This window comes from Sylvia atricapilla, chromosome 2 (genome assembly GCF_009819655.1).
Source record: "Sylvia atricapilla isolate bSylAtr1 chromosome 2, bSylAtr1.pri, whole genome shotgun sequence".
Classification (NCBI taxonomy): domain Eukaryota; kingdom Metazoa; phylum Chordata; class Aves; order Passeriformes; family Sylviidae; genus Sylvia; species Sylvia atricapilla.
The window spans coordinates 25,794,895-25,866,463 of record NC_089141.1 but is presented as its reverse complement, the minus strand read 5'-3'; the positions used below and the strand labels follow the sequence as shown (position 1 = coordinate 25,866,463).

The 71,569-nt window shown below is 43.1% G+C and overlaps 1 protein-coding gene, 1 pseudogene and 2 gene segments (V, D, J or C); 1 reads left to right on the top strand and 3 right to left on the bottom strand.

Annotated features, from left to right (window-relative positions):
• Positions 1-10,283: 10,283 nt before the first annotated feature.
• Positions 10,284-18,019, bottom strand: LOC136375517 (T cell receptor beta chain MC.7.G5-like). The segment is given in 5 exon segments: positions 10,284-10,402; positions 11,971-12,077; positions 13,193-13,210; positions 13,586-13,918; positions 17,932-18,019. Coding segments are annotated over 5 exon segments (558 nt in total).
• A 4,639-nt stretch (positions 18,020-22,658) lies between these two features.
• Positions 22,659-29,135, bottom strand: LOC136373534 (T cell receptor beta constant 2-like; annotated as a pseudogene).
• Positions 29,136-35,034: 5,899 nt separating this feature from the next.
• LOC136375516 (T cell receptor beta constant 2-like) lies at positions 35,035-64,491 on the bottom strand. The segment is given in 7 exon segments: positions 35,035-35,355; positions 36,925-37,031; positions 38,131-38,148; positions 38,524-38,856; positions 40,801-40,883; positions 63,521-63,818; positions 64,259-64,491. Coding segments are annotated over 7 exon segments (909 nt in total).
• On the top strand, positions 58,822-62,060 carry LOC136375514 (trypsin-like). The gene is made up of 5 exons (XM_066341061.1): positions 58,822-58,926; positions 59,639-59,807; positions 60,409-60,662; positions 61,287-61,423; positions 61,805-62,060. Exons 1-5 carry the CDS (start codon positions 58,887-58,889, stop codon positions 61,952-61,954), a joined length of 750 nt encoding a protein of 249 aa, XP_066197158.1. The 5' UTR covers positions 58,822-58,886; the 3' UTR covers positions 61,955-62,060.
• Positions 64,492-71,569: the final 7,078 nt, after the last annotated feature.

The window sequence follows — 71,569 nt, the reverse complement described above, 5'->3', positions numbered from 1 at the left end:
CATTCTTTAGGTCTTATTTGCAGCTGTGCTGTAAAGCATGCTTCTTTACTTACATGAGAATTTAGGGATCTATAGCTTTTGCTTCCTCTGCAAAGTATTTTATTGACTGCATTGACAGCAAATATACTCAAAATCAATACCTTGAATGTTAGGCATTGCTTAGGTGAAGGACAAGCAGCTGTAATTGCTGCATCTTGCTCCACAGCATTGCAAGTAGACTAAGCATCCTTTCCTTGATTTTCTATTCTCTATATTTCAGCCTCCACCTCTCTCTCTTCTGGCTGAGGTAATACACCTGTTGGTCTCCTGTCTGCTATTTCCAGTTCTATCTTCTCTCTCACCAAAGTACTTGCATTGTTAATAGACCAGAGGACTCTGCTTTATGCCAACCTTTCTCTTTTACTGTTCGACTCCTAATGCTACCTGTCCTCCCACTGGCTCTCCTTTCTAAAGCACTCACAAGCTGGTTTATTAGTGAGAAGCAAAGTATCATTAGGGCTGCAACATGCTTGATGCTGGCAGCTAAAATAGGAGGCAGACTAATAGGAGCTGTGATCAGCTGCCCAGGGAGTCATCAGTCTTGCAGGACAGGATATTCATGGCCTCTGAGTAGTGTGATATGAAAGACTAAACCTGGATGAACGGGAGAGTGTGCTTTATTCTGGTGTTGACTGCCAAGCAGAAGGAGGCTCTCAGTATAATTCCTCTCACTCTGTGTGTTTGGAGGAACAGAGGGTAGAATTTGCATGATGAGGTTGTGTAGACCAGATGAGTGGGTGGGGAAAGTCTGAGACCTTCTTGTGTTCCTAAACACTTAGAAGATGACAAAAATTAGTCATTTGAAGGTCTATGGAAATTTTAAAAGGTTGCTTTGTTATCTGGAGACTAACAAAAGTAAAGTCTGATAATAGCTGTAAGGTTTGACAGGCCTTGCTGCAAAAGGGCCATGTAGTTGGCACAGGCACAGAAAACTTGTTTAGAAATGATGGGTTTTAATTGAGGAAGGGGGAAAGTAAACAGATGGGAAGAGGAGAGAATGAAAGTAATCTGTAAGAGTGTTGTATGTGAATTCTGGAGCAAATTAGGGATAAGCTTAAGGTTAAGAAAAAAGGCAGTGGAAGATGGAAAGCTGTAAGTGGTATGTGATTTATCTGGTCTGTAGCTTTTACCTGTCTGGAGGAAGGAAAATTATCTGAGATCAGTGATGCTTAAGGAGAGAAAGATAACTGGGTAGCCATTGCTGCTTCTTTTTATCACGACATTCACTAAATACATGAACAGAAATTATCTGCTGTGCATGAGAAGACTTCCTCCTTTTGCTGGTTTTGTTGTGTTGCTTGTTTTGTTAGTTTTACTCCTTCTCTATTTCCTCCTTTCTTTTTCAGGTGGATTCTCTGGTTCTCCACCAGGAGGGGCACAGAGACAATCTTGCATTTACTGCTTCCCAGAAGCAGTTCCGGGAGTCGAGACAGCATGTTTTAGTGCAGGCAGCAAAAAAAGTGGAGGTTTAGACTAAGCACAGAAACACTGTATCAGAAAAAAAGGAAGCCCTAAAACATTGGGGTGCATTATAATGCCAGGAGCCTTCAGTATGCAACAAGAAAAACAAAGTCTCCTTTACTCTCACTGTGAGCAGCTGAAGACTAAGTGTCTGTCAGTAGACCAGTTTCTTTCTCTTCCACCCTCACCAATGGATGTTCCTGTGACACAGAGTCCATTCCTTTATTCCATTATATTTGCAATAAGAATGTAGAACTGGTTCCAAAGGAAAAAAGAACAAAGAAGCCATCCTAAAAAAAAGTGAATTGAAATTCCAGGCCTGACTAGGAGGGCTATAGTACCAAACCTGCGTTGCCTGTGGCTTAACTGCAGTGACAACCACCTCGTGATGTGCTGAAACTTCCATAACCCTCACTGAGCAACACTCAGGGGTCTGAGACAGAGACACCATCAAGGAGTTTGGGATCTCCTGAAAGAAAACCTGTCATTCATCCCTGAATAATAGTAGCATTCAAATTTCTGACAATGAAGAGGCTTAAGAGACCCCTGATTGATGAGATAAATATTTTTGCAACATCTCTGGACGTTATGATATCCATGCTGAAACCCACACTGAAATCATCTCTGTAACTCATCCTCACCAAAAGTGCTGTGTGAAATTGAACTGACCAGAGAAGTAATTATGGAACATGCAAACTATACTAAATACCATTATCATATCTTTTTCAAATTAAAATAATGTGACAACACAAGCTTGAAACAGCTAGCTTACAGACAGGAGTGAGTATTCTCTCGTGTAAAATGTTCCTGATACACATGACTGGAAAGTCAAATGTAACTAATTTGAAAGTAAATTTGACAAAATGAGGAAAAAAAACACAAAAAAAAGTAGTGCAGGGAGTTTTATCTAATTTTTTTTAAAAAAAATTAAATTAATAATGTATTTTTTCCTGAAAAGTGTATTTGTATTTAATGAATCAGTTTTATTAACGTTGCTAGTCATAACTATTTTCCATATCTTGTAATTTCAGTGTCACACAACATTTTAAAAAACATGACCAAAAGGTTAGTCATGACATTTGTTGAGAGTGAAGCCTATGTTACATGTGTTCATTCCCATTAAGAAGAAACTAAGCCCATCACACCACTGAGCTGATGATTAGGTGAATAGGTTACCAGGCATGTTATGCTCAGAGTGCCAGCAAGACATTTTGATGCCTTTATTTTTACAATGCCAGGATTAGGTGATGAGGAATCTCCCTCCAACTGCCCACACTTAACCACTTAGATTTAACCACTGATGTGCACAGGATGATGTAAGTCAGATATTCCTCTTGAAATTCTTTCACGTTGTATTAAATACCTAAGTATTTATTGATTGAACATGGAATCTGAAGTCTAAGCTATAAAATTGTATTTTTTATACAGTAGAAAAACATTAGTCATTATTTCCTTTGTGATACCCTACAGCACAGTGCACTAGAAAGCTGGTTTGTCTGGATTCATATCCTGTCTCAAAAAACAACATGGGATTTGAATCTAAAAATTGTTCTAAAAATTGAATCTAAAAAACATTTTAACTTGGAACATTGCTGTAGACGCCTCCTCTGCCCCCCTGTACCATGTAAAACCCAGAGAAAAATTGTGTTCTGAGTGAAAAGAGGTTTTTCTTTCCAGCTCGTTTACCTGGATATTAGGACAATTTTTACAGCATATTTAGTTAGGAACTTCAACAGCTACTACACACACTAGTTCCCCTGCTCATCTGCATTGTGTTTTTGAAATCCCATCCTCGATATCATCTCTGAGATTTTTCTTGTCCAGATAAAGAACCTGTGTACTTTTGAGTCAACACTTTCAATGCAGCATTTCACAGTCTCCAGTTTAAGGACACACATGTATATCTCTGGTACGTTAGTTACAGTCCCTTTTCCATGAATATCTGCCAATGCAAAAATAAAGATCTGTGGAAAGTAATCCTCTAAGGATCACTGTAAACACTGCCTCACTCCACCAGATGGTACCCTTTCACTTAAATAAGAAAGAATATTTTCAGTAGCACAGAGCTTGTATTGCTGGATATGAGCACTGGCCTCTGGGGCCACACTTCAAAGCTATAAATGGCAAATTATGAGGACTGTGATGGTTCCCATTGTGTTTCCAAAATACCATGGTGAGACAGCAATCAGTCTTAATACAGGTTAAAAGGTTGTGTCAGAATCAGTGGTATCACTCTGGGTCCTGCAAGATGCACTTATAATTAGTACAGGTACTAATTATAAGTGCAACTTTTTGCTGGCCAAGAATTGTTAGATATTTACTTCAGGAATAACCCAGTTTTCCTTCAGTTTTGCTGTGGGCTATGGCTGCAACAGGCTCCCATATAAAACTCTTCTCAAAATAACATTATGCATGCTTTTTCTAAAAGGAGAAAAAGAAAAAAAATAAAGGTATGAGCATATGTATTGCATTTTTCTTGAAAGAAAAGATCCATCAGTTACCAATATAAAATGAAACCACATTATTTTGTTGTGCTAAACATTTCCTGGTTTATTCTGGAAACAAAATATCAAATTGTAAAAAAGAGACATGCAAGGGTAAATAAAACCACAGTTTTCATTGGTAGAGTATGAAAAGCTTCCAGATGAGTCAGTTTGAAACTTCCTGTGTGTTTTCAACACATGCACTTCAATTAAAGTGTTTGCTTGAAATCTTGCAGGAAGGAGCTTGTTTTTCAGTGCAGATGTAGCTGTCACAGAGATATCTGCTATTGGTTTAGGGGAAGCAGGTGAAACAGCTCTATACAAGTCCTGTCTAGGGTAGGTTCACTGACTCCCGAGGCAGAAATGAAGATGTGGACGGCTCTGTGTGTGGCAATGTACTTCTTTGGAACAAGTAAGGAATCAGTAGAGCCATAATATCTGCTCTGCTGCTGGGAGAATGTGGCTTACTTGTTTTACTGTGGTTTAATTTTGTTCTGTTTTACAGGAGCTGAAATCACCCAAACCCCAAGTCTTGTGGTGAGAGAAGATGAGAAAGTTACTCTGAAATGCAGTCAAAATAATAATCACAATTCTATGTACTGGTATCTGCAGCAGGCAGGGAAGGCGATGCAATTGATTTATTATTCCTTTGGTGTAAATCAGAAGGAAGAGGGTGACATTCCAGCTGGATTCCAAGCTAACAGGCCGAACCTCGCAGAATTCTATTTGGATATTTTGTCTGTGAAGCTGAACCACTCAGCCATCTATTTCTGTGCCAGTAGTTTGGACACAACACTTCAAAGTCACTTGCTTTCTTTACATAAACCTCTCCCCTTTCAGCACCTTCCCTCCGAAGGGAGCCGCTCTCAACACAGGAAAAAGGTGTGTAGGACAATCACCTACCCACAAACCAGATGTTACTGAGAAGGTGGAACAAGAATAGGTAGAAATAAGACTTAGGCAAAATAGGTATTTGAAATGCAGGCTAATTGCTGAACTCCTCTGTCCTGATCAGCCATTTACCCTCCATCTCATCAGAACAATCAATAAAGATGGTTAACCAAGTGCAGATATAAAATAAAGGAAATGTAAATTGTAGTTGACACAGCTACAAGTTATTGTCCTCTAAGACATTTTCTTACCTGACACTGAACAGTTGCTTGACATATACAAGTCTGAAATACTTTAGAGACAGTGACTTCTATGTGCACTCTCATTCCTTCCTGAACCACAACGTTTTTCACTGTGCTTGGAAAGGTTACCCTAATCACAAGAAAACTGTTGAATTGTCATTTTCAACGGTGATGAAGAGGAGTCTGAACAAAAGATGATGCAGGAATAGAATCTAAACAGACCTACCATGCAACAGACTGATTAAAATGACAAAAGTGGAGTCATTACCATGGCCTACAAGTGCATAGACAAAATCCTGAAAAGCTATATGTATATGGAGGGTATAAAAAGTGGAAGGCAGGTAGTCAAAGTAGTATGCAACTTGGAATGAGTTCATATTCAAGAAAAAATAACATGTAGATTTTCATTTGTTCAAAAAATTGTTCTGACTGTGGGGTTTGTTTCTGGCTGCATAGTGAATCCCATGCCACTATGTATGTCACATCTATCTCTTTATCTCCCTTTTTCACTACTCAATAAGCAGCAGTATTCAGTATTAATCTGGTTGTTTCCTTCTCTCTGTGGCTGAGTTCTGAGGTTTTTTTTTTTTAATCCAAGGCAACTTTGATGTTTCTCAAGGCCTTGTAGGTCTTTCTGACTGTGAGCTAAGTCCTGATATTTACAAATGCTGATATGAACACTGCTTCAGAAAGCATCCATATTTTGAAGACAAAAATATAGAGGGATGGACAAACAGGATGTGAATGGAAATTTATATACTGCATAACCTCTCCCTGACAGGATATTTCTGGTTTGGCATAAAGACTCTTTTAGTGTCGCACAAAAAGACTTACAGGTGCCCTTCCATCACTACATTCTCCCAGATAGTGTAACTGAAGCAGTGGGATTAATCATAGCTTGAGATACTCTTTGGTCTAAGCCTTTGATTATAATAATGTAACAAATTGTCTTACATTGTTCTAAACCAAAAAAGCACTAAGCAAGGTTCTTGTGATGTCTAAAAGTCACCTGCATAATTTGCTAGTTCTGAAACAAAGAATAATAATAATGTGTTTCCAGTTTTCGAAAGGTTTAAATAAAATATGTGGAACGGGAACATTCCATAATTAGACATAGCATCCGCACTGTGTTGTTATTCTTATCCCAGTCTGAACTATGTCAGATTATATTGTAAATGTCATAGGGCAAAGGAGTTGCCACACATGCAGGATAACCATATTGATCTTCAGAGGAAATGTTCAATTTGTGATTATTGTGCAGTGTTTCTTCGTTGGGATGGGAATTATTGGACTACAGGTACATCCCTGGAGAAAAGGCGAAAGAACTTTTCTGTGAATCCTTTAAATATCAGCTGAGTGGTTAGGAGAACAACTTGGCTGAAAAGTAATTAAAGATGAATAGTCAGCAAGCCCTTTCAGCAATGAAGGCTAATTTCATTTTTGGTTGCATTAGCAAGGGTGCAGTTAGCATGTTGAAGCACTCCTGAGACTACATCTGAAATAACATTGCTCTGGTCCACACACATTCCTGCCCTGCCACAGCCCTGGTACAACAGAGATGTCAAAAACTGTGGAATGCAGCAGAGGGTCAGTCCCTGAGATGATCAAGGGACTGGAGCAAAAACATAAGAGAGGTTGAGGGAAGTGATTTTTTTGTTCATCATGGAGAGAAGAAGGCTAAAAGACTAGTAATTGCATGACTCCCAATGCCTAACCAGAGTTGTAGTGTTAGAGGGGCACAATGGAATCAAGTGGGAACAGGCTGCAGCAAGATAAACTCTGATTAGACACAACAGAAGTACTTTCTCTTGATGATGCTTCCAGTGCAAAAACACTGGAATATGTTTTTTGGAGATTTTGTCAAATCTCTTTCCCAGAAGATATTCAGAAATCATCTGGACAAAGATTTGAGCTTGAGTTGGAACATGAGTTGGAGCATTGGAGTTAGCTCTGTTTTGAACAGGAATTTGTATTGAGACACCACCAGAAGTCTCCTCCCATAAATTTCTACAAGTCTGTGATTTTTATTATCTTTCTTTGCAGATTTGAGATGCCTAGAAAAAGCATTAGGGTTTTTTTAAATTCGTAAAAGCAGATCAACAACTCCCCCCAACCCACAAATCTTTACTTTTTTTGTTTGTTTGTTTGTATGTTGCACAACAGGAAGAGCAGCTGCACATGCAGGACCCATCTGCAGACTTCAGTAACGAGAAGATTGTGTGGCAATTTGAGGCAAAAAACCCAACAGCTTTCCTGAGACCGTTTATGTGTCACCTTTTCTGCCCAGCTGTAAAATGGTGAACAGAAAGCCACATCCTATGCCTCGTCCTGAGAAGCCTGGATGGTGTTGTGGTAAGAGAGGCTGATGTGTTATCAAAATCGTTTTTTGAGTAAATGTCAAACCACATCCTGTTTTGCTAAAATTTAACTGCTATTCTTTTAAGAGATATTTTCCAGCACATTTCGGTACATCACCTGCTCTCATTCTGAGGTACCATTTCCTGTGGAGGCCTTCAGAGGCATTTTCCTCTGCTGTTGACTCTATGATAGACAGAAACTGCCTGTAGGGCTTCTGTTCTAAGCCTTCTACTCCTCCTGCCTGGCTAGTACATTCTCAAGTCTTCTATTTACAAAGCTCCACAAGTGAATCTCTACCTTAGTCTGCAATTTTTCTACATCTATGCAGGAAACATTTATACAAAAAATGTATGACTCCATTCTTCATTTAGTCCTGTGGGAACTTCCACTGAATTAACAGTGGTTTCACTGTGGTTTGAAATAATATTGAGATGCAAAGTGGATGAAAGATCTCCAGAAAGACTCTCCACATTTCCTAATCCTTTGGGTTAATGGTTTATAATGCACAGAAAAGTTCCCAACAAACGTGGTTTTACAGAAACACTCTGGTTCCCTTTGATTCTCCTACCAATTCAGATTAGACTCTCTTCCCTATCCCTCAATTGTATCATTTTACCCAACCTCTGTGTTGTGTTTTTATGTTCATTCTTGGTTTCCTTAGTCTTTATTGTCTTGTTTTCTTTCCTAATGTTCCTTTTTACTCTTTTCTTTGAAAGGTCAACACAATATAATCGTTCTTCATTGATGGTCTTAGGCACTATTTCCCTGGAATGTTTCCACTCTTTTTGTCTAAAACTCTCCCCTTCATTCTCACTAGCTGCTTCTCTTGAAAATTGTAAGAGAGACAGTGTAATTGTAGAGATGTGGACTTACATAGATATCACCCTCAAGACATCACTTTGTCCTAAGCAGTCTCCTGGATGGCTAGAAGGAGGGATAACAGATGTGTGCAGAGCAGAATTTTGCTTCTGTGCAGAAACATCCTCTGTCCAAAACACTCTTAAAAAAGAGCTTAATGGACAAAACCTTTCATTTGAACATACTTCAATCCAAAAGGAAATAAACCCCAGATATTACATGTGCCCAGATACATGTCTGTCTCTCTTTTAAAGTGCTCTCTTTGCACAGTCACCTGTATAATAGCGGGAGTGTGTGTGAATGAGAATTAGAAGGCTTGCAGCAACCTTGGAAAAGGACAGGACTGGATTCCTGAGCTTGGTCTCAATTTCCAGCAACTGAGAGATAGAAATTCAGTATGGGAACATTCTTCTTGTTCCAGAATCTTAAAAGAACCCTTTGTCATTTGCCAAGGTATTTTCTCTTCATAGAAACGTTGTGTTGTGTCTCTCCTGCACACTGTAGCTTGCCTGCTCCAAAGCTGCAATGCCCAAGTTTGTCCTCTGTTCACTTTGACCAAGTTCTGCCATGGCCACTCTGAAAGTCTGTGCGTGTGAGGACAAGATTGACCCGGGAGTTCTTCTGACAGCTCTGATAAACGCAGCCATTTTCACCAAATGTCCCAATAAATTATCTCTCTCCTAGTGTGTTTCAGACTGAGCTAGAACTATTTCTTAATATTCCATAATGCTGTGCTCCAGTCTATTCTAACTTCATTGAACATGAATAATGAGGCATCTTGGGAAAGGAACCCATCACCAGTTCTAAAGATGTCTCTCTCTTTGTTTATCTTTGTCACACGCCCTGAAATGTGCCCCTTTGTACAACCTTCCGACGATTCCCACTGGCCGAGAACTGCTCCTTTTGTGTTGTCCTCAGAAAGGAAGGGGACACCTTTCCTTAGACCAGGTTGTCCACATCTTGTGAATGTAAGACCCCTTGAAGCACTTTTGTGAAAAGTATTTTTCAGGAAACAATTCTCTGTTTGGTTTGAAGCAGCCCCGAGACTGCTGAAGTAATTTCTGTGCTCAGAGCACCAAATAAATCTCTTGGTTCCATAGGATATTTTCTCCTGTTCTGAAGTGCTTTGAGAAGATGAAAGGAGTGACAGGCACAGAGCAGGAACAAGAACTCCATTTTACAGCATTATGCCCATCTGTCCTCCTGCCCTAAGACAGAGCTTTTTTCTTTAATGACATTAAAAGAGATGGGACAGATTCCTCTCAAGTCTGTTATCAAAACCTTTTGAAACAAATGCAATTAGTGGCAGGTGACTTTTAATCTATTCACCAAATTTTTCTTCACTACCACAATGAGTCTGGTGCCATCAGCAAGGTAATCCCTTGGAAGAAGAGAGTGAAAGAAAAAAACAGCTCCCATGCCTCTCCCTAGACAGTGTCCCTTCTCATGTGGCTGGAGTGCTGTTTCCATCTCTACCACCTTTGAATTATGCAGCTATTTTGGCTCAAAACCCTCAAAAGACCCTGGTGAGGGCAAGCCTCCAAAGCCTGCAGCCCTGCTCCACTCGTTGGTACACAGTGTAAGTACTCAGTGAGGCTCTACGGTTCCCACAGAAAGTCAGATATTCCTAAAGAGATTGTCAGTGAATGATCTTACATGTGCCATCCCTTATGGCTCTATTCATCACTGAAAGTTGTGTGGTAGGACATTATGACTACAGAAGACCAAATTTATAAACAACCAATCATGCTTTTTCAGGAGAAAATGAGGGAAAACTTTATTCCTAAATCAAGGAGATGAGTTCTCAGCCTCTGAGCATTAAGAGGGTGCTGGTGTTCAAGATATGTTGCAATAAAATATGATAGAGTTTGATATGGAAGTACAGGGAAAGCTCAGCAGTGATTACAGCAAAGTGAAGAACAGGAGGACAACAGATAATTGCAACAAATTATATTCTGAAGTTCTTAGAAGCATGGATACTTTGCTATGGAAAGGTAGACAACTTGCTGTGTTCCTGCTGCTGGGATGACAAGGGCTCTTCATTTATTCTCTGGATAACTTGACACCAGTCTGCTTGAAAACAAAATGGAATAAAATAATGAGAACAATAAAATAATAATGGTAATTGCAACAAACACCAAAGAGCAGAAGCAAAGACAGGACTTGGCTGGGTGACCTTGCCCAAAGAGTTACCATCAATGGTTGAATGTTCAAGTGGTAACCAGTAACAAAGTGTTTCCCTCAAGGCTCTGCACTGGGACCAAAAGCATTTTTTCAGCCATCAACAGTGTGTCCTTGGTAGTGGGAACAAGTGCCCCCTCAGCAAGTTCCCAGACGACACCAAGCCATGTGGCCATGGATGTGTTTGAGGGAAGGGATGCCATCCAGAGGGCCCTGGACAGACTTTGGGAGCTGGCCCATGTGAACCCCACCAATCCCACCTGCAGCTGTGTGTCCTGCTCTGGGGGCCCAGCACAGGAAACTCATGGATGTGGGAGAGCAGAGCAGCCCCACAAAACCAGTCCCAAGGCTTCAGGGTATGAAGACAGGCCTAGAGAAGAGCCCATCTTCACACTGGAGAAGAGAAGCCTCTGGAGAGGCCGGCCTGAGGCCTTCCAATACATGGCCCTGGGGACTTTTAAGCAAAACACACTTGTTTTCCCAAGGCCTGCAGTGACAGGCCAAAGAGGCCTGGTTCTAAACTGATACAGGGTAGCTTCAGATTAAAGGAAGAACTTTCTTCTGGTGAGGGTGGTGAGACGGTTTCCCAGGTGTCCCAGAGAAGCTGTGGATGTCCCACCCCTGGAAGTGTTTAAGGCTGGGTTACATGGGGCTTGGAGCAACCTGGTCTAGTGAAAGATGGCCCTGCCCATTTCAGTGTGGGGATGGAACTAGATAATCTTTAAATGTTCGTTCTAACCTAAACCATTCTGTGATTCTATGATTGTGATCCAGAAAAGGACAAATCTACCCCCTCCAGTATATCCTTGCAAAAGCATCAAAAACTATAACTGAGATTGTCTTTCTCCTTGCCCTCAACTCAACTAGCTCACTTTGCAAATACATCTCCCAGTTGTGCTTTAAAAGGGACAAGTGCTGGGGCTTCTGCTGCTCTCCCTCTGTGTGTCTCTAAGCCACAGGAAATATGCACTAATAAAAAAGTATTTTCCGGCAGTTAGTTCAATTTATCCCATCTCTCCTGATTGATCCCTCAGTTCCATGTAAATCTTTGTAAATGTTTGATCAGATTTATCCTGTGCATCATCTCAAAGAACCTCCTGCATATTATTTTCACTACAGGTGTAAGCGCCTTTACAATGGTTAGACAAGTGCATGATATATCTGATATTTCCCTTATTTACTTTCTGGGTAACTTGTCCTTAATTCTCATTGGTTTTATGGGTTTAAAGAGGATTGTGAGAAGGAATTTCTCTGCTAGACAGCATTGATTTGATTTGAGTTCTGGGGAAAAAAATCCAGTAATAGAGAACCCATCACCTGTGATTTTTCAAGGCAGACTGCACAAAGCCTGGCAGAGCACCTGCAGAACCCCCACACCTCTGAGCACAGGCTTAGCCTGCATCCACTGATCCTTGACTAGTGGGTAAGCCCAGCCTTCCAGGGGCACTCTGACTTACCTTGGCCGTCCACACCAGGCCACTCACCAAAACTGCGTAGACCAAGGCTTTGCCACAGAGGATGAGGTAAGTGAGCTTCAGAGAATTTCCATACCGCAAGTACGACTCTGCAAGTCAGACAGCATTGGTGTATTCAGTTATCACCACCACCATCATCACGAGGTGCTGCTTCTAATGGAGCTCTCAGCAAATGAGAACCCTGGAAATCTTTAGCTAAGTGACCTAAGGGAACGAGAGCCAAATGAGTGGCTCTGTTGGCACCAGGGAACCAGGGATGGGACAGAACAGAGACTCGGAGAACTGAAAGACAAAGCAAGTCTAGGAAAGACAGAGATTGGCTTTATGCTAGGAAAGTACTGAGTTGCCACATCTCCTGACAATCGGGGCTGTTCATCCAAGGGCCCTGCTAGAAACTCAAAACAGGCTGAATCACAAGATCTGAAATTGTATTTTGTCTCGTTTTTGTCAGAGGCCTTTTGAGTGCTGCTGATCTATCAGGAAGGTTTTACGAAGGCCAGAATTACATGGCTTCTAGAAGTTTTCTTCTTGTAGATTTTTCACTCTCAAGGGGTTGCCACAGTATGGAGATACCAGCCCTGTCTTGGTGCAGCCTTAAGATTCCTGAAGCGTCAAAGAAGTTGTTGAAAAACATGAGTGTCCAACTATGTAGACAAAGAGAAAAGAAATGTACTTTATAATATGGATATCCTCCATACATGGCAGCAGTGTGGAGGGCAATGTGACCTGCCATGAAAAGTCTGACACTTAGAAATATTCAGAATATCATGTTCTGAGCCTTGATGTCAAAATCCCTTCGATAAGTATGGTTCATTTCTTTCGTGGCTGACCAAGATTATTCCCAATGGAGGTCAGTTTCAAGGACTGGAGCAGATGATAAAGAGTAAATTACAGGCTACAGGAAGGTATCATGATTTCTTCTATTTTTAAAATGGAATCAAAGGGGAAAGCTAATGCCCAAAGATGATGTACACACAGTATGCACAAACAACCCTCCCAAAAATTCTTTTTTTTTTTTTTCTTTTTTTTTTTTTTTTTTTTTTTTTTATTATTAAAAACAAATCACTTAGATCAGAAAGTAGAAGCTGCTCATGCAGCAGATATCACCCACATGTTATACTTAGTAAAGCTGGAATTAAGATACACACTGATAATTGCCTGAGAGAAGAGGCAAAATTCTCTTTATGGGAGAAGCCACACGTACCTGGTGTGAGTGCACAACCTGAAAGACAAAAATGAACCGAGAGTCATGTTTCTCTTCAAAGCCAACAGAATAAAGATTTTAGAAGTTTCAGTTTACAAAACATTGCCTCATTCATTTTACTGCTCTAGGGTTTTTATAGTACTGTGCAATTTACTACAGAGATTTGTCAGTAGAAAGCCTGAAGAAACTCTAGATGCCGACTGGTAATACAGGTACAGAAGCCCAGGAATGGGAAGAGACATATGCTAACCCCTACTTATTTACGTCTCTGTTTGTGCCAGAAGAGCACCGTGAAGGGAAGCTAGACATAGTCGAGGTCCATAACATAACACATGCTCTTTTGATTTGGGGTTTCTGTCCTGTACAACACGGTGAGAGACATTTTTAACTCACCAACATCACCACTGATAGATTTCTGCGCTGATTGCGTTCCATTTTGGAAAAAATTGGCAACACACTCGAAGCGATTGGAAGGGTTGAACCACTCCCAGGCTGGCATCCTCAGTCGGCTGGTCAGTGAGTAAGTGCTGCCATTCTTTGTGGAGGACTCGTCTGTCCCCACCCCTTGGGTCCTTTTCACCCCATTCACCTTCCAGACCAGAGTCAGGTGGTCAGGGTAGAAACCAGAGGCCAGGCACACCAGTGTGGCCTTGCTCTTCTGCTGGATCTCCTGCTTTGATGGGGAAAAGATGGCCACAGCTGGAGGTATGATTTCCTCATTCTTCCCTGAAACACAAAGCAACATGGTCCAGAGCCCCCATCACGCTCTTCAATCAGAACCCTCTGAAAATGGTCCAGACTGTGTGCCATGTTACTCCTGAAATACCTGGCCTTCAACAGCTGTCTATTGGACAATCGATGTCTATTGGACAGGAGACACCAGGAAAATGGAGGGAGTTGTTTTCACTCGTTACACAGGAACAGAAAGCTCTGGCCACTGAAAGGCACGAGCACGTGAATTTCTTGTATTGCCTCTGTCAGAAGAATAGAGAGCTGCAAAGAAGCTGAGCAATCAGATGGGCAGAAATGCCCCCAGTGTTGCGGAAAGGTCTGTGTTTGTTATATTGTATTAGTAGGTAGGAGAGTCTCTTAGAAGGCACAAACCTCTTCAGCAAACTGAGTTCCCGTGCTGGAGATGGAGTTGAGACATGGTGGTCATTGCAGTGTTCAGAATTATACTATCATGGGATACCCTACTTGGCCCCCATCTGAGAGGTGACCGGGAAGGAAGGAGCTGATCCTTCTCACTGTCTGAAGTGAAAAACACTCGAGGTAGGTAAGAAGAATCTGCCAGGGACAGGTTTTTGCCTCGGGTCTTAACCAATGCATTTTTAAAAACATTAAACATATTTTTATGTCGTTTAATTTTTAGGTTATTGTAGGCATGAGAAGCTCTGATCCTAGGCTACACACCTTCCCAAAATGATGCAAGATTCTATACACTTGGAAATCAAAAAAACTTCCCTGTTTTAATGTGTTAATTACCTGCTTGTAATACTAATGAGAACAGACTTCAGTGAAAAGGATGTACAAGGCAGCCATGAGAAGTTACTCAGAAGTCAAGCAGTGACCCTAAAAGCCAGGGAGTTTTTCCATATACTATATCGGAGAGTCTTTTTAACTCATCGAGCATGAGAAAACCATGAGGTCTGTAGAGTGCTGCTGGAAAAAGAAATGCAATGAAAACTAGGGAGCCAAAGAGAAAATAATTACTCCGGGTTGGGGTTTTTTGTATGTGTGAAGGCACTATGGATTGTAGATGTTCTTTCTTATGATTCTCTCCTTTGCAGAGGAAGAGAGGTAGCAGAATTAGCAGCAATTAATCTCTTGCAGAGCTCTTGTCCCCTAAGCAAGATTCCTAAGCAAGGTCCCCTAATTGTGACCACCAAGCCTTCCACTGCAAAGATCCCTGAGCTGCTTCTGTATGAGCTTGTACAGACTTTAGATGACCAGGATATTAAATAGAGATAACTCCCTAGAGGATTTAGCACTGCTCTGCTTTCTTTTCAGTGTGTGTGTAAAGAGGTTGATGGCTTCTACTTCTCCCTTATAGCACTTAGCTTTATGATTTTTTTTTCCTATTCTAAGATTATTTTTGAAAAATTCTCCGGCTTATCGCCTAAACACCTAATAAATTAAGAGGTGGAGACAGATGGCAAGACAGCAGAAAAGGCAAGATTGAATAGACTAAAGAAAGAGAGAAACAGCAAAAAAGAAGCAGGTAGGTGAAAAAGGGAGAAAGACAGAAAGATTGATTGATAAAACTACTGAAACTTCTGGAAAGGCAAAGAAAACCAGGAAATCAGCCTGCTCGAAATGAAATAAAGGGATTGGTGAAAGCAGGAGCTAGGAAAAGCCCATTGTGTTCTCGTTTTTTACACTTTTCATGGTAGACACTGACACAAAGCTGAACGACTTCCATGCATAAACTCATGTATTCCTTGTCACACAGACTTCACCCACCTGAGAGAAAAAGTACAACAGTTCCTCCAGTCCCATCGTTGAAAGGTCAGTTTTATAATTTCTTGTTATCTTTCACTCCTACTCTCATTTTAAAATCATCTGCGTATATGCTATATATCATTAATGGAAGCGAAATTTTCCAGTGTCCTTCACACTGAGTACTTGGATTAACAACAGCTCCTTACCTATAACTCTGAGCACAGTACCGACTCCAAAGTGTAGCTGCTGGTTTGCACAGCTGTACAAAGTCAGGCTGTAACCCCCAGTGTCACTATGCTCTTCCTGGCAGCGACATAGTTCCTTAAAATGGTACTGTTTAAAGGAGCAGGCACCAGTGAGTATTTCTACAGTTTGCTATCAGATAGGGGAGTAGCAAATGAAAAAAAGTTACTTTGTCCTGTGATTCCAACATGCCCTGATATAGGTGATGTTAAATCCTTTGCTGGGATGGGAGAAAACAGAGAAAGAAAATGGGGGGAAAGAAAATGGGGAAAAAGAAAAAGAACAGAGGAAAAAAGTAAGTGGAGAGAGAAATAACAGAGTCTTTGTTGAGCAGTAGAAGTTGTGAGAAAGATTGTTAGGAGAAGCCAACATTCCAGAGCAGCTCTTAACAGCCTGCCAAGCATCTATGGAGAGGCAAGCAAAGTAACAGCAACATTACTCTTTTCCTCCATGATTCAGCACACAGAAGAATCCAGACCCTACCTTCAAAATGCTGCCTTGGATCATTACACAGATGAACTGCAAAAACCTGCAGAGCAGAGAAGCATTTTCCATTCCCAATCTCTATAATATTTTCTTGGAGAATGGATGAAAATAAAATTATTTATTCCCTTCTCCCTTCAGGAAGTTCACAGAAAGGAAAGACAAAGACTGCGGACTAAAGGACATCAATATCTGTGCCTATAAATCCCACACTTGCATAATGACACATCTCATTTTAATAAGCAACTAACAAAGCATTCATCCTGTTCCCATGGCTGCATGAAAAATTATCATTATTAAGCTTTTCATTAAGAAGGTTCTTGTCCCCTAAACAAGTATCACATAGATCACAGAGATCTGACTTCTTACTTACCTATGACCGTAACTTTTGTTCCACTGCCAAAGAACAGTCTATCATTATTCACACCATGTTGCAGCTGCAAAAAAACCTCTCCTCTACTCCCAGACCTCTGAGGCAAGCCTCTGGACTAACCCTTCCTTCATGTGGTACCAGCAAAAGAAGAAACACAAAGTACATTTACCTGAGGCCTCCTAAAAAATATGTCTGTAAGGGAACACTACCAAATGTGTGTCTAAACACCTGAGATCAACATCAGAAATCCCCTGTCCAGAGTCCTTTCGTGTCAGGCACAATAAATTTTTGGAGCCTACACCATTTCTTCAGAGGATATTTATCTATTTATCTAAGTGTCATATTAGAGTATTAGAAAATATTTCCCATATGCAGACATTCCCTGAGATCTCCTTCCTTTGAAATGAATGGTGTATTATTTTTCTGTGGTTTTCAGTGGCTGTTTAGCACCTATTTTGAATTGTAAGACCATTGTCCTTAGTAATCTTTGTATCACAATCCTGGTGAGCCTGTGCAGAGGAAAGAAACTGGCTGTGCTGTAGAGGGCTGCTTTCTATAACAACAAGCACTTAAACAGATGCAGAGAGATTTTAGTATTGCTCATTATAAAGTTGAGCAATGATTTTTGCCTTCTTTTTTATCATCCAAAAATGCTAGCACACTTGTTTTTCCCAGTTATCTGAGATAACTCGTTCTTTAATTTACCCTGGAAAGATCCAGAGTATCTTGAGCTTGTGTCATCTTGATTTTGTTTTCTAAGCTGCTTCAAAGTGTAACTGCAAGTCAGTTCTTTCCAGACAGATAGACAGCTTTTCACTGACTTGTCCTTAATCATCTCTAGGTCCAGCAGAAGCAGCAGAAGCAGAGAGTAGCCACACTTTTGAGATTTTTTACATGTCTTCTTTCATTCTGAAAACTTTTTTTATGTCATGCACACATTATTTATCCCATTCCTTATCCTACTTCTTTCAATGGACAGTTTTTATTTATTGAAAACACATTCATTTACTTCTCCAAAAGGAAAGGTGTGTCCCTACTCAAAGTACTAAACTTAGACTATTCTCCGGAGCAGACTGGATTACTAGCAGACCAGGAGAGCACCAGTTTAATAATGAATGGGAGGTTAATGGTGATGTCCTCTAAAGAAAAAAACATGGCATTTGAAGTGAATTAAAAGAGGAAATAAAAAATTTCTTACCTATTACTGTAAGTTTTGTGCCACTGCCGAAGAGCATATTAGCATTAATCACAGTGACAAAGTGATGTATCATAAGCTAAGAGAAGGGATGCACCGCAGCTGGCTTACTGTAAACACAGGCTTTGGAAATCACTCCCGCTTTGGGAATGCCAAACACCACTTGTCTGTTTGAGGTGGTTCACCATTGGCAGAGAACTGAAACAAATCCTTTTGTTTCCTTTTCCATGGCAGGCCAACTGTCTTGAAAAGTCTTTCAGGATCCCATTGAATTTTCTGATTGGTTAAAACCATCCACGCAGGGAGAGCCCAGAAGAATCTGCTGACTGGTCCTAGACAAACCCTACATATCCATTAGGAAGAAGTGCAGTGAGACACTGGGGAGAAGGATTAGAGGCAACCTTTGTTCTCACAGGCATGAGGCAGTTGACAGATATGGGAGGATTATTTAAGAGAGAAAACCCCAACACATTTTAAGTAGTGTCTCTGAGAGATACCTGCCACATGTCAGAATTCTTTTTCTAACCCTTGTGTTACACTAAGAAAGAACCATGTTGTCATCTGTTGCAAGCACTGGCGCATCAGGACAAAATAATAATTCCAGCTTTGCACAGCTGATAGGCTTTAGGTGCATCTGCAGTCAGTTTGGTTTGCTGAGAATTAATTTCAAAAGCTAAAAATTTCCTAGCTTGCTTCCCAGAGAGGGCAGCCCCAGTTGTCAGATGATGAAAGGAACTCCCAGCACACAATGTCTGTTAAGAGAAACCAAGGCAGAGCATGCCTGCTCTGCTGCACAATTCTCTGCAGTAGCCTCAACATGCTGTGCCACAAGGCTCATGCCCCTGTGGGTTTTTGTAAAGGCTTCCTGGGGAATCTATCATCGTGCCCCCTGCCCCCAGTTGCCACAATGATACAATCCGGTACAAAAACAATCCCACCCATGACTCCACTCCCTGGTTTTTGTCAACCAGGAAGGATTGTCCTGAGTACCTGTGCTGGTTTGGGCTGTGGTAGAGTTAATTTCCTTCACTGAGGCTACTGTGGGGTTGTGCTTTGGGCTTGTTCTGCAAATACTCTTGACAGCATAGAAAAGGTTTTGTTATTGCTACGCAGTGCTCACGCAGCATTCAAGGGCTTTTTGCTTCTCCCACCACCATGCTGGCAAGGAGGCTGGTGGTGTGCATGGGAATTTGGGAGGAGGGCCAGCAGGGGCAGCCGATGCCAACTGATCCAAGGGATAGTCCACATCCTATGGCATCGTGCGCGTAGGTGAAAGGCATGAGAAGGGGAAGAAGAAGGAAGAGAGAGAGATTTGGAGGGATGGTGTTTGCCTTCCCTACTCACTGTTATGTGTGATGGGGCCCTGCCATCCTGGGAATGGCTGAACACCTGCCCACTCACGGGAAGTGGTGAATGAATTCCTTGTTTTGCTTTGCCTGGGTGCACAGGTTTTGCTTTACCTCTTCAGCTGTCTTCATGTCAAGCCACGAGTTTCTCACTTGTGCTTTTCCAACTCTCTCCCCGGTCCTGCTGGTGGGGAGGGAGCAAGCAGCTGTGTGGGGCTTGATCCTGGCTGGGGCTAAACCATGACAGAGCCACAGACCACATCCTTCCTTTGCCACTGCTGTTTCTGTGTGATAGTCCAATGAGCTCTCAGTGTATATCCATTATCCCTCAATTTATATTCTCAAGATTTTTTTCCTATGCTCAAAAAGGGAACACATTTTTTCTTTTATTGCTTGGCTTTAACTGCAGTAATTTTTCACTTGGTGGTGTCATGGCAGTGTTCATGCTGCTTTCCTTCTAGTCTTTCTCTCTTCTACCCCAGGGATGACAAACAAACTTCAAGCTCACAGTTTGCAATTTTTGGTTTGCAATGAGAATAATTTGCTCCCTACGGGCTGGTGTTTGTCCTTGTACCTTGCTGTTGCTTGAGAGCGTCCTCCCAGAGCTTGTGACTCTGCCTGTGGAAAGGCTTCATCTAGGAGTAAGAGCAAGCCTTTATTCTGCAGACTGTCTGAAGGGATGGGAACTGATGGGGACAGGTAACAGGCTACATTTATCTCCCTCCCTTTACAAATCAGTGGCACAGTCTTGTCTCACAAAGTGTCAACACCTGGTTACCTACCAAATCAAGAACCTGCAGTAAACATGTTTTTCATATTGCTCTTTAATGGCTTTGTTTGAGTCTTTCTTGATATGAAAAATAGTCTGTAAAAGCACAGGACAAAAATCTTCAAAACCATGTCATTCTACAAGGAAAATCAGAAATTACTTTCTATTGTTTTCAAATATCCCAGATCTTCCACCTCCAAATGCACACTATCATTCCTCCACCTTAGTCTGCCTTATGCCTACATCTATGCAGGAAACATTTATACAAAAATGTATGATTCCATTTTTCATTTAGTCCTGTGGGAACTTCCACTGAATAAACAGTGGTTCCACTGTGGTTTGAGGTAATATGGAGATGCAAAGTGGATGAAAGATCTCCAGAAAGACTCTCCATATTTATTATTCCCTTCGGTTTATAGTTCATGGTACACAGAAAAGTGTACCCAACACACACTGTTTTACAGAAACACACTCTGGTTCCCTTTGATTCTCCTCCAGTTCAGATTAGACTCTCTTCCCTATCCCTCAATTGTATTCTCTTTACCCTGTCTATATGTCCTGTCTTTGCTTTCATTCTTGCTTTGCTTTTCTTAGTCTTTTTTTGTCTTGTTCTCTTAGGGTTTCTAATGTTCCTTTTTACTCTTTTCTTTGAAAGATTAACACAGTATAATCGTTCTTCATTGATGGTCTTAGGCACTATTTCCCTGGAATGTTTCCGCTCTTTTTGTCTAAAACTCTCCCCTTCATTCTCACTAGCTGCTTCTCTTGAAAATTATAAGAGAGACAGTGTAATTGTAGAGATGTGGACTTACATAGATATCACCCTCAAGACATCACTTTGTCCTAAGCAGTCTCCTGGATGGCTAGAAGGAGAGATAACAGATGTGTGCAGAGCAGATATTACATGTGCCCAGATACATGTCCGTCTCTCTTTTAAAGTGCTCTCTTTGCACAGTCACCTGTATAATAGCGGGAGTGTGTGTGAATGAGAATTAGAAGGCTTGCAGCAACCTTGGAAAAGGACAGGACTGGATTCCTGAGCTTGTTCTCAATTTCCAGCAAATGAGAGATAGAAATTCAGTATGGGAACATTCTTCTTGTTCCAGAATCTTAAAAGAACCCTTTGTCATTTGCCAAGGTATTTTCTCTTCATAGAAACGTTGTGTTGTGTCTCTCCTGCACACTGTAGCTTGCCTGCTCCAAAGCTGCAATGCCCAAGTTTGTCCTCTGTTCACTTTGACCAAGTTCTGCCATGGCCACTCTGAAAGTCTGTGCGTGTGAGGACAAGATTGACCCGGGAGTTCTTCTGACAGCTCTGATAAACGCAGCCATTTTCACCAAATGTCCCAATAAATTATCTCTCTCCTAGTGTGTTTCAGACTGAGCTAGAACTATTTCTTAATATTCCATAATGCTGTGCTCCAGTCTATTCTAACTTCATTGAACATGAATAATGAGGCATCTTGGGAAAGGAACCCATCACCAGTTCTAAAGATGTCTCTTTGTTTATCTTTGTCACACGCCCTGAAATGTGCCCCTTTGTACAACCTTCCGACGATTCCCACTGGTCGAGAACTGTTCCTTTTGTGTTGTCCTCAGAAAGGAAGGGGACACCTTTCCTTAGACCAGGTTGTCCACATCTTGTGAATGTAAGACCCCTTGAAGCACTTTTGTGAAAAGTATTTTTCAGGAAACAATTCTCTGTTTGGTTTGAAGCAGCCCCGAGACTGCTGAAGTAATTTCTGTGCTCAGAGCACCAAATAAATCTCTTGGTTCCATAGGATATTTTCTCCTGTTCTGAAGTGCTTTGAGAAGATGAAAGGAGTGACAGGCACAGAGCAGGAACAAGAACTCCATTTTACAGCATTATGCCCATCTGTCCTCCTGCCCTAAGACAGAGCTTTTTTCTTTAATGACATTAAAAGAGATGGGACAGATTCCTCTCAAGTCTGTTATCAAAACCTTTTGAAACAAATGCAATTAGTGGCAGGTGACTTTTAATCTATTCACCAAATTTTTCTTCACTACCACAATGAGTCTGGTGCCATCAGCAAGGTAATCCCTTGGAAGAAGAGAGTGAAAGAAAAAACCAGCTCCCATGCCTCTCCCTAGACAGTGTCCCTTCTCATGTGGCTGGAGTGCTGTTTCCATCTCTACCACCTTTGAATTATGCAGCTATTTTGGCTCAAAACCCTCAAAAGACCCTGGTGAGAGCAAGCCTCCAAAGCCTGCAGCCCTGCTCCACTCGTTGGTACACAGTGTAAGTACTCAGTGAGGCTCTACTGTTCCCACAGAAAGTCAGATATTCCTAAAGAGATTGTCAGTGAATGATCTTACATGTGCCATCCCTTATGGCTCTATTCATCACTGAAAGTTGTGTGGTAGGACATTATGACTACAGAAGACCAAATTTATAAACAACCAATCATGCTTTTTCAGGAGAAAATGAGGGGAAAACTTTATTCCTAAATCAAGGAGATGAGTTCTCAGCCTCTGAGCATTAAGAGGGTGCTGGTGTTCAAGATATGTTGCAATAAAATATGATAGAGTTTGATATGGAAGTACAGGGAAAGCTCAGCAGTGATTACAGCAAAGTGAAGAACAGGAGGACAACAGATAATTGCAACAAAATTATATTCTGAAGTTCTTAGAAGCATGGATACTTTGCTATGGAAAGGTAGACAACTTGCTGTGTTCCTGCTGCTGGGATGACAAGGGCTCTTCATTTATTCTCTGGATAACTTGACACCAGTCTGCTTGAAAACAAAATGGAATAAAATAATGAGAACAATAAAATAATAATGGTAATTGCAACAAACACCAAAGAGCAGAAGCAAAGACAGGACTTGGCTGGGTGACCTTGCCCAAAGAGTTACCATCAATGGTTGAATGTTCAAGTGGTAACCAGTAACAAGTGTTTCCCTCAAGGCTCTGCACTGGGACCAAAAGCATTTTTTCAGCCATCAACAGTGTGTCCTTGGTAGTGGGAACAAGTGCCCCCTCAGCAAGTTCCCAGACGACACCAAGCCATGTGGCCATGGATGTGTTTGAGGGAAGGGATGCCATCCAGAGGGCCCTGGACAGACTTTGGGAGCTGGCCCATGTGAACCCCACCAATCCCACCTGCAGTTGTGTGTCCTGCTCTGGGGGCCCAGCACAGGAAACTCATGGATGTGGGAGAGCAGAGCAGCCCCACAAAACCAGTCCCAAGGCTTCAGGGTATGAAGACAGGCCTAGAGAAGAGCCCATCTTCACACTGGAGAAGAGACGCCTCTGGAGAGGCCGGCCTGAGGCCTTCCAATACATGGCCCTGGGGGACTTTTAAGCAAAACACACTTGTTTTCCCAAGGCCTGCAGTGACAGGCCAAAGAGGCCTGGTTCTAAACTGATACAGGGTAGCTTCAGATTAAAGGAAGAACTTTCTTCTGGTGAGGGTGGTGAGACGGTTTCCCAGGTGTCCCAGAGAAGCTGTGGATGTCCCACCCCTGGAAGTGTTTAAGGCTGGGTTACATGGGGCTTGGAGCAACCTGGTCTAGTGAAAGATGGCCCTGCCCATTTCAGTGTGGGGATGGAACTAGATAATCTTTAAATGTTCGTTCTAACCTAAACCATTCTGTGATTCTATGATTGTGATCCAGAAAAGGACAAATCTACCCCCTCCAGTATATCCTTGCAAAAGCATCAAAAACTATAACTGAGATTGTCTTTCTCCTTGCCCTCAACTCAACTAGCTCACTTTGCAAATACATCTCCCAGTTGTGCTTTAAAAGGGACAAGTGCTGGGGCTTCTGCTGCTCTCCCTCTGTGTGTCTCTAAGCCACAGGAAATATGCACTAATAAAAAAGTATTTTCTGGCAGTTAGTTCAATTTATCCCATCTCTCCTGATTGATCCCTCAGTTCCATGTAAATCTTTGTCAATGTTTGATGAGATTTATCCTGTGCATCACCTCAAAGAACCTCCTGCGTATTATTTTCACTACAGGTGTAAGCGACTTTACAATGGTTAGACAAGTGCATGATATATCTGATATTTCCCTTATTTGCTTTCTGGGTAACTTGTCCTTAATTCTCATTGGTTTTATGGGTTTAAAGAGGATTGTGAGAAGGAATTTCTCTGCTAGACAGCATTGATTTGATTTGAGTTCTGGGGAAAAAAATCCAGTAATAGAGAACCCATCACCTGTGATTTTTCAAGGCAGACTGCACAAAGCCTGGCAGAGCACCTGCAGAACCCCCACACCTCTGAGCACAGGCTTAGCCTGCATCCACTGATCCTTGACTAGTGGGTAAGCCCAGCCTTCCAGGGGCACTCTGACTTACCTTGGCCGTCCACACCAGGCCACTCACCAAAACTGCGTAGACCAAGGCTTTGCCACAGAGGATGAGGTAAGTGAGCTTCAGAGAATTTCCATACCGCAAGTACGACTCTGCAAGTCAGACAGCATTGGTGTATTCAGTTATCACCACCATCATCATCACGAGGTGCTGCTTCTAATGGAGCTCTCAGCAAATGAGAACCCTGGAAATCTTTAGCTAAGTGACCTAAGGGAACGAGAGCCAAATGAGTGGCTCTGTTGGCACCAGGGAACCAGGGATGGGACAGAACAGAGACTCGGAGAACTGAAAGACAAAGCAAGTCTAGGAAAGACAGAGATTGGCTTTATGCTAGGAAAGTACTGAGTTGCCACATCTCCTGACAATCGGGGCTGTTCATCCAAGGGCCCTGCTAGAAACTCAAAACAGGCTGAATCACAAGATCTGAACTTGTATTTTGTCTCGTTTTTGTCAGAGGCCTTTTGAGTGCTGCTGATCTATCAGGAAGGTTTTACGAAGGCCAGAATTACATGGCTTCTAGAAGTTTTCTTCTTGTAAATTTTTCACTCTCAAGGGGTTGCCACAGTATGGAGATACCAGCCCTGTCTTGGTGCAGCCTTAAGATTCCTGAAGCGTCAAAGAAGTTGTTGAAAAACATGAGTGTCCAACTATGTAGACAAAGAGAAAAGAAATGTACTTTATAATATGGATATCCTCCATACATGGCAGCAGTGTGGAGGGCAATGTGACCTGCCATGAAAAGTCTGACACTTAGAAATATTCAGAATATCATGTTCTGAGCCTTGATGTCAAAATCCCTTCGATAAGTATGGTTCATTTCTTTCGTGGCTGACCAAGATTATTCCCAATGGAGGTCAGTTTCAGGGACTGGAGCAGATGATAAAGAGTAAATTACAGGCTACAGGAAGGTATCATGATTTCTTCTATTTTTAAAATGGAATCAAAGGGGAAAGCTAATGCCCAAAGATGAGGTACACACAGTATGCGCAAACAACCCTCCCAAAAATTCTTTTTTTTTTTTTTTTCTTTTTTTTTTTTTTTTTTTTTTTTTTATTACTGCAAACAAATCACTTAGATCAGAAAGTAGAAGCTGCTCATGCAGCAGATATCACCCACATGTTATACTTAGTAAAGCTGGAATTAAGATACACACTGATAATTGCCTGAGAGAAGAGGCAAAATTCTCTTTATGGGAGAAGCCACACGTACCTGGTGTGAGTGCACAACCTGAAAGACAAAAATGAACCGAGAGTCATGTTTCTCTTCAAAGCCAACAGAATAAAGATTTTAGAAGTTTCAGTTTACAAAACATTGCCTCATTCATTTTACTGCTCTAGGGTTTTTATAGTACTGTGCAATTTACTACAGAGATTTGTCAGTAGAAAGCCTGAAGAAACTCTAGATGCCGACTGGTAATACAGGTACAGAAGCCCAGGAATGGGAAGAGACATATGCTAACCCCTACTTATTTACGTCTCTGTTTGTGCCAGAAGAGCACCCTGAAGGGAAGCTAGACATAGTCGAGGTCCATAACATAACACATGCTCTTTTGATTTGGGGTTTCTGTCTTGTACAACACGGTGAGAGACATTTTTAACTCACCAACATCACCACTGATAGATTTCTGCGCTGATTGCGTTCCATTTTGGAAAAAATTGGCAACACACTCGAAGCGATTGGAAGGGTCGAACCACTCCCAGGCTGGCATCCTCAGTCGGCTGGTCAGTGAGTAGGTGCTGCCATTCTTTGTGGAGGACTCGTCTGTCCCCACCCCTTGGGTCCTTTTCACCCCATTCACCTTCCAGACCAGAGTCAGGTGGTCAGGGTAGAAACCAGAGGCCAGGCACACCAGTGTGGCCTTGCTCTTCTGCTGGATCTCCTGCTTTGATGGGGAAAAGATGGCCACAGCTGGAGGTATGATTTCCTCATTCTTCCCTGAAACACAAAGCAACATGGTCCAGAGCCCCCATCACGCTCTTCAATCAGAACCCTCTGAAAATGGTCCAGACTGTGTGCCATGTTACTCCTGAAATACCTGGCCTTCAACAGCTGTCTATTGGACAATCGATGTCTATTGGACAGGAGACACCAGGAAAATGGAGGGAGTTGTTTTCACTCGTTACACAGGAACAGAAAGCTCTGGCCACTGAAAGGCACGAGCACGTGAATTTCTTGTATTGCCTCTGTCAGAAGAATAGAGAGCTGCAAAGAAGCTGAGCAATCAGATGGGCAGAAATGCCCCCAGTGTTGCGGAAAGGTCTGTGTTTGTTATATTGTATTAGTAGGTAGGAGAGTCTCTTAGAAGGCACAAACCTCTTCAGCAAACTGAGTTCCCGTGCTGGAGATGGAGTTGAGACATGGTGGTCATTGCAGTGTTCAGAATTATACTATCATGGGATACCCTACTTGGCCCCCATCTGAGAGGTGACCGGGAAGGAAGGAGCTGATCCTTCTCACTGTCTGAAGTGAAAAACACTCGAGGTAGGTAAGAAGAATCTGCCAGGGACAGGTTTTTGCCTCGGGTCTTAACCAATGCATTTTTAAAAACATTAAACATATTTTTATGTCGTTTAATTTTTAGGTTATTGTAGGCATGAGAAGCTCTGATCCTAGGCTACACACCTTCCCAAAATGATGCAAGATTCTATACACTTGGAAATCAAAAAAACTTCCCTGTTTTAATGTGTTAATTACCTGCTTGTAATACTAATGAGAACAGACTTCAGTGAAAAGGATGTACAAGGCAGCCATGAGAAGTTACTCAGAAGTCAAGCAGTGACCCTAAAAGCCAGGGAGTTTTTCCATATACTATATCGGAGAGTCTTTTTAACTCATCGAGCATGAGAAAACCATGAGGTCTGTAGAGTGCTGCTGGAAAAAGAAATGCAATGAAAACTAGGGAGCCAAAGAGAAAATAATTACTCCGGGTTGGGGTTTTTTGTATGTGTGAAGGCACTATGGATTGTAGATGTTCTTTCTTATGACTCTCTCCTTTGCAGAGGAAGAGAGGTAGCAGAATTAGCAGCAATTAATCTCTTGCAGAGCTCTTGTCCCCTAAGCCCTTGTGTTTGCATACAAAATGGTGCCCTAATTGTGACCACCAAGCCTTCCACTGCAAAGATCCCTGAGCTGCTTCTGTATGAGCTTGTACAGACTTTAGATGACCAGGATATTAAATAGAGATAACTCCCTAGAGGATTTAGCACTGCTCTGCTTTCTTTTCAGTGTGTGTGTAGAGAGGTTGATGGCTTCTACTTCTACCTTCTAGCACTTAGCTTTATGATGTTTTTCTTATTCTAAGATTAATTTCAAAAAATTCTCTGGCTCATAACAGAGAGGAGGACACAAAAGAAAATATTAAAACCCAAAATGAATACTGTATTAAAAAAAAAAAAAACGGGATTGAAGTAGGGAAGGCAAGTAAAAAGGGTGGCAGAAAGAATGACAAAACTACTGGATAGAAATAGAAAATGAGCATGTTAGAAATGGAGTAAGGAGACTGGTAAAAGCAAGGACTGGAAGAAACAATCTGATCAGCCCCCCACTCTGTCTGGTCTTCTACACTGTTCATTTTGATTCTCAACCTCTATACTATTTCCTTGGACAACGGGAGGAAACAAAATTCTTCCCTTCTCCCCTCATGAAGTACCCAGAAATTAAAGACAAAATCTGCTGGCACAGGGATCTCAAAATCTGTGCCTGAAAATTCTGCAAATATCTTAATGACACATCTCATTGTAATAAGCAACCAATAAATCATTCATCCTGTTCCCATGGCTACATGAAAAATTATCATTATTAAGCTTTTCATTAAGAAGGTTCTTGTCTCCTAAACAAGTATCACATAGATCACAGAGATCTGACTTCTTACTTACCTATGACCGTAACTTTAGTTCCACTGCCAAAGAACAACTTCTCATTATTCACACTGATTTGCAGCTGCAGAAAAACTTCTCCTCTACTCCCAGACCTGTGAGCCAGGCCTCTGGACTAACCCTCCCCTCACGGGGTACCAGCAATGTAGAAACACAAAGTACTCAGGTCCACTAAAAAAACACGTCTGTAAGGGAACACCACGAAATTCGTGTGTCTAAACAGCTGAGGTCAACATCAGAAATCCCTTGTCCAGAGCCCTTTTGCTTCAGGCTTACATGAATCAGTTGTTGGAGCTTCCACCATCTCTTTTGAGAATATTTATCTCTTTAGCTAGGTGTCAGAATATTAGACTATTAGAAAGTATTTCCTTTATGCACACTGAATGATTTCTGATTCTTAGTTAAATACCCACATTTCCTCTTAATTTTTCTCAACAATTTGAATATTTTTCACTCAGAAAATAATGCCTCCTTTTTTTTTTTTTTACTTTCAAAATAACTTCTACTATATAGCACAGTCTCTGGTCCACTCTGCCCTTTGCTGAGGTTCCTAAACATGCTGCCCTTCCCTGAAAGGCTTTCCTTGGAAGGCAGTCTCTGCTTTTATTCTCTGTGCTCCCTTGGTGGTGATCATTCACGTTCACTGCATAAATGACGATGGTCAATGAGGGGTGAGTGTATTCATTTTCATCAGCTCAAGCACCTCAGATAATCTTTGGGTCTGAAAAATGTGTTGATCACTGATTTTTTTCCCTATGCAGATTGAATTCTACTACTTGTTATCAATTTAATCTGTAATGGCACAACATGGTACAAATATCTGAGGCACCAATTCTTTGAACTCCAGGAACAGCACAAGGAGAAGAAGAGATCACCGTCATTTATCGGCATCTGAGCAGCAGCCTTGTTTTCCCAAGACTTGCACAGTCCAAATCCATAAATGTGGCTCAGAAAAAACATTCCCTGAGAGCTCCTTCACTTTGAAATGAAACATATATTCTTCCATCTGTGGTTTTTACTGGCTGTTTAGCATCTATATCTGAAATAGTAAAACATTGTCCTTAGTGATCTTTGCATCACCATCCTGGTGAGCCTGTGCAGAGGAAAGAAACTGGCTGTGCTGTAGAGGGCTGCTTTCTATAACAACAAGGACTTTAAGAGCTGCAGAGAAATTTTAGTATTGCTCATTATAAAGTTGAGCAATGATTTTTGCCTTCTTTTTTATCATCCAAAAATGCTAGCACACTTGTTTTTCCCAGTTATCTGAGATAACTCGTTCTTTAATTTACCCTGGAAAGATCCAGAGTATCTTGAGCTTGTGTCATCTTGATTTTGTTTTCTAAGCTGCTTCAAAGTGTAACTGCAAGTCAGTTCTTTCCAGACAGATAGACAGCTTTTCACTGACTTGTCCTTAATCATCTCTAGGTCCAGCAGAAGCAGATAGTAGCTACACTTTTGAGATTTTTTACATGTCTTCTTTCATTCTGAAAACTTTTTTTTATGTCATGCACACATTATTTATCCCATTCCTTATCCTAATTCTTTCTATGGACAGTTTTTTCTTTGCTGAAAATGCATTCCTTCAGTTGTCCAAAATGGAAAATGTACCCCTACTTAGAAGACCCAACTTATTCTACTCTCTGAAGCGGACAGGGTTACTAGCAGACCAGGAGAATAGCAGTTTCATAATGAAAGGGAGGATAATAATGAAATTATCTAAAGAGAAGACATGGCATTTGAAGTGAATTAAAAGAGGAAATAAAAATTTCTTACCTATTACTGTAAGTTTTGTCCCCGTTCCAAAAGACAAACCAGAGTTTGTACACAGTAGCAAAGAGATGTATCATAAGCTACGAGAAGGGATGCACTGCAGCTGGCTTACTATAAGCAGAGGCTTAAGAAATCATTTCTGCATTATGGAATTCCAAACAACACTCAATCTCTGTTCAAAGGGTTTTGACAGAAAACCAGTTTGAAATCAGTTGTATAATCTGTAGAATTCATAAAAGCATTACCCAGATTTGTTTGAAACTCTGTCTGCATTTCACCCCAAGTGTTTTTGCCACCTTTCTCCAGTCTCTGCGTTACATCACTGATTTTATCTGCTGTTCTCATTTTGCACATCACAAAAACAAGCAGACACACCCAGAGGCTGTCACTGTCTGGGAATAGAAATGGTCTACAATTAGAACTTCCCCACTGTCAGTCTTGTATTCCAAGCATTGTGATGCCTTCTTTTCTGTAACTTGTGGCGTTAATAATCAAATGATACTTGCTTTGTGGCCATCATAGTCAAATGCAGGTGGTTCACCTTTAGCAGAGGACTGAAACAAATCCCTTTGTTTTCCTTTCCATGGCAGGCCAGCTGTCTTGAAAAGTCTTTCAGGATCCCATTGAATTTTCTGATTGGTTAAAACCATCCACACAGGGAGATGTGAATGAGAAAAATCTGTTGACTGGTCCTAGACAAACCCTACATATCCATTAGGAAGAAGTGCAGTGAGACACTGGGGAGAAGGATTAGAGGCAACCTTTGTTCTCACAGGCATGAGGCAGTTGACAGATATGGGAGGATTATTTAAGAGAGAAAACCCCAACACATTTTAAGTAGTGCCTCTGAGAGATACCTGCCACATGTCAGAATTCTTTTTCTAACCCTTGTGTTACACTAAGAAAGAACCATGTTGTCATCTGTTGCAAGCACTGGCGCATCAGGACAAAATAATAATTCCAGCTTTGCACGGCTGATAGGCTTTAGGTGCATCTGCAGTCAGTTTGGTTTGCTGAGAATTAATTTCAATAGCTCAAAATTTCCTAGCTTGCTTCCCAGAGAGGGCAGCCCCAGTTGTCAGATGATGAAAGGAACTCCCAGCACACAATGTCTGTTAAGAGAAACCAAGGCAGAGCATGCCTGCTCTGCTGCCCAAGTCTCTGCAGTAGCCTCAACATGCTGTGCCACAAGGCTCATGCCCCTGTGGGTTTTTGTAAAGGCTTCCTGGGGAATCTATCATCGTGCCCCCCCAGTTGCCACAATGATACAATCCGGTACAAAAACAATCCCACCCATGACTCCACTCCCTGGTTTTTGTCAACCAGGAAGGATTGCCATGAGTACCTGTGCTGGTTTGGGCTGTGGTAGAGCCTTCACTGAGGCTACTGTGGGGTTGTGCTTTGGGCTTGTTCTGCAAATACTCTTGACAGCATAGAAAAGGTTTTGTTATTGCAACGCAGTGCTCACGCAGCATTCAAGGGCTTTTTGCTTCTCCCACCACCATGCTGGCAAGGAGGCTGGTGGTGTGCATGGGAATTTGGGAGGAGGGCCAGCAGGGGCAGCCGATCCCAACTGATCCAAGGGATAGTCCACATCCTATGGCATCGTGCGTGTAGGTGAAAGGCATGAGAAGGGGAAGAAGAAGGAAGAGAGAGAGATTTGGAGGGATGGTGTTTGCCTTCCCTACTCACTGTTATGTGTGATGGGGCCCTGCCATCCTGGGAATGGCTGAACACCTGCCCACTCACAGGAAATGGTGAATGAATTCCTTGTTTTGCTTTGCCTGGGTGCACAGGTTTTGCTTTACCTCTTCAGCTGTCTTCATGTCAAGCCACGAGTTTCTCACTTGTGCTTTTCCAACTCTCTCCCCGGTCCTGCTGGTGGGGAGGGAGCAAGCAGCTGTGTGGGGCTTGATCCTGGCTGGGGCTAAACCATGACAGAGCCACAGACCACATCCTTCCTTTGCCACTGCTGTTTCTATGTGATAGTCCAATGAGCTCTCAGTGCATATCCATTATACCTCAATTTATAATCTCAAGATTTTTTTCCTATACTCAAAAAGGGAACACATTTTTTCTTTTATTGGTTGGCTTTAACTGCAGTAATTTTTCACTTGGTGGTGTCATGGCAGTGTTCATGCTGCTTTCCTTCTAGTCTTTCTCTCTTCTACCCCAGGGATGACAAACAAACTTCAAGCTCACGGTTTGCAATTTTTGGTTTGCAATGAGAATAATTTGCTCCCTACGGGCTGGTGTTTGTCCTTGTACCTTGCTGTTGCTTGAGAGCGTCCTCCCAGAGCTTGTGACTCTGCCTGTGGAAAGGCTTCATCTAGGAGTAAGAGCAAGCCTTTATTCTGCAGACTGTCTGAAGGGATGGGAACTGATGGGGACAGGTAACAGGCTACATTTATCTCCCTCCCTTTACAAATCAGTGGCACAGTCTTGTCTCACAAAGTGTCAACACCTGGTTACCAACCAAATCAAGAACCTGCAGTAAACATGTTTTTCATATTGCTCTTTAATGGCTTTGTTTGAGTCTTTCTTGATATGAAAAATAGGCTGTAAAAGCACAGGACAAAAATCTTCAAAACCATGTCATTCTACAAGGAAAATCAGAAATTACTTTCTATTGTTTTCAGATATCCCAGATCTTCCACCTCCAAATGCACACTATCATTCCTCCACCTTAGTCTGCCTTATGCCTACATCTATGCAGGAAACATTTATACAAAGATGTATGATTCCATTCTTCATTTAGTCCTGTGGGAAATTCCACTGAATAAACAGTGGTTTCACTGTGGTTTGAGGTAATATGGAGATGCAAAGTGGATGAAAGATCTCCAGAAAGACTCTCCATATTTACTATTCCCTTCGGATTATAGTTCATGGTACACAGAAAAGTGTACCCAACACACACTGTTTTACAGAAACACACTCTGGTTCCCTTTGATTCTCCTCCAGTTCAGATTAGACTCTCTTCCCTATCCCTCAATGGTATCCTTTTTACCCTGTCTCTATGTTCTGTCTTTGCCTTCATTCTTGCTTTGCTTTTCTTAGTCTTTTTTTGTCTTGTTCTCTTAGGGTTTCTAATGTTCCTTTTTACTCTTTTCTTTGAAAGATTAACACAATATAATCGTTCTTCATTGATGGTCTTAGGCACTATTTCCCTGGAATGTTTCCACTCTTTTTGTCTAAAACTCTCCCCTTCATTCTCACTAGCTGCTTCTCTTGAAAATTATAAGAGAGATGGTGTAATTGTAGAGATGTGGACTTACATAGATATCACCCTCAAGACATCACTTTGTCCTAAGCAGTCTCCTGGATGGCTAGAAGGAGAGATAACAGATGTGTGCAGAGCAGAATTCTGCTTCTGTGCAGAAACATCCTCTGTCCAAAACACTCTTGAAAAAGAGCTTAATGGACAAAACCTTTCATTTGAACATACTTCAATCCAAAAGGAAATAAACCCCAGATATTACATGTGCCCAGATACGTGTCTGTCTCTCTTTTAAAGTGCTCTCTTTGCACAGTCACCTGTATAATAGCGGGAGTGTGTGTGAATGAGAATTAGAAGGCTTGCAGCAACCTTGGAAAAGGACAGGACTGGATTCCTGAGCTTGTTCTCAATTTCCAGCAAATGAGAGATAGAAATTCAGTATGGGAACATTCTTCTTGTTCCAGAATCTTAAAAGAACCCTTTGTCATTTGCCAAGGTATTTTCTCTTCATAGAAACGTTGTGTTGTGTCTCTCCTGCACACTGTAGCTTGCCTGCTCCAAAGCTGCAATGCCCAAGTTTGTCCTCTGTTCACTTTGACCAAGTTCTGCCATGGCCACTCTGAAAGTCTGTGCATGTGAGGACAAGATTGATCCGGGAGTTCTTCTGACAGCTCTGATAAACGCAGCCATTTTCACCAAATGTCCCAATAAATTATCTCTCTCCTAGTGTGTTTCAGACTGAGCTAGAACTATTTCTTAATATTCCATAATGCTGTGCTCCAGTCTATTCTAACTTCATTGAACATGAATAATGAGGCATCTTGGGAAAGGAACCCATCACCAGTTCTAAAGATGTCTCTCTCTTTGTTTATCTTTGTCACACGCCCTGAAATGTGCCCCTTTGTACAACCTTCCGACGATTCCCACTGGTCGAGAACTGTTCCTTTTGTGTCGTCCTCAGAAAGGAAGGGGACACCTTTCCTTAGACCAGGTTGTCCACATCTTGTGAATGTAAGACCCCTTGAAGCACTTTTGTGAAAAGTATTTTTCAGGAAACAATTCTCTGTTTGGTTTGAAGCAGCCCCGAGACTGCTGAAGTAATTTCTGTGCTCAGAACACCAAATAAATCTCTTGGTTCCATAGGATATTTTCTCCTGTTCTGAAGTGCTTTGAGAAGATGAAAGGAGTGACAGGCACAGAGCAGGAACAAGAACTCCATTTTACAGCATTATGCCCATCTGTCCTCCTGCCCTAAGACAGAGCTTTTTTCTTTAATGACATTAAAAGAGATGGGACAGATTCCTCTCAAGTCTGTTATCAAAACCTTTTGAAACAAATGCAATTAGTGGCAGGTGACTTTTAATCTATTCACCAAATTTTTCTTCACTACCACAATGAGTCTGGTGCCATCAGCAAGGTAATCCCTTGGAAGAAGAGAGTGAAAGAAAAAACCAGCTCCCATGCCTCTCCCTAGACAGTGTCCCTTCTCATGTGGCTGGAGTGCTGTTTCCATCTCTACCACTTTTGAATTATGCAGCTATTTTGGCTCAAAACCCTCAAAAGACCCTGGTGAGGGCAAGCCTCCAAAGCCTGCAGCCCTGCTCCACTCGTTGGTACACAGTGTAAGTACTCAGTGAGGCTCTACGGTTCCCACAGAAAGTCAGATATTCCTAAAGAGATTGTCAGTGAATGATCTTACATGTGCCATCCCTTATGGCTCTATTCATCACTGAAAGTTGTGTGGTAGGACATTATGACTACAGAAGACCAAATTTATAAACAACCAATCATGCTTTTTCAGGAGAAAATGAGGGAAAACTTTATTCCTAAATCAAGGAGATGAGTTCTCAGCCTCTGAGCATTAAGAGGGTGCTGGTGTTCAAGATATGTTGCAATAAAATATGATAGAGTTTGATATGGAAGTACAGGGAAAGCTCAGCAGTGATTACAGCAAAGTGAAGAACAGGAGGACAACAGATAATTGCAACAAAATTATATTCTGAAGTTCTTAGAAGCATGGATACTTTGCTATGGAAAGGTAGACAACTTGCTGTGTTCCTGCTGCTGGGATGACAAGGGCTCTTCATTTATTCTCTGGATAACTTGACACTAGTCTGCTTGAAAACAAAATGGAATAAAATAATGAGAACAATAAAATAATAATGGTAATTGCAACAAACACCAAAGAGCAGAAGCAAAGACAGGACTTGGCTGGGTGACCTTGCCCAAAGAGTTACCATCAATGGTTGAATGTTCAAGTGGTAACCAGTAACAAAGTGTTTCCCTCAAGGCTCTGCACTGGGACCAAAAGCATTTTTTCAGCCATCAACAGTGTGTCCTTGGTAGTGGGAACAAGTGCCCCCTCAGCAAGTTCCCAGACGACACCAAGCCATGTGGCCATGGATGTGTTTGAGGGAAGGGATGCCATCCAGAGGGCCCTGGACAGACTTTGGGAGCTGGCCCATGTGAACCCCACCAATCCCACCTGCAGCTGTGTGTCCTGCTCTGGGGGCCCAGCACAGGAAACTCATGGATGTGGGAGAGCAGAGCAGCCCCACAAAACCAGTCCCAGGGCCTCAGGGTATGAAGACAGGCCTAGAGAAGAGCCCATCTTCACACTGGAGAAGAGAAGCCTCTGGAGAGGCCGGCCTGAGGCCTTCCAATACATGGCCCTGGGGGACTTTTAAGGAAAACACACTTGTTTTCCCAAGGCCTGCAGTGACAGGCCAAAGAGGCCTGGTTCTAAACTGATACAGGGTAGCTTCAGATTAAAGGAAGAACTTTCTTCTGGTGAGGGTGGTGAGACGGTTTCCCAGGCGTCCCAGAGAAGCTGTGGATGTCCCACCCCTGGAAGTGTTTAAGGCTGGGTTACATGGGGCTTGGAGCAACCTGGTCTAGTGAAAGATGGCCCTGCCCATTTCAGTGTGGGGATGGAACTAGATAATCTTTAAATGTTCGTTCTAACCTAAACCATTCTGTGATTCTATGATTGTGATCCAGAAAAGGACAAATCTACCCCCTCCAGTATATCCTTGCAAAAGCATCAAAAACTATAACTGAGATTGTCTTTCTCCTTGCCCTCAACTCAACTAGCTCACTTTGCAAATACATCTCCCAGTTGTGCTTTAAAAGGGACAAGTGCTGGGGCTTCTGCTGCTCTCCCTCTGTGTGTCTCTAAGCCACAGGAAATATGCACTAATAAAAAAGTATTTTCTGGCAGTTAGTTCAATTTATCCCATCTCTCCTGATTGATCCCTCAGTTCCATGTAAATCTTTGTCAATGTTTGATGAGATTTATCCTGTGCATCACCTCAAAGAACCTCCTGCGTATTATTTTCACTACAGGTGTAAGCGACTTTACAATGGTTAGACAAGTGCATGATATATCTGATATTTCCCTTATTTGCTTTCTGGGTAACTTGTCCTTAATTCTCATTGGTTTTATGGGTTTAAAGAGGATTGTGAGAAGGAATTTCTCTGCTAGACAGCATTGATTTGATTTGAGTTCTGGGGAAAAAAATCCAGTAATAGAGAACCCATCACCTGTGATTTTTCAAGGCAGACTGCACAAAGCCTGGCAGAGCACCTGCAGAACCCCCACACCTCTGAGCACAGGCTTAGCCTGCATCCACTGATCCTTGACTAGTGGGTAAGCCCAGCCTTCCAGGGGCACTCTGACTTACCTTGGCCGTCCACACCAGGCCACTCACCAAAACTGCGTAGACCAAGGCTTTGCCACAGAGGATGAGGTAAGTGAGCTTCAGAGAATTTCCATACCGCAAGTACGACTCTGCAAGTCAGACAGCATTGGTGTATTCAGTTATCACCACCATCATCATCACGAGGTGCTGCTTCTAATGGAGCTCTCAGCAAATGAGAACCCTGGAAATCTTTAGCTAAGTGACCTAAGGGAACGAGAGCCAAATGAGTGGCTCTGTTGGCACCAGGGAACCAGGGATGGGACAGAACAGAGACTCGGAGAACTGAAAGACAAAGCAAGTCTAGGAAAGACAGAGATTGGCTTTATGCTAGGAAAGTACTGAGTTGCCACATCTCCTGACAATCGGGGCTGTTCATCCAAGGGCCCTGCTAGAAACTCAAAACAGGCTGAATCACAAGATCTGAACTTGTATTTTGTCTCGTTTTTGTCAGAGGCCTTTTGAGTGCTGCTGATCTATCAGGAAGGTTTTACGAAGGCCAGAATTACATGGCTTCTAGAAGTTTTCTTCTTGTAAATTTTTCACTCTCAAGGGGTTGCCACAGTATGGAGATACCAGCCCTGTCTTGGTGCAGCCTTAAGATTCCTGAAGCGTCAAAGAAGTTGTTGAAAAACATGAGTGTCCAACTATGTAGACAAAGAGAAAAGAAATGTACTTTATAATATGGATATCCTCCATACATGGCAGCAGTGTGGAGGGCAATGTGACCTGCCATGAAAAGTCTGACACTTAGAAATATTCAGAATATCATGTTCTGAGCCTTGATGTCAAAATCCCTTCGATAAGTATGGTTCATTTCTTTCGTGGCTGACCAAGATTATTCCCAATGGAGGTCAGTTTCAGGGACTGGAGCAGATGATAAAGAGTAAATTACAGGCTACAGGAAGGTATCATGATTTCTTCTATTTTTAAAATGGAATCAAAGGGGAAAGCTAATGCCCAAAGATGAGGTACACACAGTATGCACAAACAACCCTCCCAAAAATTCTTTTTTTTTTTTTTTTTTTTTTTTTATTACTGCAAACAAATCACTTAGATCAGAAAGTAGAAGCTGCTCATGCAGCAGATATCACCCACATGTTATACTTAGTAAAGCTGGAATTAAGATACACACTGATAATTGCCTGAGAGAAGAGGCAAAATTCTCTTTATGGGAGAAGCCACACGTACCTGGTGTGAGTGCACAACCTGAAAGACAAAAATGAACCGAGAGTCATGTTTCTCTTCAAAGCCAACAGAATAAAGATTTTAGAAGTTTCAGTTTACAAAACATTGCCTCATTCATTTTACTGCTCTAGGGTTTTTATAGTACTGTGCAATTTACTACAGAGATTTGTCAGTAGAAAGCCTGAAGAAACTCTAGATGCCGACTGGTAATACAGGTACAGAAGCCCAGGAATGGGAAGAGACATATGCTAACCCCTACTTATTTACGTCTCTGTTTGTGCCAGAAGAGCACCCTGAAGGGAAGCTAGACATAGTCGAGGTCCATAACATAACACATGCTCTTTTGATTTGGGGTTTCTGTCTTGTACAACACGGTGAGAGACATTTTTAACTCACCAACATCACCACTGATAGATTTCTGCGCTGATTGCGTTCCATTTTGGAAAAAATTGGCAACACACTCGAAGCGATTGGAAGGGTTGAACCACTCCCAGGCTGGCATCCTCAGTCGGCTGGTCAGTGAGTAGGTGCTGCCATTCTTTGTGGAGGACTCGTCTGTCCCCACCCCTTGGGTCCTTTTCACCCCATTCACCTTCCAGACCAGAGTCAGGTGGTCAGGGTAGAAACCAGAGGCCAGGCACACCAGTGTGGCCTTGCTCTTCTGCTGGATCTCCTGCTTTGATGGGGAAAAGATGGCCACAGCTGGAGGTATGATTTCCTCATTCTTCCCTGAAACACAAAGCAACATGGTCCAGAGCCCCCATCACGCTCTTCAATCAGAACCCTCTGAAAATGGTCCAGACTGTGTGCCATGTTACTCCTGAAATACCTGGCCTTCAACAGCTGTCTATTGGACAATCGATGTCTATTGGACAGGAGACACCAGGAAAATGGAGGGAGTTGTTTTCACTCGTTACACAGGAACAGAAAGCTCTGGCCACTGAAAGGCACGAGCACGTGAATTTCTTGTATTGCCTCTGTCAGAAGAATAGAGAGCTGCAAAGAAGCTGAGCAATCAGATGGGCAGAAATGCCCCCAGTGTTGCGGAAAGGTCTGTGTTTGTTATATTGTATTAATAGGTAGGAGAGTCTCTTAGAAGGCACAAACCTCTTCAGCAAACTGAGTTCCCGTGCTGGAGATGGAGTTGAGACATGGTGGTCATTGCAGTGTTCAGAATTATACTATCATGGGATACCCTACTTGGCCCCCATCTGAGAGGTGACCGGGAAGGAAGGAGCTGATCCTTCTCACTGTCTGAAGTGAAAAACACTCGAGGTAGGTAAGAAGAATCTGCCAGGGACAGGTTTTTGCCTCGGGTCTTAACCAATGCATTTTTAAAAACATTAAACATATTTTTATGTCGTTTAATTTTTAGGTTATTGTAGGCATGAGAAGCTCTGATCCTAGGCTACACACCTTCCCAAAATGATGCAAGATTCTATACACTTGGAAATCAAAAAAACTTCCCTGTTTTAATGTGTTAATTACCTGCTTGTAATACTAATGAGAACAGACTTCAGTGAAAAGGATGTACAAGGCAGCCATGAGAAGTTACTCAGAAGTCAAGCAGTGACCCTAAAAGCCAGGGAGTTTTTCCATATACTATATCGGAGAGTCTTTTTAACTCATCGAGCATGAGAAAACCATGAGGTCTGTAGAGTGCTGCTGGAAAAAGAAATGCAATGAAAACTAGGGAGCCAAAGAGAAAATAATTACTCCGGGTTGGGGTTTTTTGTATGTGTGAAGGCACTATGGATTGTAGATGTTCTTTCTTATGACTCTCTCCTTTGCAGAGGAAGAGAGGTAGCAGAATTAGCAGCAATTAATCTCTTGCAGAGCTCTTGTCCCCTAAGCCCTCGTGTTTGCATACAAATGGTGCCCTAATTGTGACCACCAAGCCTTCCACTGCAAAGATCCCTGAGCTGCTTCTGTATGAGCTTGTACAGACTTTAGATGACCAGGATATTAAATAGAGATAACTCCCTAGAGGATTTAGCACTGCTCTGCTTTCTTTTCAGTGTGTGTGTAGAGAGGTTGATGGCTTCTACTTCTACCTTCTAGCACTTAGCTTTATGATGTTTTTCTTATTCTAAGATTAATTTCAAAAAATTCTCTGGCTCATAACAGAGAGGAGGACACAAAAGAAAATATTAAAACCCAAAATGAATACTGTATTAAAAAAAAAAAAAAAAAAAACGGGATTGAAGTAGGGAAGGCAAGTAAAAAGGGTGGTAGAAAGAATGACAAAACTACTGGATAGAAATAGAAAATGAGCATGTTAGAAATGGAGTAAGGAGACTGGTAAAAGCAAGGACTGGAAGAAACATCTGATCAGCCCCCCACTCTGTCTGGTCTTCTACACTGTTCATTTTGATTCTCAACCTCTATACTATTTCCTTGGACAACGGGAGGAAACAAAATTCTTCCCTTCTCCCCTCATGAAGTACCCAGAAATTAAAGACAAAATCTGCTGGCACAGGGATCTCGAAATCTGTGCCTGAAAATTCTGCAAATATCTTAATGGCACATCTCATTGTAATAAGCAACCAATAAATCATTCATCCTGTTCCCATGGCTACATGAAAAATTATCATTATTAAGCTTTTCATTAAGAAGGTTCTTGTCCCCTAAACAAGTATCACATAGATCACAGAGATCTGACTTCTTACTTACCTATGACCGTAACTTTTGTTCCACACCCAAGGTACAAGTTCCCCTTATCCACACTGTTTTGCAGCTTCAGAAAAACCTCTCCTCTACTCCCAGACCTCTGAGCCAGGCCTCTGGACTAACCCTCCCCTCACGGGGTACCAGCAATGTAGAAACACAAAGTACTCAGGTCCACTAAAAAAACACGTCTGTAAGGGAACACCACGAAATTCGTGTGTCTAAACAGCTGAGGTCAACATCAGAAATCCCTTGTCCAGAGCCCTTTTGCTTCAGGCTTACATGAATCAGTTGTTGGAGCTTCCACCATCTCTTTTGAGAATATTTATCTCTTTAGCTAGGTGTCAGAATATTAGACTATTAGAAAGTATTTCCTTTATGCACACTGAATGATTTCTGATTCTTAGTTAAATACCCACATTTCCTCTTAATTTTTCTCAACAATTTGAATATTTTTCACTCAGAAAATAATGCCTCCTTTTTTTTTTTTTACTTTCAAAATAACTTTTACTCTATAGCACAGTCTCTGGTCCACTCTGCCCTTTGCTGAGGTTCCTAAACATGCTGCCCTTCCCTGAAAGGCTTTCCTTGGAAGGCAGTCTCTGCTTTTATTCTCTGTGCTCCCTTGGTGGTGATCATTCACGTTCACTGCATAAATGACGATGGTCAATGAGGGGTGAGTGTATTCATTTTCATCAGCTCAAGCACCTCAGATAATCTTTGGGTCTGAAAAATGTGTTGATCACTGATTTTTTTCCCTATGCAGATTGAATTCTACTACTTGTTATCAATTTAATCTGTAATGGCACAACATGGTACAAATATCTGAGGCACCAATTCTTTGAACTCCAGGAACAGCACAAGGAGAAGAAGAGATCACCGTCATTTATCGGCATCTGAGCAGCAGCCTTGTTTTCCCAAGACTTGCACAGTCCAAATCCATAAATGTGGCTCAGAAAAAACATTCCCTGAGAGCTCCTTCACTTTGAAATGAAACATATATTCTTCCATCTGTGGTTTTTACTGGCTGTTTAGCATCTATATCTGAAATAGTAAAACATTGTCCTTAGTGATCTTTGCATCACCATCCTGGTGAGCCTGTGCAGAGGAAAGAAACTGGCTGTGCTGTAGAGGGCTGCTTTCTATAACAACAAGGACTTTAAGAGCTGCAGAGAAATTTTAGTATTGCTCATTATAAAGTTGAGCAATGATTTTTGCCTTCTTTTTTATCATCCAAAAATGCTAGCACACTTGTTTTTCCCAGTTATCTGAGATAACTCGTTCTTTAATTTACCCTGGAAAGATCCAGAGTATCTTGAGCTTGTGTCATCTTGATTTTGTTTTCTAAGCTGCTTCAAAGTGTAACTGCAAGTCAGTTCTTTCCAGACAGATAGACAGCTTTTCACTGACTTGTCCTTAATCATCTCTAGGTCCAGCAGAAGCAGCAGAAGCAGATAGTAGCTACACTTTTGAGATTTTTTACATGTCTTCTTTCATTCTGAAAACTTTTTTTTATGTCATGCACACATTATTTATCCCATTCCTTATCCTAATTCTTTCTATGGACAGTTTTTTCTTTGCTGAAAATGCATTCCTTCAGTTGTCCAAAATGGAAAATGTACCCCTACTTAGAAGACCCAACTTATTCTACTCTCTGAAGCGGACAGGGTTACTAGCAGACCAGGAGAATAGCAGTTTCATAATGAAAGGGAGGATAATAATGAAATTATCTAAAGAGAAGACATGGCATTTGAAGTGAATTAAAAGAGGAAATAAAAATTTCTTACCTATTACTGTAAGTTTTGTCCCCGTTCCAAAAGACAAACCAGAGTTTGTACACAGTAGCAAAGAGATGTATCATAAGCTACGAGAAGGGATGCACTGCAGCTGGCTTACTATAAGCAGAGGCTTAAGAAATCATTTCTGCATTATGGAATTCCAAACAACACTCAATCTCTGTTCAAAGGGTTTTGACAGAAAACCAGTTTGAAATCAGTTGTATAATCTGTAGAATTCATAAAAGCATTACCCAGATTTGTTTGAAACTCTGTCTGCATTTCACCCCAAGTGTTTTTGCCACCTTTCTCCAGTCTCTGCGTTACATCACTGATTTTACCTGCTGTTCTCATTTTGCACATCACAAAAACAAGCAGACGCACCCAGAGGCTGTCACTGTCTGGGAATAGAAATGGTCTACAATTAGAACTTCCCCACTTTCAGTCTTGTATTCCAAGCATTGTGATGCCTTCTTTTCTGTAACTTGTGGCGTTAATAATCAAATGATACTTGCTTTGTGGCCATCATAGTCAAATGCAGGTGGTTCACCTTTAGCAGAGGACTGAAACAAATCCCTTTGTTTTCCTTTCCATGGCAGGCCAGCTGTCTTGAAAAGTCTTTCAGGATCCCATTGAATTTTCTGATTGGTTAAAACCATCCACACAGGGAGATGTGAATGAGAAAAATCTGTTGACTGGTCCTAGACAAACCCTACATATCCATTAGGAAGAAGTGCAGTGAGACACTGGGGAGAAGGATTAGAGGCAACCTTTGTTCTCACAGGCATGAGGCAGTTGACAGATATGGGAGGATTATTTAAGAGGGAAAACCCCAACACATTTTAAGTAGTGCCTCTGAGAGATACCTGCCACATGTCAGAATTCTTTTTCTAACCCTTGTGTTACACTAAGAAAGAACCATGTTGTCATCTGTTGCAAGCACTGGCGCATCAGGACAAAATAATAATTCCAGCTTTGCACGGCTGATAGGCTTTAGGTGCATCTGCAGTCAGTTTGGTTTGCTGAGAATTAATTTCAATAGCTCAAAATTTCCTAGCTTGCTTCCCAGAGAGGGCAGCCCCAGTTGTCAGATGATGAAAGGAACTCCCAGCACACAATGTCTGTTAAGAGAAACCAAGGCAGAGCATGCCTGCTCTGCTGCCCAAGTCTCTGCAGTAGCCTCAACATGCTGTGCCACAAGGCTCATGCCCCTGTGGGTTTTTGTAAAGGCTTCCTGGGGAATCTATCATCGTGCCCCCCTGTCCCCACAATGATACAACCTGGTACAAAAACAATCCCACCCATGACTCCACCCCCTGGTTTTTGTCAACCAGGAAGGATTGCCATGAGTACCTGTGCTGGTTTGGGCTGTGGTAGAGTTAATTTCCTTCACTGAGGCTACTGTGGGGTTGTGCTTTGGGCTTGTTCTGCAAATACTCTTGACAGCATAGAAAAGGTTTTGTTATTGCTACGCAGTGCTCACGCAGCATTCAAGGGCTTTTTGCTTCTCCCACCACCATGCTGGCAAGGAGGCTGGTGGTGTGCATGGGAATTTGGGAGGAGGGCCAGCAGGGGCAGCCGATCCCAACTGATCCAAGGGATAGTCCACATCCTATGGCATCGTGCGTGTAGGTGAAAGGCATGAGAAGGGGAAGAAGAAAGAAGAGAGAGAGATTTGGAGGGATGGTGTTTGCCTTCCCTACTCACTGTTATGTGTGATGGGGCCCTGCCATCCTGGGAATGGCTGAACACCTGCCCACTCACGGGAAGTGGTGAATGAATTCCTTGTTTTGCTTTGCCTGGGTGCACAGGTTTTGCTTTACCTCTTCAGCTGTCTTCATGTCAAGCCATGAGTTTCTCACTTGTGCTTTTCCAACTCTCTCCCCGGTCCTGCTGGTGGGGAGGGAGCAAGCAGCTGTGTGGGGCTTGATCCTGGCTGGGGCTAAACCATGACAGAGCCACAGACCACATCCTTCCTTTGCCACTGCTGTTTCTGTGTGATAGTCCAATGAGCTCTCAGTGTATATCCATTATCCCTCAATTTATAATCTCAAGATTTTTTTCCTATACTCAAAAAGGGAACACATTTTTTCTTTTATTGGTTGGCTTTAACTGCAGCAATTTTTCACTTGGTGGTGTCATGGCAGTGTTCATGCTGCTTTCCTTCTAATCTTTCTCTCTTCTACCCCAGGGATGACAAACAAACTTCAAGCTCACGGTTTGCAATTTTTGGTTTGCAATGAGAATAATTTGCTCCCTACGGGCTGGTGTTTGTCCTTGTACCTTGCTGTTGCTTGAGAGTGTCCTCCCAGAGCTTGTGACTCTGCCTGTGGAAAGGCTTCATCTAGGAGTAAGAGCAAGCCTTCATTCTGCAGACTGTCTGAAGGGATGGGAACTGATGGGGACAGGTAACAGGCTACATTTATCTCCCTCCCTTTACAAATCAGTGGCACAGTCTTGTCTCACAAAGTGTCAACACCTGGTTACCAACCAAATCAAGAACCTGCATTAAACATGTTTTTCATATTGCTCTTTAATGGCTTTGTTTGAGTCTTTCTTGATATGAAAAATGGACTGTAAAGCACAGGACAAAAACCTTCAAAACAATGTCATTCTACTTGTAAAATCAGAAATTATTTTTTTCTATTATTTTCACTTATCAGAGAATAATACATAATTTCTGATACAGCCTGTTTAGCTCCAAAGAGCAGTTAATGTCCCAGAGAAGAGAATGAGAAACATAGAGAAGCTGTAACGTGTAGGACCAAGCGGATCAGACAGGTCATCTTCGAATGCCCCTAGGTTTTCCTCTCTTCTACAACAGTGAACAGAGTACTTCAGTCACTAATTATGTCTGTTCGTACAGAACATTTGTTTGTATGTATTGAATTCTTTCAAAAAACACATTTAGATTCATATTTTGTCTGTTATAGCCTAAATAATAAAACTAGTTGGATATTATTTTCTTGCCTTTGTGTTAGTCTGCCTGTGATCTCAACACTATTTGTTCAGGGTCTTAACCCATTGGACTAAAATTCATTTAAGATCATTCTCTCTTCATCTCCAGTCTAGAGCTCCATTAGTGTCCTTACTGTCACTTACAGACTGTCTTCCATGAGGTGTCTTTCATTTTAAAAGAAGGAAGTCAACTCTCTGTTAGTTTCGAAGGAGTATGTGGTGCTGTCAGCACCTCAGGTCATGTTCAAAAGGCAATTTCTCAGACATGCCAGCAGAGACCAGTCTTGTCACACCTTTATGTTCCTTTGTGACGTGTCAAAAGGAAAGGACTTGCTGGCCATGAATTCAAGTAAATGTGAGTGAGAAAACAAAGTGAAGACACATCCATGATTTTTATTTCCAAGTCTTTCAAAGGAGGCTTTTTGGGCTTTGGAGGCTAAGCTGTATAAGATTTCAGACAAGTAAGAACAAGAATATGTAAGGAAGAAACATTTAGGGATATATTTTCTAAAAATTATGTCCTTTTAGTGGGAGAATTTCACAAGAAACTAGAGATTGCATCATTTATACCTGTACTGGATTCTTTGGGGTTTACAGAAGAAGTAGGTAAAAAGAAGCAGGTCATACTAAAAAGACTCTATGAGCTTTAGAGATGTGTTTCAGAGACATTAAGAAGCTTTCCGTAAACATCCAAAGCTTTTTGGCCACAACCTCATAAAGTTAAGCAACAGCTCTTCTTCACGGCATACCTATGCACTGAAAAGATATGATGGTGGAAGTCAGAATCTGATTAATAATTTGTCTTCGAAGACAGAGGCTGCTGCATTGCTCTGTCTCTCTCCCCTTCAAAACATCCTGCATCTATTGCCCCGACTTCTACCACGTCGTCTTTCTGCTCTTCCTCTGCCCCTCTCCTGACTCTCTCACATTTTTCAAAGACTCCATCTCTCACTCACAGTCGGTGGGGATTTTATCTTAGCGTTCAGCCCACTCGCTACACCGTGTGATCGTTCGCAGCACAGAAATATGTGGCTTCATCGTTGGATGTCACATTCTTGATTGTCATCAGAATGTAGTTACTACTCTTTCTATTTACTTCAAACTTGGCCTCACTGTAACCATCCTCATAGAAGTTATGCGTCCATGTACTAGTGCCCACTATTAACTTCAAACCATTCTTTGGAGGCTGCTGGTACCAGAACATATAGGCAAGGTTACTATAATTCTGGTAGCAGAAAATGGTCAAAGAGTCTCCAGCTCTCTGAAGGACTTTTTCTGGCCACTGTGTAATGTAGGCTCCAATCCCAACACCTGCGTTAAGAAGAGACAACAAGAGAGAGTGAGGAATAGGAGTACAGCTGATGGCCAAAGGGGTCCTCTACGTAACATTAGCTCTGCATGGCCTGGATGAGAGCCCTGCTGCAGACGGATCTGTTGTCTCTCACCAGGTAAAAGAGCAAGCACAACAGCCAGCATGGCCCTCCAGCTCTCCCAGGACACTGTGCTCCTGCCTCGCTGTGAGGTAAGAGACACCAGTGCCCCTCCCCTTGCCCTGATTTGTGTGTCAAGCTTGGGCAGGGAAGAGAGAATGGACTGTCCAGCTTTGGCACTTTCTTTGCTGAGCCAGTAAAAGCAAAGCTAAGTATTCACATGGCTCCAAGTTCTGCTTTAGCTTTTCCACGAGACAGTGTTCTGAGCTCCTGACACAAACGTGGTATTTCTCACACACCAGTAAGTTGCTGGCTGAATGCTGAGCTGTCATTCCACGGTTGAGAAGGTCTGGGTGTTGGAGGTCAGACAGGAACCTGGATTCATAAATGATTTTTTGACCCATTTCTATCAGTAGAGGTAACTTGGGCCATCTCTGCAGAAGGATTTCCCGCAAACGTGCACCTGTGTTGTTTCCTTTCAAGGGCTGCTCTTAATATCTGGAGCACAGTATCTCACAACTCAGAACTTGTTAGTCAGAAGCAAAGATGATAGCTCAAGATAGCAAAGGCACAAAAAGCATGTTTAATGATACCTTAATTCCTTCAGTTTTCCAACCAGGGATGCATATTCCGTGACGGTTAATCTTTCTGAGAGCTCTAATTCACTTTTACAAAAAAACAAGACATTGTCATCAGAACAATGTCATCAGCCCACTGTTTTTTCTTGAAACAAAAAACATGAGTTAAACATAAACCTCAGGAACACTCTGTTTCTAGGCTGCCAGATACATCCTAGTTAGCCTATTCTATATCTAGAATGTATTCTATTCTATTCTATACAGTTCTCTATATAGAACCTATGCCACTCTCCATTCTTTTCTGAATATGTAAGATTTAAAATTATTATTGCAACTGCTTCTTTTCTCCCTAGTACTTTTAATGAAACACACACATTTAATTCTAATCACCTTCAGTAATCTTGATATTGCATCTTGCAAACAATGGGAGATACTTCTGAGGTTTTCTCTCTTTCCCTTTTTTCTCTTTTCCCCTTTTCTCTCTTTTTCTTACATTTTTCTTTTTAACGGCCTATCTGTTCCCTGAAAAGATAAGACATTGGAAGGATGAATCTGGTTAATGATCTGAACAAATCTGAAGACAAGAAATGAGACAAGAAGGAGAGCAGCTCTTTCATGAGAAACTTCTTAGAATAGTGGCCTTTTCTGCAGATGCAATCCAGGCTGGCCAAAGAAGTACTGCATGGGAGAAAAATGTCCCTTAGAACTGGAAGAGGGAACTGTAACCACAGAATGCACAGTGGCAATGAACATAGAGATCTCTGTGGTTTGCTATTACCACTTGGAAACAGCACAGGTGTGAGCACTCAATAGCCATCTCATTAAACTGCTGTATGTTGAAGGTAACTGATAACTTTGTTATCGCAAGGCCTTAAAATTGTGTTTGCCACTAGAAACCAAATATGCTCAGGAGTTGAGAAATAGAAAGGATCCTTCCTCTGTTGTATTGCCAGAGCAAAAAAGGTGGTTTGCAGTGCTTATGAAAAAAGTTTGAGCTAGGACTGTAAAGTGGTCTTCAGCAAGAGGTAACTTACTAGAACAGAATTAAAAAAAGAAAACCTCCCCCCAAAAATTCTCCCCGAAGTCACCACCATAGTGTTTGTATTCCTTCATGATTCCACCATGAACTAGTTTTCCTGAAACTTTCACAGGGCATTTGGATCAGCAATAATAATTCAGTAATTCCAGGCAGTGTAAGCTTGAGCACATTTTACCAAGATGATCTCTACAAAAAGATCAGAGGTGAATAAAAAAAGGAATTCAGTATATCTCTGCTGTGTGAGCAACAACACTTTCCCAGTGCTTCCCTGTTGCTTGTCTATACCCTGACATGAACAGGGAGGAGATCATGGACCTGAGAATATTCTGAGGAGCAGAGGAGTGCTCCTTGAGAGCAAGGAATGGTATGTTACATTTGCTGTTAGCAATCCCTGAAGTCAGGAGAATACTGGCTACAAGAGTGTCCCATGTCTGGATTTCCCTATCCCAGAATGCTTGACTTTCTTTCAGGGCACAGGTGTGTTTATGTAGCATGGCTGATCAGGAGACTTGGGTTCCAGCATGAAACTGAGAGATCCATCTTGGCACTACAGGAGCCTTCCAGCAATGTTGGTGACATGGAGAGTGACGATCTTTTACAGGACATGCTCCCAGCTGATTCCTGCCCCTTCTTCTCACCAGCTATTCTTATCACCTCCCACTCCTTCTTTTGCTGCAATCACACAGTGTGTGTCACTTCAGCATATCCGTATCCAGCTTTGCCCCATCATGGAGCAGCACAGTACGTTTGCTACCTGCGACAGCCACGTGCTTCGTATGCCATGCCCTCCACAGGAGTACATGAGAGAATTCAGTTCATGCTCAGTGGTAGGTATGCAGACTGTCAGGGCCACAGCCTAAAAACAGAACCCCAAATACTAGGGCGTACAGCCACACTTTCTTAAAAACACCTTTTGCTCTTTTACGTGCTGTTTCCCTTTCTTTGGAGAAAAGGTAAGTCTTACGTTATGCAATAAAAACAGAAGCGTGGACAAGCAATGGCAAGTGAGGAACACGAACAATACCCTGCCCTCTGCTTTCCCAAGTCCATCACAGAAGAGCAATTAGTTCATCAAAAGTTCACTTCTGCAAGCAAGGGAGACAGAGGCACAATGGGGGAAATTTCTGCCTTCAGCTGTTCCTCACAATAAACAGCAGTTCCTTGTGGTTTATTTTCTCTGCCCATGAGATTTTGCCTTGAAGGGATGCCTGGGTCCAGCTCAGAACTCTATGAATTCCTGTGGCAGGGAAGAAAGGGGTCCTGCAATTACGCAGTGTGCGAAGCAGGTGAATAAAATGCTGCAGTGCACACTGTTGCTTGTAAAGATACCAAAGGACTCTTTCTTCCACAATGGGAGGTATGCCTGGTCCCCTGGGTATGTTTTACTCCACTCTTACTGGTCTCGTCCTCCTAAGTCTATAATCAAGGGCTCAGCTCACCTCACACGCCAATCAGTTTCACATTGGGCACATCAGTTCTATGTGGATTGTGACTATATGAGAGAAATTTGAATTCTCTGTCTACTTTGTACTCTTTTTCTGGTGCTGTTAAGGTATCTGTGGGGAACTAGTGGCCTAGAACATGACTGTGCTTATGTAGTACTAATCATCAGAAATACGTGCAGCCTTATCTAACCATACCAGCTGTACCTCAATTCTTTATGCTGATCTGTGGGTTTGTATTTCCGAAGGTCTTTCTTTGTCTTCGAAGACACAGGCTGCTTCACTGCTCTGCCTCTCTCCCCTTCAAAACCTCCTGCATCTATTGCCCCGACTTCTACCACGTTTTCTTTCTGCTCTTCCTCTGCCCCTCTCCTGACTCTCTCACATTTTTCAAAGACTCCATCTCTCACTCACAGTCGGTGGGGATTTTATCTTAGCGTCCAACCCCCTCGCTACACCGTGTGATCGCTCACAGCACAGAAATATGTGGCTTCATCGTTGGATGTCACATTCTTGATTATCATCAGAATGTGGCTACTATTCTTTCTTTTTACTTCAAACTTGGCCTCACTGTAACCATCCTCATAGAAGTTATGTGTCCATGAAGTACTGCTCACTATTAACTTCAAACCATTCTTTGGAGGCTGCTGGTACCAGAACATATAGGCAAGGTTACTATGATGCTGGTAGCAGAAAATGGTCAAAGAGTCTCCAGCTCTCTGAAGGACGTTTTCTGGCCACTGTGTAAGGTAGGCTCCAATCCCAACACCTGCGTTAAGAAGAGACAACAAGAGAGAGTGAGGAATAGGAGTACAGCTGATGGCCAAAGGGGTCCTCTACGTAACATTAGCTCTGCATGGCCTGGATGAGAGCCCTGCTGCAGACGGATCTGTTGTCTCTCACCAGGTAAAAGAGCAAGCACAACAGCCAGCATGGCCCTCCAGCTCTCCCAGGACACTGTGCTCCTGCCTCGCTGTGAGGTAAGAGACACCAGTGCCCCTCCCCTTGCCCTGATTTGTGTGTCAAGCTTGGGTAGGGAAGAGAGAATGGACTGTCCAGCTTTGGCACTTTCTTTGCTGAGCCAGTAAAAGCAAAGCTAAGTATTCACATGGCTCCAAGTTCTGCTTTAGCTTTTCCACAAGACAGTGTTCTGAGCTCCTGACACAAACGTGGTATTTCTCACACACCAGTAAGTTGCTGGCTGAATGCTGAGCTGTCATTCCACGGTTGAGAAGGTCTGGGTGTTGGAGGTCAGACAGGAACCTGGATTCATAAATGATTTTTTGACCCATTTCTATCAGTAGAGGTAACTTGGGCCATCTCTGCAGAAGGATTTCCCGCAAACGTGCACCTGTGTTGTTTCCTTTCAAGGGCTGCTCTTAATATCTGGAGCACAGTATCTCACAACTCAGAACTTGTTAGTCAGAAGCAAAGATGATAGCTCAAGATAGCAAAGGCACAAAAAGCATGTTTAATGATACCTTAATTCCTTCAGTTTTCCAACCAGGGATGCATATTCCGTGACGGTTAATCTTTCTGAGAGCTCTAATTCACTTTTACAAAAAAACAAGACATTGTCGTCAGCCCACTGTTTTTTCTTGAAACAAAAAACATGAGTTAAACATAAACCTCAGGAACACTCTGTTTCTAGGCTGCCAGATACATCCTAGTTAGCCTATTCTATATCTAGAATATATTCTATTCTATTCTATACAGTTCTCTATATAGAACCTATGCCACTCTCCATTCTTTTCTGAATATGTAAGATTTAAAATTATTATTGCAACTGCTTCTTTTCTCCCTAGTACTTTTAATGAAACACACACATTTAATTCTAATCACCTTCAGTAATCTTGATATTGTATCTTGCAAATAATGGGGGATACTTCTGAGGTTTTTTCTGTTTCTTCATATTTTTTTATTATCCCCTCTCTCTTATTTGCCTGAGGCTCTAGAGAGATTTATATTTTTGCTTGGCCTCTAGAGATTTATATAAAAGACGTGTTCTGTCTATGATCCTGGCAATATTGTACTTTCTTGGCATCTGAGGCTTAGTTCCTGAATCCTCCAAGATTCAGAGCAGTGAAAATCTCCAAAATTTGGTAGTGAATGTACCCTGTCTCACTTTTTAAGTTCTTCTTTTTGAGGGAGTTAACAGAAATTACCTGAGAAGCTATAAGTTCTTCCCAGTCAGCAATGAAAATGCATTTTATATGATGTATAATGGTTTTATATGATCTCCATTGTCATTAACACTTTGCATCTAAGATGTTTAACCATTTCTGGGGTTTTCTCGGGAGAAGTTATTACTTACCTGTGCTGCCATGAGGATGAGTCAGTTTCAGTGACTTGGCAAGGAATTGCAGATGATATGGACATTTTTGGGTTTTTAATTACCTTCCATAATTTTTACATTTTTCTTTGAATTTTCATGCTGTTTACAAAGTCAATACATCAGTTAGCAAATAAATGTTAACAAATTTAATATTCTTCCATATCTTTTTATGTTTCAATACTGATTATTCTTTGGTGCATATTTTTAGCTTTTACTTCTCGCAAGCTTTTCTACTTTTTATGGAAGGTTTACTTTGATTTTACTTGTTCTTTTATTGACATTTTGCCCTTTCACCTTACTGCTAGGATGGGACACTTTTAGACACTTCCATGGACCCTGCTGAGACAGTCCCACAGGACACTGTTGCTTTGATCAATGTCCCAAAATGCATACCTTTTGCATGAAGACAGTAAAGGATTTTTAGCTTATTGTCTTTCCTGCCAAAACTGTTAAAAGCCTTTTTTTCTAGTAGTAATCAAACCTTAAGTCCTGGAGGGAGAAAGTGTTTCAGAGACTTGATGAGAAATTAAACAGATTGTGAATAATCAGGTAATTAATTCTAAGATTGTTCTGCATAAGGACTCTGAGACAAGGCAAAATCCTTTCAATGCACCTACACCTTCTTCTTTAATCACTTACATTAGAATTTATTAATCATTTGTATTCAGATAAGCTTTTCTGTCTCAGGAAGCAAAAGATGATTGCAGACTCTCCAAAGGAAGGAAGCATCTGGAAGATGTAACTCAGGACCTCTAGTGTGCCTCTCAGGAATTGCTTAATATGTTACTGCCTTTTGAAGAGAAGCTGAATTGACAACACTTTCATTTTTCAGTTGAAAATGTCTAATTCTTTCAGTCTCTTTTCTTTGAAGATTAAAGGTGAAACAAGAGAAAACAAAAAAGTACCAAGATAAAGGCAGGTATGGTCAGTCTTCCCAAGCAAGACCCTGAACTACTCTACCTGGGGAGGAATAGACGCAGAAAAGTGGAGGAATACAGTTATAAAATGGGCCACTGACATAAAATAAACAGGATGCTGGTGAGTCTGCTTGTCTGGCTATGCTTTGTACTGGCTTAGCTCAGTGTAATCCCTGTCTTACTAAGTTCCATTTCTAAGTATTTACCTGTCTATTCTATGTGCATTTGTTTTGTGTCTGGACATGTAAGGGCTAGGAACTGGAGCCAGACCACAGGCAGCTGGAGAGACCAGAGTGGGTGAACTTTAACAGCAGACACTGGAGTAAGGCCACAGGCAAGAGGAGCTCTGTGTTCCCCATGCTGGCAGCTAGGGAGCAGAGGGTGTGGGAGTGTGTGATCACTAGTGAATCTGAAGCCAGACTAGCTGGCAAATAAGCTCCAGGTGTGTGTCTCTAATGGCAAGAGCAGTGAGAGGTGGCAACCAGAGGGAGCAGGAGAGTCCCAGGCACTTTTTGGAGAGGGATCTGCATGAGTAGTGTGTGTGTGGACATAACAGTGACTGCAGTGGGGCTGCAGCACTTAGGGGCTCAGAGAGCCAAGGGCCAGCACACGTGGTGACTGGGATCCAGTGACAGCCACTGGACCCAGTGTCTAAGCGTGGAAACCTGTGGAAAGCTTGCACACTGTGCATGTGTATACATATATTTCCCACTATTGAACTTTGTCTAGAACCCTGATTTCCCACTGTGAACCCCAGCCAGAGAGGGACAAAAGATGAGGCCATCAGTGTTGTTTTTGTGGGTGCATTTGTGTTTATCCACATGTTCAGCTGTGTATACATGTATGTGTGCTTGGTATTTATCTGTATAAATACTGGGGAGGCACTTTCATTCTTACTGCCAGCTGGGCCAAGGGGCCTGGAACTGTGGCACCCTCCCCTCTGTCAACCAGCCTAACAGTGAACCTTGGGGGAAAACTGAGATCTCCTTCCTAAATGTAAAAGAGACTGTAGAAGAGTTATTACAATGAGGAAAGGGCTGAGGTACGCTGCCCACATGGAAGAGAACCAAGGGAATAAGGAAAAGATTTCTGCTGAAGAGTGTTTAACATAAACTGGGAACAGTAAGTACTGGCTTAGCAGGAGTTTGTGCTGGATTTGGAAACTAATGTTATGAAACAGAGCATCAGGCAAAGGTGGTCTTCCCTGTCCCAAATTATAGGGAAAAATGACCGTTGCAATGCAAGGAAGGCATTGACAATCCATTATCAGATCTACAGATAGGCTGAGTGTGTAAGGTCTGGACTAGGACTGCATCCAAGTCAGTGGTGACTGTGAGCAGCAGATGTCCCTTTAGTTTTAGGGGATTTGAGGCATCTCAGGCCAGCTCCTTTCAGCAGTCTACACTAGTACAGGAAGGTTCTCCAGGGCCAATCCTTTGCAGACAGTTCTTAGAGAAATCTTTCCTCCTCAGGCTTGTCATCCCTTGCCCAGTCAGACCCATGCTGTTCCTTTACAGCTGTCACCCCCAACCAGGCCAGTCAAATTCTATTTCTAATGGAAGCAGCTTGTCTGCTTGTTTGGTGTAAGTTCCTCTTCCCCATCCATTCTATTTCACTGTGCAGCCTTGCTGGCTGCCACCTCTAAACTTCTTCCCAAGTTTTTCAGACCATCTGACCTTCCACATTACTACCTTTACACTTTTTCTAGTCCTTCATTGTTTTTCTTTCATTGTTTTTCTTTTTGTTTCTCAAACTCTCCATCTCATATTTTCTAGCAAAGAGTCAGCTTCTAGGTTTGGAGATGTTAAAATTGCCCAGTTTTTATAGGCTTGGGGTACACAGACCCTCCAGGAAAGGTTCTTCAGGCTGCTCTCTTACAGATCATGTGCTGGATGAGATGGATTAAATAAATACTTTCAAATCTGATGTCACCCATCTGCTATGTCCTTTCTAGGCCCTTCCTTTCTGGTCCAGCCACTTGCTGAATATTACTAGGATACAGTCTGTTTCTCACCTCATAGGCTGAGGCTTTATATCCACATCTGTCTTGATGTGGGACCCCTGTTCTTAGGATTTTCCTACCCTTCTTCCCAGTACCATGTACTTTTCTTACTTTTTATTCTGTCAGTGCCTCTGGCCACAGTCATCCAGAATTCCTTCCTTCCCAGTTCCTGAGCTCAGGCACTCTGAAAGAAGTCATAAGTTTCCTTCTTCACCCCCCCAAAAATTGACAAAAACCAGAACATCTGCAAGGTAATGAAGTAATCAGAGAGGACATGAAGGCTCTGCAGAATTGGACACTGCTGGACACTGGATGCTATAGCAAAATATAAGAAACCCCATGTGAAATATCTTTTGACAGTGCTAGAACAGTGTTCTCCAAAAATTCTTCATTGTACACCCCTATCAGTAAAGTATTTTTAAACACATACACCCAGTATATGTATATTTAGTAGCTGATAGTTAGGTACACGTAACACTAAAGTTCTAATGCTTCCACCTCACACCTCAGTGCATCATCTTGCACTCCACTTTGAAGACTCCTGCACAGGAACATCAGCCAGCAGCCTGTTGCTGGATATGGATTACAGATGCAAAGTCTAGAAGATGCACAGCCCCTCGCCAAATACTCTCCTGGTCCCCCAGGAACTGAGGAGTTGATGTTCCCAGTCCTGAGTGTGCCTGTCCAGGAACACTTCACTGGCAGGAGACACTTGGGAAGAGAGGAGCAGTTGTTCCTCCACCACAAAGTTCTGTGAGATCACAGAATCACAGAATATTCTGAGTTGGAAGGCACCTACAGGAATCATCAAGTCCACCTCATAAGTGAATGTCTCTTCTCACCTTTTACATCTCAGTCATGAGATCAAACCCATGATTGAGATGTAAAAGGACTAAGCTCAGAAACTTCATGTTTTATGCTCATGGGAAGCTTTACTTCTGTCAGCCCATAGTCTCAACAGGTTTCTCTTTCCCAAGATCTTGAATCAGCCTGGACAAATGTATTTCCTTTATCTGAGTCCTGCAATGATTCAGCTGACCAAAATACTTGAACTAGGAACGTGGAGTTCCAGAAAAACAAGCTGCCATTGCTTGTCCATTGATAACACCCAACACAGCTGCCCTTCAGTCACCAGTCCTCCCTCCTTCCTGTGCCCCAGGAGCCACCAGCTTTCTACCCCAGCATCACTGCATGAAGTGAGAAACTTGTTTGCAGCAATGGATGTACACCCTTGAGTGTATTCTTTGAAGGATACTATAAAAAACATTTCAATGGGTCTGTGGGATGTTCAGCAGCACTGAGCAGAAACAGTTATTTATGTTTCAGACAGGGATTTCTTCTCCTAAAGAAAGAAAGAAAGAAAGGAAGGAAGGAGGGTCATTAGAGGGTGTTCTAATTTCAACTGTAATTCAAAGGAGTGTGTTCATCCTCCACAGTTCTCATGGAAAGGCCTGAAGGGCTGCTGTGAGGCTGCTTGCTGGATCACCTCTAAATCGTGTCAGAAACACCACATTTGCCCTCATTTCAAACATTGGCTTGCCCCATGAGCAGGGCACACACTAGGGAGTTCTGGGCCTAATGGGAGCCTCTGGAAGGGGCGTCAGACAGGCTGTTAGGAGGATGAGAGGGGCTTGGGTGAGTTATGTTCACTAGTTACCTGGTATCAAGGACTTATGAACACAAGAGCCACAGGTGCCATGAAAACAGATTTTTGGCTGTGAGCTTTAGCAGTAGCCTGGGAAGAGGCCAGGAGTCTTCTCTTTCTGATTTAAACAAGTAACTTAAATCTTGGAACCTCTAGGGAACCTCAGAGATCGTGTTCTTCTTGGAGATTATCAACCAGCCCCAGATGGACTTCCTGATTTTAAGAATAACTTATAAGTGAAAGATCAGAGTAGATTAAATAACTAAAAAAGAAAAAAAAAAGTGAAATATACTAAGATAAAGGCAGGGATGGTCAAGCTTGCTGATTCAAATGCTCACTTGCTAATTCACCTGAAATTTGCGTGGATATTTAATCAAATGTAAAACCCCATGAAAGGAAGGAAAGACACACAGTCATAGCCTAAAGGTTACCTTACAGGATATGAGAGCTAGACATCAGGAAATATATTGTTCTAAAACATCCATCTCCATCTATGCCAATGGCATGTTTTAGACAAAGACATTAGAAATCCACAGATCAAATTAAACACTACAGTAAACTGGAAATTTTTCTTGCTCCACTTAGTTATGATGTGATTGAAGCTTTGGTAATTCTTGACTCTCTTAGTCCTATTATGGACATTTTCCTTTCCCACAGGAAGCTTCTAATCCTTTTTTCTTTCACAGGATAAAACATGCTTGTAAGAAAGCTGTGCATTCATACCAGTTTGAAGGCCAACAGAATTCATGCACCCCCTTGGAGGAGTCCCCGGCCTTGGACTTGTACTTCAACACGAAGGAAAATTAACATCTGGACAGTGACACTGTGTGTATCAGTCCTCCAGGCCCCACAAAAAATTAATCAAGAAATGGAGTAAGAAGAATATTCCTATCTAGTCTCTCAAGCTATTCCAGCATCTCCAAACATATGGCTTCTCTGTACTGTCTCTGGAGAGAATACTGTGTCTTTCAGGAGCTAACATGATGAAGTTGGCAGCTGCTTGGAGAATGAACATGATTATTCATCAAAGCTTTAAGCTTTGGTAAACTTTGTGTCATGACAGAAATCCCCAATCCTGCAGAGAGGAATTTCAGAAGATCTTACTATTTGTGTTCACAGGATTATTGCTCATCTACATTACACTCATAAACATCAGCATTATACTGAAATTCTTGTGTGACAAAAATTAGTCTCTCTAGAACATTCCAAAGATGAATAAAAGCATGGTTTGGTATTTGGGTGCATACTTAAATACAGGTTAGGAGAGAGAAAGTAGAAAAGGGAGATGCTGAGCATTCCCACATTTGAACTATTTAACTTGGGAAGCAGTGGGGGGCACAGGATAGTTTTTCTATCTTCCCTTTTGAAATTGCAATGGAGGAATTTGATTTAGGAAAACACTGTGTTGCAATGATATAAACCCACATTATTCAAGTAAAGAGATTTGCTAAAATAAACTCAACAAAATTAACCACTGGGCTTACTGGATTTCCTGGCCCCCATCCCCATCCCTCCCCACCCACCCCACCAAAAGCACAATATATCTTTCTGTCCACTACCTAAAATATGCAACTTCAGGTTAAAATATGCATTTTTAAGAAAGATACCATCAGCAGAGAGGAATGTGAAAATGGTTTGAGAGTTGTCCTCAACAGGTGCTGCATGTAAGAATGAGACAGACAAACAACTACACATCTTCCAAAGCCAACAGGTTTTTTTAGGTTGAAGGCTACCTTAGGGAATAATTAAAATAGCTCTCTATCTTAGCAGAGGTTTATGATTAACGGGTATGTTATTTGTACATTCTACCAATGCCTGCTAATGCCCACATTTTTAGATCTTCAAATTTTCCATTGTGTACTTGTGTTCTGGAGAAAACCTTGGACTAGAGATAAGACCATTGCCAAAAACGTATTTCTAGCAGCTCCCACATCCAGTCAGCCAGTCTGGGCTTGAGCTTGAATCAAGACCATGAAGTGCCTGCTGCTTCTCGCCTTTATTGGGGCGGCTGGTGAGTATATTTTTTATTTCTATTTCTGACATTTAATAGGAAGCAGATATTCTGAGCAAACCTGCAAGGTAGCCTGCTGTGGGAAAGCCAAGTCCAGTTTTGACTTGCAGAAGTCTGAAGGCAGGGCCTGGCAACTTCCTTCTTCTGTCTGTTCCTAATGCCTTGTGCCACAAGCTGGGGAATGAATGCCTTCATAGTGGTTCCTGACCCACCTATAGACATGCGGCCATAGCTTCAGAAAAAGACTGCCTCCTTCTGCAGGACTAAGGAGTGCACAGGGAATACTTCTGGCCCAGGAAGTCCTAAAGCAACTGAAAAATTTTGGACCCTGGGTAGGTGCTCAAAGAAAATATTACTGCACACTTGTCTTTACTTTTTCCCTCAGGCAACCCTTGACTGTTTCAGTAGACAGGATCCTGGGAAAGACGCACTCGTGATCCGATCCAACAAGAACATTTCTGTGTCCTTATGTTCCCTCGGGGAGTAGCCAGCAGGGCTTTAGTTGCAGATATGTGAGGTACCAGTGTAGCTCTGATCCCTTCTTTGAGGGTGCAGCAAATGGATGTGCCTTAGATCTGCCCAGCACTGCTGCCCTGAGTGTCCACAGAAGGGGAGCCTACAAGTGAGGGGCTGCAGACAGGCAGTCACAGGGCACATGACAGCCACATTACCTTTGGCCAGCTCTTGACACATGGAAATTCTTCTCTCCCAGTTGCCTTCCCCACCTTTGCTGAAGATGATGATGACAAGATTGTGGGAGGCTACACCTGTGCCGAGAACTCTGTGCCCTATCAGGTGTCCCTGAATTCTGGATATCACTTCTGTGGAGGTTCCCTCATCAGCAGCCAGTGGGTCGTGTCAGCTGCTCACTGCTACAAATAGTGAGTGGAAAAATTACATCGTTCTATAACCTACTTCTGTCTTCCAGTTCACTTCTAGCAGGAATTCTGAGCTACGAGACAGAAATATCTGAGTGCATCCATTCTGACCAGAGACAGCCAAGGGATGAGTGGATCATTCAGGAAGCTGGGCCGAGGCATCCTGAGGCGTTTTCCACTTTTGCAAATGTTTCTTTGAAAGCAAAACACTTTCTGAAATAACAATGGGGTACTCAAGCAATGAGTTCTGGGCCGTGATTTCTTATCAATTGCATGAATCTTGCTAAAGCATTGTCCCTAGAGAACAGGAAGAGGAACGAGGTCAGGCTAGAACAGTTTGCCTTGTCCCAGAACATTTGTGTAAAGTGCTGCTATGTATCCGACTGCCGTCATGTACTTACAAACCTGCAGAAATTCACCACCTGTACTGGGAGTGGTTAAGATCTCAGGGTGCATCCCCAGGGCTCCCTGGAGGACAAGAAAGATCTCCTGCCCCAGAAGGCTTCTGTGGCAGTGATGTTGGAGCAAGTGCACTCAGGGACAGGGAGGTTTCTCTCAACCTGCCAGGAGCAGTAAAGGACATGCTGTGCCTTCTCTTTTCCAGTCGCATCCAAGTGCAGCTGGGGAAACACAACCTGGCACTCACCGAATCCACACAGCAGTTTATCAACTCTGCTAAAGTCATCCGCCACTCTGGCTACAGCGCCTACACCCTGGACAATGACATCATGCTCATCAAGCTGGCCACCCCAGCCCAGCTCACCAAAGCTGTCCAAACCATTGCTCTGCCTACCAGCTGCGTGGCCGCCGGCACCACCTGCCTGATCTCCGGCTGGGGCAACACTCTCAGCAGTGGCAGTGAGTATTCTGGGGGAATGTACAGACCCCTGGGGGCCCAGGGCAGTCTCTAAGACCTCCCCATTAACCCCCAACAGGAAAGGCTAAAACACAGGGAAGTGCCGTGGGACAGGTCTTTTGAGCAATGGGTCAGTGTAGGGACTGCACACGGGGTTCAGCTAATGTCAACAGAGTTGTCAGTTCTCGGAGAATAACGGTGAGGTCTGGGACTGTGGATCTAGAATTCCTACCAGAGGTCTTGATTCCTTCAAACCAATGGCCAGAGATGTGCATGGCAAGTGGTTTCTATTCCACTGATGACATCTAAACCTCCAAGAGGAGAGGATGGTTTTCCTGAGGCTCAGGTTTCTTCCAGTGTATGTATCACAAGAGTGGCCCCATCTTGGCAATTGATGAAATTGCAGATACCAGAAGAGTTAAGGTGGCTGCAGTGTAGAATGGTGAACCCATGGGTAGAATTTGTTCCATCTCTACTGAAGGAACGCATTGTGTGGTTGCTGTTGAGAGGAAGCAGGATGGCTGCCAAAACAGGGTGTCCAGCATTCACTTTTCTGCTAAGATCATCTCCAAGCTCTGAAAAGGACTCAGCAATGCCATCAACCATCTCTCCCTGTTTCCTTGTAGGTAACTACCCAGACGAGCTGCATTGCCTGAAGGCTCCTGTCCTCTCTGCCTCTGACTGCTCTAATGCTTACCCTGGGGAAATTACCAATAACATGATGTGTGTAGGATTCCTGGAGGGAGGAAAAGATTCCTGCCAGGTAAATCATCTGCCTCTCCCTTCCCAGTCATTTCTCTCTTGCCTTTTCTCAGACGAAGATGCCTTCACATTACAGAGTCAGTGGTAAATCTGAGTTCTTGGATGACAGCAGAGGCTTCAGGCACACATATCCTGAATGTTTGCTGAGTACTGTGTCTGGCAAAACCAGGCAGCTGACTCATCCTTAGCTGTGGGTCCATTGGAGCTCCAGTCAGGCATGGTAGCACCAGGTGGAGAGTGTGAATCAGAAACAGCCTTCGTAGAACCTTTGTCCAGAGAAGGCCTGACAGGGCTTCCTCCAAAGCCAGTGATGTCGAGGAGCTCTGGCTCATTGCTTAGGCTGATGCCATTTGCTCAATATCCATACCCTTTGTGTGCGCAGGGAGATTCCGGCGGCCCCGTGGTCTGCAATGGAGAGCTCCAGGGCATTGTTTCCTGGGGTATTGGATGTGCCCAGAGGGGCTACCCCGGAGTTTACACCAAGGTTTGCAACTACGTCTCCTGGATCCAGTCCACCATTGCTGCCAACTGAGATGCTCGTTTGGTGTGACCTGTATTTTCTCATCATCATTTCTGTTTTTGTGGGTCTGGACAAGCAAAAATTATGAAAAAGTAATAAAGACTTTCAGGCACCCTTACTTTGTGCACTGTTTCTCTGGGAATTTCCATAGCCTGTGATATTGGGCACAGCGGCAGTGAACATTACTCAAAGGAAAATATTTATTATTTGTAGCGCCTCTAAACTGACAGGGTCTTGGAACAATTTGCAGGCTCATCACCTGGAGTCTTTCTGTCGGTTACTTGCTCTTGTTTCTGGGGAAAAAGATCATTTCTGTTCTTTTTGAACAGGACAAACAATAGCCCATATTTCAACAGTTCTTGAAGTGATTCTGAAATTCATCCTCAGACTTTGCCTGTCCCCCTTCCCCTGGGAACACTAGCAGCTGCAGCATGGCATCCTTTCTTTGAGCCTGCTTATACCACTGCATGAGGAACGGAAGATGGATGAGGGTGGTGTTTTCCCAGAAAGTCAGCATGGGGGCAGAGCATTGGAGTAGAGACTTCGGGTCTGCCATGGTGAGGAGTTGGTCCTCGCCAGGAAGCTGATTGGGGCACATGTTCTATGCTTGCAGAGTGCCAGAATGAGGCTGTGCTGTCCCAAATCCTAAGAAGAAAATAAGTTCAGGAGAGAGGAAGGTGGCAAGTGAGGAGGGAAGGCAGAAAAGCTAGAGGAAGAAAAAACTTAGAGCTGGGAGGGAAACAGGAAAACAAGCCAGAAAAGGAGAAACGCAATGAAAAAAGCAGGAGATAAGAAAGCAAGAAAAAAATGCCAAAAAAAAAAAAAAAAAAAAAAACCTAGAAAAGGATGAAAACTAAAAGGAAGACAGGAAATGAAAGTTGAGGGAGGACAGGAAGAAAGTCTCAGGGAGTAATTGTAGCCATGAGCCAAGAGCCTGAGGCTCTTTGCCTACAGTCCCTGGATTCCGTCAAACCTTCAGTTACATCATAAACATCAGAGTGTTCAGGTCACAGGGCAGTGGTGTAAATTGCAGTCCCTCGTGCACAGCAGTGTGCCCATTCCCTGGAGACCAGCGGGGCCAAGGACCAGTGGGCCTTCTCCTTCCAGCTGGTGGAGAGGGAAAATGCTGTGTGGACTCTTCCACATCCTGCTTCAACAGTCAGGAGATGATGAAACAGATTGAAAGGAAGGAGAGATGGATGAGGAAGGGAATAAGAAATAGGAAGGAAATAGGTGTGAGAGGACAGAAGAAAAGTCAGGGGGACAGAAAGAAAGAGATGAAAGCCAGAAACTGAGAAGCAGTCTGTGAATGGCAGAGAAATGAGCTGAGACAGTGAGGACAAGAAGAAACAAGCGTCAAAAGGTGATTCAGAGGTGGGAAATAACAGAAAAGCAGCTAGAGACCATGCAGAAGAAAGACAGATGGACAGACACACAGGCATAGACCATCCTTCCTGAAGAGCTGGAGGGCAAGTGAAGAAAACAGGTTCTGTCAAACACAGGGCTCAGTGTGCGCTGATGCCAGATCTCTGTTTGACTGGAAAGGTTTGTGATGTGCTGCACCAGTCTGTGAGTCACTGTGCATCTTGTTCAGCACAGAAATAGGTGCCTGTGTCATTGAGCAGGACAGGCTGTATCTTCACAGATAAGTGGTTGTTCTTAGTCCCATTACTCTGGAAGCGATGTTTGAATTCCTCCTCAATATCTGCCTTGTTGCCTTCCACTGAATATACAACCAACTGCATACTGGCATCCTTCTCCATGGGTAACTTGTACCAGTACATGTTCACAAACAGTTTCCCTGATGCAGAACATTCCAGAGTCACGGTGTCTCCCACCCGGACAACTGTGTCTGGTGATTGTTGAAGGGCCCAGCCTGGAAAGACAGGAGAAGAAATGTGGGAAGTGAAATGAATTGGAGAGAACAAAAAGCCATATCCTTTAATTATGTCATAGGATGGAATGCCACCAGGACATCAGAAAGTTTTGGGACAGTGCCTTTCTTCTCTGAAAAACACATATAGCATCCAAAACCCCCAAAGAAACCAGCTTCAAATGCAACAGTAAATCTGTCTTGAGAAAAAAGGGCTTTGGTTCACTCAAGAGTAATATTAAAATGGGACAGGAAAGGAAAAACGAATTTGAAGCATTGCAGAGTTTTCTGATTCAATGGGTGGTGGAAAAGCTCACCTGGGTCATTGCCCAGCCTCCCCCTGGAAGCCCTGGGGAAGGGGCACTGCCAGCAATTGGGAGCACAGCTGAGGAGGCAGCAGCAGCTCCAGTGCAGCTGCTCAGGAGGAAGGGAAGCCCACTTACCCACAGGCAGCAGGATGGCCACAAGGAACCGCTGGGAATCCATAGAGAAAGGCCCCCTCCTTCCAGCACCCTGCCCCTGGTGACAGCACAGACAGGGAGATGTGTAAAGAGGAGAGGTGGAGAGGAGGAGATAGGTCTCTCAGTGGCTGGGCAGGGGAGGCAGAGGGAGACTGAAAGGTGCCAAGGCAGCTGTCTGTGCAGGAACGGTGGGGAATGACACCTGCAGGCAGTCATGAGGTGCTTGTACTCTGCTCCTCTGGCTTCCTGCTGGGTGTGAGCGTGGGGCTGCATGAGGAGGCGGGAGTTCAGTCGGTGGCAGAGTTCAGGGCTATCATGGAGCAGGATGGGGCTGTGTGGCAGCCTGAGCATGTGCACAGGAATGGATGAAACGGCAGAAAATGCTGGGAAGAGAAGGCGATCTCAGGAATGCGCGCGTGTGTGTGTGTGTGTGTGTCTGTGTCCCGCTGCTTGTCTCCTCCCCAGCCACCCTCACAGTCACAGACTCCCAGCCCTGCAAGTTGCAAGGTGCAATCTCTGCTTCTCCCAGTCAGGCCTGACCTGTTGTCCAGGTGTGGGAGAAGCGGCTGACATGCCAACCTGGTGTCTCTTGGAGCACGACAGAGAATAGTTCTGTAACTGCTCTTTTCTGACTCCAAAGGAGGATCTGCAGGAGAGAACAGGCTGCCTTTGCCTCTGCACTGGGACTGCCCCTGCAGGGACTGCGCCTTGGAGAGATTGCTGAGGAGAAGTTTGTGCCTCGCAGGATGTGCTGCTACAGATTGACCTTCTCCACGCCAGTGAAGAGCAGGTACTCTCCTTGCCTCTTTAATGCAGCACTGTGCAAAAGAGCAGCAGGACACAAATGGACAAAGCTGGAGAAAGTCATGTCTTCTTCCCTGCACACAGCCATGTTCACCTGCCCAAGGCAGAGGTGTTGCAGTCCAGGGCATTCCTTTGGATGCCCTGGAAGGTCACAGACCTCAGCAGAGAGGACTGGGACCCGATGAAGAAGGGTTGAGGTCTGTACAAGAGGGTTTCAATCCTGGCCAGGAGTGCCTGGGGTCTTTCCACGGTGGTTGACTGGCACAGAACTCAGGGAGACACAGCCTTTGACTTCAGTCCATGGAAAAAGGCTTCCAACAGCGAGGGAAGAATTACAAACCACAAAAGTGTGAAGATAGTAGTGTAGTGTATCAATAGGTGGAAAATTTGTGTAGTTTTGGGTTTTTAGAATATAGGTGCATGGGGGGACAAGATGGAGGATTTAGGGCAGTGCCCTGGGGTCTTCTTCTTCTTCTCCCCTGGCCTCCATCTTCTGATGTGACGGTGGCACAAAGTAATTTGAGGGGACTGGGTCAAAGTAGAGATGATCTGTTTAGCTTAGGTGATCGGTATTGGCACATAACTGTAAATAATATACACATGTAATTATCTTTATAAGAAGGTAACAACCTCCCATCGAGGGGAGAGTCATGCTGTCTCCAAGCAGCAGAACACCTCGGCCAGGCACAGAGAATATTGTAAGATGAGAATTAATAAACAACACAAGAAGCATTGAGAAACAAGACCTTGAAGACTGTGTTTCATTCTCGTGTCTGGACCAGAGCCTTCAGAGAGCAAAAGTCTCTTTTGAACCACCACCTGAAACTTGGGTGAGCAGAAAACCTAATCCGATGTTAGGACAAACAGGGCAAAAAAGGTTGTAGTGGGGAATAATAAATTGCTGATGTTTGTCACCATTTTCGGTGTCAGTCGTGTGTTCTCTGTCAGTGCCCACTGTGTATTTCCTTCTCAAGGCCAAGCAGGCTGAGACCCCTCAGCCTTTGTTCTTGGTTCTTCACACTATTCATCATCTTTCTTCTCCTCTCCTGGATATTCTCCAGGGTGTCCCTGTCTCTTTTGTACTAAGAAGCCCAGAACTGCACACAGCACACAAGATGTGACTCACCAGGGCTGAGCGGAGCGGCTGGATCATCTCCCACACCATCCTGGCAATGCTCTTCCTAATGTACCTCAGGACACCCCTGGCCTTCCTGGCCACCAGGACACACTGCTGCTCCATGGGGAGCTTCTTGTCCATGGGGATTCCCAGGCCCTTCTCTGAAGAGCTGCTTCCCAGCAGGTCAGTCCCCAGCCTGTGCTAGTATATGGGGATATTCCTCCCCAGGTGCATTTGCCTGGACTGAATTTCATAAGATTCTTCTCTGACCATCTCTCCAAACTCTTCAGGTTCCTCTGAAGGGCTGCACAGCACTCTGAGCTATTGGAAACTCTCCCTAATTATGTAATCAGTGAACTTGATTAGGAGACTGTCTACCCCTTCAACTGAGTCACTGATGAACACTGTAACCTGATGGAAATTTCTGTTATCTGCTAAGCATGCTAAAATCACCTGTAATCTTTATAACATGTTTTCTGAAGACAAACGATATGTGGGTTAAGCGGTGGAGGCAGGTGGATCCTGCCCCAGAGATCACACTGAATGGAGGAAATAACACTTTATTTGAGTAAGCACAGCCTTGTGCTCTGCTGCTCCTATTCCTTGGCCACAGAACAACCACAGACAGGTCGTTATAACAGAGGAGTGTGTGGGCAGCTCCCACAGGGTACTGGCTACTTCAACACCTGCCTGGCCTTGCCTTTATCTACAGCTGCACCAGCAACTGCCCACACAAGCACGTGTTCTGTTTGACAGAGGGAATCATGAGAAGCATTGACTGGAGTTAAGTAAGAGAACATCAGTGGAATACAGATTGAAAACAGAAATAAGAAGCGGGGGAAGAGACAGGAGACAGAGAGGAGAAGAGCTGACAGGAGAAAGTGTAGTGCAAGTAAGAGTAAAATGCAGAGGGAGGCCAGGAGTGGCAAGGAGACAAAGATGGACAAAGAAACTGACAGTATCTGACAAGAGGAGGAAGGCAAGGCTCAGAAGCAGAGGAGCTTATGAGTGAGAAACCTCATGCAGCACCCACAAGGTGGAAAGCAGCTCCCGTATATGTGCAGGGACAAGTTTGTGTTCAGCTCTCTCTGCAGCTCCACCAGTGTGTTCACTCTCAGCACAGTAGTATGTGCCAGAGTCATTGAGAAAGGCATGTTCTATGGAGAGGGTGATGCTGTCTCCTTTTATGTCGCTGCTCTTGAAATGGTCCTCAAAACCCTTCTCCATTGTTGCCTTTAGACCTTCATATGCATAAGCCACCTGGGTCATACTGGAATTCTTCTGGGAAGGCCGCATGTACCAGTACATAGCAGTGTTGGTAGATTTCTTCTTGGAACATTCCAGATTCACAGACTGGCCTTCTTTTACTACCATGTCTGGAGACTGCTCCAGGGATAAAACTGGAAAGGAAAAGTACAAACAGTGAGGAGAAGGAAACAATTGGAAAATAACATGATCTAAGTATTGTGGGTTGGTAGAAAAATGTGAGAAGAAAGAGGGCAGCCAAGGGAGCAGTTCAAAGCATGGGACAGCTCTTCAAATCAGCAAGTGAATTTCCAGATCCTCTTCAATGGCCAAGGTGCATTCCTGGGCACTTTGTGTCCAAAACCAGAACCAGCGAGGGGCTGCACAAACAACGACAAAGAGACAGCCATTGCAGAAGATTCAGGGATTCCTGCCCACCACATTCACTGCTCATCCTCAACACAGCAAGCTCTGCAGAATGCAGCAGGGCCAGGAACTGGCTACAAAGCTGGGAGAGCAGCAGCAGCAGGATCAATGGAGATGCTCAGGGCTGGGTTGAGTTCACTTACCCAGAGGGGCCAGCATGGCCACAAAGAAACAGCAAGGAACCATGGCTGAAAAAAGCCCCTTCCCTCTCAGCAGCCTGCCTCTTGCAGCTGCCCAAAGATCTGTGCAGAGGGAGCAGTGAGTGAGGGTGGGACATGTCGGGGTGGGGCTGGCCAAGCAATGTCAGAAGGCATTGGCTGGCTGGGAAGCCTGGGGAATGACACAAACCATGGCAGGAAAGCAGAAGCCCTGCAGAGATGCAGCAGCTGGAAGGGGCAGGCTGGGCAGGGCTGGGTGTGCAGGGAAGGATGGGGTGTTGAGGACAGAACTGGGCTGAGGTTGCACGGGACGCTGAGGGTGTGCAAGGCACAGGAATGCTGGCTGCTCCCCTTCTGCTTCTGAAGCCCTTGGGAGATGGAGGAATGAGGGATAAAATCACACAGAGGTGCCTTGAATGTTCCCATGCACTTTCCCTGCCTTCCCCACACATGGCTGACTCAGTTCCTGCCTGGCCTCCCCACGTCCCACCCAGCTGTGGGACGGCTCTTTCTCTCTGTGCAGCGCTGTGAGCACAGCAAACAAGAGCAGTGAGAGGGAGGCAGGACCCCCACAGACAGCACAGCAGCCCAAGCACTCAGGCTTGGGAGGGCTCTCATGGACATGGCAGTGAGAGCGGCAGGAGAGGAAGGTGAATTCCAGGACAAGCAGGTGGTGGTAGATTTTCCAGGACTGGGCTTTTTTAGCAACAGTGGAGTTCACTGTAGCAAGCAGCAGCTCAGCCATTATCTCTTCTATTACGCAAAAAAAAACCAGAGTGCCAAGTTGCCTCAACCTCTGTTCTTTACTTGCTCCAAAACTCGCGTTAGTTTTTCTTCCAAGCTTTGGCCACTCTTTTATTTTCCTTAAGTACTCTTAAGTATTTAACACTTAGTGCTTTTGGTAACTTACGGGGAAAAAAATTCTTTAGACTAAAAAGGAACAAACTGAATTCCAGCTGTGAAGCAAAGCCCTCAGTGTTGTTTGCACTGTTTTGTTATTAATGCTGTAGTTGTTGGTTTTGTTTGCTTTGTTATACATACTAGTAAAGAATTGCTATTCCTATCCCCAAATTTTGCCTGAAAGCCTCTAACAACAAATTTATTATTAGAAAAACAAAATGGGGGGAGGTGTTAATTCTCCATTCCAGGGGAAACTCCAGCTTTCCCTGGCAGATATCTGTCTTTCCAAACTAAAGACGCCTGTTTTGCCTTTTTCTTGTAATCCTATCTCACGGCGGAAAAGACACTCAAACCATGACACTAAATTTGGCAGACAGAAAGAGGTGAACATGAAACCACTCTACCATCCCAGAACACATGGCACAGGATTCTAACCAGATGGTTCTGGAATAACTCCAGCCTCCAGATCTTCTCCCAGCTACCTGCTCCAATGCATGGTCACCAACACGGCAAAGCTCTTGCCTCATATTCAGGTGGAAGTTCCTGTGCATCATTTTCTGCCCATTGTCTCTTGTCTTAGGGCTTGGAAATGTGGAGAAGAGCTGGATCTACCTCTTCGCATATTTCTTTCAGATACTTACAGTCATTGATGAAATACCCTCTGCGTTGTTTCTTCTCAATGCCAAACAGGCCCAGCTCCCACAGCCTTTGCTCACAAATGACATGCTTCACTCCATTCCTCACCTTTCTCCTCCACAGGACCTGCTCCAGGTGCTCCATGTCTCTCTTGTACTGAAGAGCCCAGAACAGGACACTGCACTCCAGATTTGCCTCCCCAGGGCTGAGTGGAGCCTCACCTCCCTCACCCTGCTGGCTATGCTCTTCCTAATGCACCCCTGGACACCCCTGGCCTTCCTGGCCACCAGGACACACTGTTGCTCCATGGGGCGCTTCTTGTCCACCAGGACCCACAGGCCTTCCTCTGAAGAGCTGCTTTCCAGCAGGTCAGCCCCCAGTCTGTGCTGGTATATAGGGTTATTTTTCCCCAGGTGCATTTACCTTGGCTGATTTTCAGAAGGCTCCTCTCTGCCCATCTCTCCAAACTCTTGAGGTCCCTCTGAAGGGCTGCACAGCACTCTGAGTTATTGGAAAATGTTGCCTCAAGTTTGCCTGTTTTTCACTTTTTGCATTTTGTTCTCACGCAGCTTCCTCTCTAGGAGGAGAATGATAATTAATGGTGATGGTCACCAACAAGTTCGAAAAAGTGGCTACCTGTGTAGCCAATCTTGGCCTGTCTGTAAATTTCTATATATATGGAGTCAGAAAAATAAAGTAGAAGCTTTCCTGCTTGACCTCCTGCTGGCCTGCGTCGTCCTTTCGTGCTCCTAACAGCAGCCGCAAGTGTGACCCTCTCTCACAGGAAAATCCTTCATAACTTGGTCTTATAAGTGACCTTGATGAGGAGACTCTATCCCTTCATCTGAGTCGCTGATGAACAGAACATTGTAACCTGTTGGGAAATTCTGTTCTCTGCTCCACTTGCCAACATCACCTCCAAGCTTTGAATATCTTCACTTACGACGTGTGACGATGTGAAAAGTTTTTATATTTAATGTGTATTTTTGTTGTCCCTTATGCTATTAATTGAGTCCAAAATTGTACCCCCCTTTTCCCTGTCCTGTTAGTACTGACTGGATTGCATTTGCTTACTTAGCTGTCAATCCTTCCCTAGCCTTGCCTTTTCTTCCAGACTCTTCCCTATCAATCCTCCAATCTTCAATGCTTTAATAGTAGTTTAGATCGCTCCCTTCTTCCTGTGTTCCCTTATTAGTTTCAGTATGGTAGTCCTTGCCTTGTTCCCCTCTACTTATTGGATCCTTACCCTGAACTATGACCCTAAGGCAGTCCTTTAAAACCCACTGCCCTGCACTGAGAGACGGAATTTTTCTTTCACTTTTCATTTAGAGGTTTTTAGATCCTACCCTATCCTCTGCCTTTGAGTCAAGTAATAGTAAAGGTACCTAAGAGCTGCAAGTTAACCCATTCTGCATTCTTTACACTGATCCGCCAGTGACTGCCCTGAATACCAGGGGCCCCAGGGGAACGTGCTGAACGACCATTGATTTGTTAAAAAAATATGGATATTGATCTAATACCAGTATCCAACTATGACGGACAAAGACTCTCTAACAGTTTGAAGTTAGAAAGTGTATGTTTATTACGACGCCGGGCAGCGTGAGGGATAGCTCCCAAATACACACGCGCCATTTACAGATGATCACAGGGTCTTTTTATGTACAAAAGTGTTGAATACCCAAAACACAAATGCATATTCATGACTCTGGTCCATCCCATTCCCCACTTCGTATGGTAATTAGCCAAAAAGCAATTAAGCATGCGTAGTTTGTTCTTTGAAATGGGTCGGTGGTCCTTTTTAGGGAGTGGGGTCTCAAAATGATGAAGTAAGATGCGTCTTCCTCGCTTTGCCTTTTTAACCTTTTAGTGTTGGTGACACCTGGATCCTGTTTTCTCAAGACTATCTGATTTATGATGACATTGTGTTCTTGGAGTCTATTGATTAAGTTGACAGGTCTCCTGATTTATCGGTTCCTTAAATCCGGCTTATGTTAAAAAAGGAAGTTT

What these genes read in the sequence shown, in the direction of transcription:
- LOC136375514 (XM_066341061.1), top strand. Translation starts at nt 58,887, where the DNA reads ATGAAGTGCCTGCTGCTTCTCGCCTTTATTGGGGCGGCTG. An exon ending in GCTGCTCACTGCTACAAATA is followed by an intron (nt 59,808 to 60,408) that starts GTGAGTGGAAAA and finishes TCTCTTTTCCAG; the next exon opens with TCGCATCCAAGTGCAGCTGG. An exon ending in GAGGAAAAGATTCCTGCCAG is followed by an intron (nt 61,424 to 61,804) that starts GTAAATCATCTG and finishes TTGTGTGCGCAG; the next exon opens with GGAGATTCCGGCGGCCCCGT.